This window comes from Lycium ferocissimum, unplaced genomic scaffold, assembly GCF_029784015.1.
Source record: "Lycium ferocissimum isolate CSIRO_LF1 unplaced genomic scaffold, AGI_CSIRO_Lferr_CH_V1 ctg2601, whole genome shotgun sequence".
In the NCBI taxonomy this organism is placed as follows: Eukaryota; Viridiplantae; Streptophyta; class Magnoliopsida; order Solanales; family Solanaceae; genus Lycium; species Lycium ferocissimum.
In genome coordinates, this window is record NW_026722643.1 from 12,857 (window position 1) to 83,490 (window position 70,634).

General features: G+C 33.4%; 8 protein-coding genes and 1 long non-coding RNA gene across 17 annotated transcripts in view; 7 read left to right on the top strand and 2 right to left on the bottom strand.

Moving 5' to 3' along the window:
- LOC132043619 (probable dolichyl-diphosphooligosaccharide--protein glycosyltransferase subunit 3B) overlaps positions 1-1,005 on the top strand; it is a 2,578-nt gene extending 1,573 nt beyond the window's left edge. Inside the window, exon 2 of the mRNA XM_059434092.1 lies at positions 335-1,005. Coding sequence (XP_059290075.1) covers positions 335-771 — 437 coding nt within the window. The 3' untranslated portion in view covers positions 772-1,005. The remainder of the gene's footprint in view (positions 1-334) is intronic.
- A 4,418-nt stretch (positions 1,006-5,423) lies between these two features.
- Positions 5,424-8,389, top strand: LOC132043628 (uncharacterized). The gene is made up of 3 exons (XM_059434106.1): positions 5,424-6,062; positions 6,532-6,644; positions 6,719-8,389. Exons 1-3 carry the CDS (start codon positions 5,961-5,963, stop codon positions 6,828-6,830), a joined length of 327 nt encoding a protein of 108 aa, XP_059290089.1. The 5' UTR covers positions 5,424-5,960; the 3' UTR covers positions 6,831-8,389.
- On the top strand, positions 6,969-8,158 carry LOC132043625 (uncharacterized). The gene is made up of 3 exons (XM_059434101.1): positions 6,969-7,020; positions 7,308-7,875; positions 8,014-8,158. Exons 1-3 carry the CDS (start codon positions 6,969-6,971, stop codon positions 8,156-8,158), a joined length of 765 nt encoding a protein of 254 aa, XP_059290084.1.
- Positions 8,053-16,525, top strand: LOC132043627 (CRIB domain-containing protein RIC10-like). 2 transcript variants are annotated; one of them, XM_059434105.1, is made up of 5 exons: positions 8,053-8,186; positions 13,856-14,007; positions 14,106-14,203; positions 14,864-14,948; positions 16,063-16,525. In XM_059434105.1, exons 2-5 carry the CDS (start codon positions 13,959-13,961, stop codon positions 16,284-16,286), a joined length of 456 nt encoding a protein of 151 aa, XP_059290088.1. In that variant the 5' UTR covers positions 8,053-8,186; positions 13,856-13,958; the 3' UTR covers positions 16,287-16,525. The 2 variants fall into 2 exon arrangements, with proteins under 2 accessions (XP_059290088.1, XP_059290087.1); XM_059434104.1 differs by lacking the exon at positions 8,053-8,186 and adding an exon at positions 12,569-13,256.
- A 19,081-nt stretch (positions 16,526-35,606) lies between these two features.
- On the bottom strand, positions 35,607-36,729 carry LOC132043623 (uncharacterized). The gene is made up of 4 exons (XM_059434100.1): positions 36,637-36,729; positions 36,445-36,549; positions 35,974-36,360; positions 35,607-35,826 (listed from the first exon to the last, which is right to left on the bottom strand). Exons 1-4 carry the CDS (start codon positions 36,718-36,720, stop codon positions 35,815-35,817), a joined length of 588 nt encoding a protein of 195 aa, XP_059290083.1. The 5' UTR covers positions 36,721-36,729; the 3' UTR covers positions 35,607-35,814.
- Positions 36,730-36,918: 189 nt separating this feature from the next.
- LOC132043624 (uncharacterized) lies at positions 36,919-45,596 on the bottom strand. The gene is made up of 3 exons (XR_009411879.1): positions 45,312-45,596; positions 37,178-37,422; positions 36,919-37,031 (listed from the first exon to the last, which is right to left on the bottom strand). It is a non-coding gene; the product is annotated as an uncharacterized LOC132043624 (long non-coding RNA).
- Positions 41,295-46,693, top strand: LOC132043621 (uncharacterized). 6 transcript variants are annotated; one of them, XM_059434099.1, is made up of 5 exons: positions 41,343-41,418; positions 43,744-44,243; positions 44,334-44,641; positions 45,027-45,081; positions 45,595-46,693. In XM_059434099.1, exons 3-5 carry the CDS (start codon positions 44,451-44,453, stop codon positions 46,264-46,266), a joined length of 918 nt encoding a protein of 305 aa, XP_059290082.1. In that variant the 5' UTR covers positions 41,343-41,418; positions 43,744-44,243; positions 44,334-44,450; the 3' UTR covers positions 46,267-46,693. The 6 variants fall into 6 exon arrangements, with proteins under 6 accessions (XP_059290078.1, XP_059290081.1, XP_059290082.1 ...); XM_059434095.1 differs by lacking the exon at positions 45,595-46,693 and having other exon boundaries at positions 41,295-41,418; positions 41,969-44,243; positions 45,027-45,346; XM_059434098.1 differs by lacking the exon at positions 45,595-46,693 and having other exon boundaries at positions 41,311-41,418; positions 42,008-44,243; positions 45,027-45,346.
- A 6,401-nt stretch (positions 46,694-53,094) lies between these two features.
- LOC132043626 (uncharacterized mitochondrial protein AtMg00810-like) lies at positions 53,095-54,138 on the top strand. The gene has a single exon (XM_059434103.1). The coding sequence runs from the start codon at positions 53,095-53,097 to the stop codon at positions 54,136-54,138; it is 1,044 nt and encodes a 347-aa protein (XP_059290086.1).
- A 4,037-nt stretch (positions 54,139-58,175) lies between these two features.
- LOC132043618 (homeobox-leucine zipper protein MERISTEM L1-like) lies at positions 58,176-66,469 on the top strand. 3 transcript variants are annotated; one of them, XM_059434088.1, is made up of 13 exons: positions 58,176-58,443; positions 58,891-59,382; positions 59,737-60,014; positions 60,727-60,844; positions 61,375-61,563; positions 62,534-62,959; positions 63,441-63,542; positions 63,736-63,936; positions 64,091-64,265; positions 64,338-64,609; positions 64,905-65,000; positions 65,224-65,578; positions 66,170-66,469. In XM_059434088.1, the coding sequence occupies exons 3-12, from the start codon at positions 59,791-59,793 to the stop codon at positions 65,566-65,568; spliced, it is 2,148 nt and encodes a 715-aa protein (XP_059290071.1). In that variant the 5' UTR covers positions 58,176-58,443; positions 58,891-59,382; positions 59,737-59,790; the 3' UTR covers positions 65,569-65,578; positions 66,170-66,469. The 3 variants fall into 3 exon arrangements, with proteins under 3 accessions (XP_059290071.1, XP_059290072.1, XP_059290073.1); XM_059434089.1 differs by having other exon boundaries at positions 58,891-58,981; XM_059434090.1 differs by lacking the exon at positions 58,891-59,382.
- The last annotated feature ends 4,165 nt before the right edge of the window (positions 66,470-70,634 follow it).

Sequence of the window (70,634 nt, forward strand, 5' to 3'; positions counted from 1 at the left end):
AATGGGTTACATGATGTAATAATGTATGTTGGGCTGTATAGTTTTGAAATGGGCTAAAAAGCAGGTCAAAACACTACCTGTCCAATTTTTATTAGTTTTAATTGCTTTATTTGTTCTTTTATAATTTTTAATACCTAATAAAATTATTAGTTTTTCTTTGTTATGGCTATATATAACATATCAAATAAAAGAAAATGTCTTTTTGGAAAATATTTTGACAAGATTTCTCATGGATCAATTTGAGCTAAATATCAGCCCAAATTTTGATGGACTGAGCTAATAAATGGGCGGGTTATGATTTTATGAGCTAAAATTTTGCGACTTCTACTTGCAGGGTTGATTTTGAGTCCTTTTTTGGTGAAAAAGATTCTCTCTGGAGGTACCCTTTTGCATGATAAGTACGTATGGATGGCAGGGTCGATTTTTGTGTATTTTTTCAGTGTTTCGGGTGCAATGCATAATATTATTAGGAAAATGCCTATGTTTATGATGGATAGAGAGGATCCATCGAAGTTGGTTTTCTTTTATCAAGGATCTGGAATGCAATTGGGAGCTGAAGGGTTCGCGGTCGGGTTCTTGTACACGATTTTGGGATTGTTGTTGGCTTTTATGTGTCATGTTCTCGTTCGCCTAAAGAATAGGACTGTGCAGAGGGTGTTTATGCTTTTTGCGCTGTTCATTTCGTTCTGGGCTGTGAAGAAAGTGATTCAACTTGATAATTGGAAGACCGGGTACGGTATTCATGCTTACTGGCCTTCAAGTTGGAATTGATAGTAATCTAGTATTACTGCCTGCTGTTATTAGGTAAGAGATCTGTATCCAGTTTATATTACATGTCAGCTAGCTTAATTTCGAACCTTAAGTAGTTGACGGAAAAGTTTTAGCTTCTTTTAAGGTGGATGGGTTTTGTGATTTATATGGAAGCATTTGTGTTTTAATTGAAACTTTGATAAATGGATTATGTACAATTTGCACGAATTTTGTAATCAATCTGTCCATTTGGTATTACTACTTTGACATGTATTTTGTTTTGAATTCCTTGCTCACTCTCATGCTATGTTAAGTGATGTATGATGAGAAATCAGGCAAACTGGGCTTTGGTTCAATGGAAAAGGTTGTGCATTTCCGGATGTGTGGTAGGCGCATGTCATGCGTTTGAAACCAAGTCTGGTATTTAAGCTGAGAAGGGTAGAGTGGCGGGCCCCTTATCACCGAATTTCGTAGCTAGAAACAGCGGTTTCTCTAAATGATAATAAGTAGGTGGTTCTGTTACCATACTCAAAAAAATAAAATTAAAAAAATGATAAGATAGGTGGTTGAGTAGAGAAAAGTTAAAACTTGATGTTAAATAGTTGAAATGCTGGTGATTACCACTTACTAGCATCATTTTAGTCTCTTCTATGTGCTATGGTAGCCAAAAACATGGCAAGATGAGGGTAGATATTGTGTCAATCTAGTGTCTTCAATGAGCTTTCATGGCCAAAAACATGACAAGATGTTGATAGTTGTTGTGCAACCATAGAGGTGTCAAATTACACCTCGTAATCTTCCATATAGTTAAAAGAATGGCATTTAATGTATTGTTGCTTAAGAGGTTACCAACATTCTGATGTCATCAAAAAAAGGTTACCAACATTCTGTTGCTGAGATAGTTTGCCTTGGACCATAGATTTTGAGTGATGATAAGAAGCACTATAAACAGTGGAATTATTGCTATAAAATCTACATAGTGCCAACATATTCCTTCTTAACTTAGCCCACGCCCTATAGTTAAAAGAATGGCATTTAGCGTATTGTTGCTTAAGAGGTTACCAATATTCTGTTGATGAGATAGTTTGCCTTGGACCATAGACTTTGATTGATGATAAGAAGCTCTATAAACAGTGGAATTATGGCTATAAAATCTTCATAGTGCCAACATATTCCTTCTTAACTTAGCCCAAGCACCCAAGGGCGTGGCCTAGTGGTCAATGAATTGGGTTAAGAACTATGGGGTCTCAGGTTCAAATCTCAGTGGAGGCAAAAACACTAGGGGATTTCTTCCCATTTTCCAAGCCTTGGAGACCAGAGTTACCCTGTACATGTGCTGGTGGGAGATAGCAGACATCCCGTGGAGTTAGACAATTGGTCGAAGTGTGCACATGGTGACCCGGGCACCACAATTATCAAAAAAGAATTAGCGCAAAATTACCGATGATCCTGTTTGATGTTAATGGAGGCTATTTGGTGAGAGTACATTTTTAAACTGCGAGAAGATAAATGTAGTATTTAAGCTGTACATAAGCTGCAAGGGAATTATAATATCCCAGCTGAAATTGGAGTGGACCAAATATTTGGTCTTATTGAACCTGATGCTATTGAGGCTGGTGGTTTAATATGTTGCTAATCAGAGTCACTGCAGCTAATAGTTCTAGATTTCATGGGGGTGAACATGAAACCATGTAGAACTCGAAGAGATTGAAGAGTAGGATGAAAATTGCCGCTAATTAGGTTCCACTTGTAATAAAGATATGACAACATAGAATTTTCAGATTCATGATGTTTCATGACATTGTGGTGAAACTATGAAATTGACACGCGAAAGAACGTAAAGGGGGAAAAGGGTCCAGCCAGACTGCAGCTTGACAGTATAGAAGTGTACTTAAAGAATCTGAACCAATAAATAAAATTTCCCTTTCCCAAAACAGCATCAAAGTTTAAAGGATCTAGAAAATGACTTAGGATTAGACTTCTTTTGAAAGGATAGAAGCACTTGCAAGATAACCTAGAGAATAAACAGAATTTAACATAAGCTGTTACTTGCTTTTGAATATGTTGTGAAACTTAAATATATAGTATCTTTTTTTTCATTTAACCTTAAAGAACACAATTTATAGTTAATTAGTATGCCTTGTTTTTGACAAGGTATGTTATGTTACTGGAAAACTTTTGTTTTTGTTAGTAACTAGCATGTGAATTCAACAGTTTGAAAAAGGAAAAAATTTAATGTGGACTGAAGGAACTTTAATAACACGGAAGTCTCTCAGGAATCTTGGATCATTTCAGTGAGTTAAGCGGAACTGGTACAGAAATAGGTGCTTTTTCTACGTTTTTTTACCTTAGTCATTGGGGGTTTCAAGAAGACCTATGTGGGGCTACATAATTTTACTTGACCTTCTAGTTACTATTGCTGCTAGACAATGGAAAGGATAGAGAAGAATGGGCTTGCAAGTTTGCACTTTTGAGTTTATTACCACGGTCATCTTGAGAGGGAGTCAGAGGCTCAAAGCAACACCTTATCTTTGTTATATTCTTACATTGCTGTTGCTGTTATTGCTTTGGGAGATTGTTAGCCTATGATTATAGTAGCTTTTATAGGGATAACCAGAAAATTGGAGTAAGTAGATACAGACATATCTAAGGTGAGACGGAAAATTGAACCAAAAGAGCTGCCAATTTAGAATATCATTTCATTTTTCAGTTAGGATGGACTTAATGGTGTTTGAGCAACCGAACTTCCTCTCCAGTATTTTCTTCTGGAGACTTTCTTCTGGTAACTGTGGTGGTCTGGGCCAGCTTGCCCTCACCCCGATTAATTCCACGGGGTACCTACTACTTCCCACCAGCACAGGTATTGGGTTACTCCGTTCACCAAAGTTTCGTCGGGAGATATGTTTTGCTATCTGAGTAACTGATGTTCCCTCTATTTCATGGCCTTATTTGTTTTGTACCGTGAAGGGGAAACTTGGAGCACCAGTAAAGTTGGGTCATGGTGAGACGTAGAATCAGCCATTGATGCTTGCGTTAAGGTAGGCTGCCTCACACCCCTTAGGGTGCGACCCCTCTTCTGACCCTGTGTTAATGAGGATGTCCATTTACCGAGTTGTCCTTTTAGTTCTCTTAGTACTCTTGTTCAACTACCCGTCTGTCTGTAGAATTTGTTGGGTGTCATTTTTGTTATCCAAAGTTCAGATCTAGCAGGGGGAAGAACTTGTGAACCTGTAGGGCTGTATTAATAATCTTGGGCATGCAATTGAGGAAGAGTATTAGATGTTGGAAGTGGTTTCAATCTTTATACGGGCTTATATGATTCTTCTTGTCATATTCGAGTCTGTCTAGTGTCAAAGTTTCAAACTGTTCTAGCGTCAGAATGCTGGAAGTATTTTAAGCACAAAATGACTTAGACATCCAATGCTTATGGCCATGAGCCCATACACACAACCAATTTGAGGTATGTGGTCATACAAGATTTGGCTCTCAAAAGAAAAAAGAAAAGGGAGGAGAGGGGTCAGTGTTCGATTGATATGACAAAGGGCTTTGATATATGATTAAAATGAGAGGAGGTCGTCTCAGATAATTTGATTATGTCTTCAGTAGACTCTCTTTTTAAAGCATTTTCCTCATTAAACTTACATTCGTGTTGGGAGAATGGAAATGAAGAGAGAAATGATATTCCTCAGTTGGAGGGGAAATCCATTTCCTTTATATCTGTCTTCATTGTTACTATTATTAACTGCTTCAATTGATACTTCGGAAATTATTATCAACTCTAGAACATTCAAAATTTTCATCAAATCTTCAGTACGAAACACTGTCAAATATCTGGCACTAATGTCAAGTATTCTTTTAACAGCCAAACACTAAAAACATTTCCCGTAAAGTATTTTCCTACAACAAAAAGGTAAAGAAACAGAAGTGGTGGAAAAGCGTTTAATACTAGTTATTGATTAGATTCTAATTTTATTGGTCACTTTAGAAAGCCAACAAGATAATGTGTTTTTTTTTTTTTTTTCCAATTCCGAACTTATTACTCTATGAAGATATATAATCGTCAGTTATTGATTTTAGTAAATAATTTTTAAAAGGTTAGAGGTAAAAGCAATTTCCTCAAAATTCGTTATTATTGATTTTAATAAATAATTTTAATGGGTATACTTTACCTTAAACGACACATAAGATAATTGGGAGAGTGTATTTCTCAGAGTTTGGTACACATCCACACGAGTAACCAACAACATATCGGAGTGAAATCTTATTAAGTGGGATCTGGGAAGGGTATAGTGTCACCTTATCCTGCAATTAGGAGATTTGTTTAGATATCTTTGATAGCATACTCTATAATTCATGGAGATTTGGACCAAAAGAGTAACTCTTTGGAACAACTAGAACTTGGAACTTTTGGGAGTAAAACTGAGGAACGATTTACCCACACAATTCAAATAACTCAGGTTTTTCTGGTTTTTATTTTTGAACATTCAAAACTAAGCCAAGAAATCAATTTTTTTAATCTTTAATCCAAATCAAACCGAAAAACTAAATCAAATAACGGAAAAATTTCAGACCATTTTGATTTAATCGGAATAACGCACCCCTTACCGGTTGCCAAGCTAATTTTAACCATACAAGGTGTTTAAATGTTGAAACTTCTTCTTTGTCCAATTTGCAACTAAAATGAATTATCTTGCATCTATTGTATTTTTGGCCTGGTGGATTCTTTCTCAGTTAATAAATGTCTGGAATCGAGAGTTACTAATTGGTGGAATACTAGACAATCCAACACTCCAAATTCGGGAACCAAAGAGTTTTAGAAAGCGTTCTTAGTGGGAAAAAAGTGTGAATAAAGGATTCCACTGAATTGAATTGGGTCCATGAATCTAAAAAGTGGTGAAAATTCTTATAACTGATAAGATCCAAATTATATAGTGGGGACATAAATCAAGTGGTTCAATTAAAAAAAGGCAAGAAGCTTTTATTAGTACTTAGTACTTATCAATATGCTAATGATTTATTTATCAAACTCAGTGCTACTGACAATGCCAACGGTCAATTTTTTCATATCTCACTTAAAAAGCCTTGAATACCGTTGTGTTCCAAAAATTCTCCATTTTTTCTCCTGTTTTCTTCTTCTATCACACATCCCCATCATCATCACATTCATAAATTCCTCCATTGAAGAGGTTGACCATAAAGCAAGAAAATAAATGAGGTGCTTTACAGCTTGCTTTCGTACTAATTCCAATTACAAGAAAATTACCATAAAGCCATGTAGTAATAGTCGTAGCATCTCTCCTAAAGCTCTGCAGGTACGTGATAGTCCCCATTTACTCTTGTATTCTTAGGGGTCGTTTGGTTTAGAATACATTTATCCCAATTATAATCCTGAAATTGTAAAGGCAGACTCAGAATTTAAGTTTTATGATTTCAACATTTAAGGTTCTTAGCATTAATTTCATTATGTTATGTTTTTATTCCCTCTATTTCAATTTATGTGAACTTTTTACTATTTAGGAAGTCTACGAGTTGGTTCTTTGACCACGTTTTCCTTATATTTTTTCTAAATTATCTAAATTATAATTATCTTGACTTATACTAGTACTTTTTATATAGTTTCTAAATATATATGGGACGGCTAATATTAGACCAATAATCAAACAGTGGATACAATCTCAAATTTATACTACTAATTTCGGTAACCAAACGTCCCCTTAGTTAAATATTATTCGTGTTTGGAGTTTGATTAACTTGTCATGCTTTTCTTTTTGTGTTTTAAAGAGTTTGCTCGAGACCCACGAAAATGGTGAAGTTTCCTTATCCATTATTAATGCTATAAAAGAAGAAGCTCGGCACAAGATTGCAAACCCCATTAATCTGTTTGAAGAATCCAAGTAAGATTTTTCTTTTAAAAAAAAATTATTCATTTTTTGTCTTTCTTCATTCACTCAAATACTTGGAAAAACAGGGATACGGAGGAAGAAGAGTTGAATAAAAATAGCAGAAAGAATTTGCTCGAGATCCAAGAAAATGGTGAAGCTTCTGTAACCATTAATGCTACAAAAGAAGAACCCAAGTAAGATATATATATATATTTGAGATAATGGTCAAAAACACACTTGAACTATCATTTTTTCGCGAGTTTCATACCCTAAATATTAGTTGTTTCCTTTTCCTACCTGAATTATCTATGTATTAAAACACATATAGTTGAGTAGATGGTGATAGTTCATGTAGGAAAAGGGAATGATAGGCCTAGTCAGCTTCGAGGTGTGATTTAATACATGTATGGTGATTTAAAATAGAAAAAACATAGATGGTGATAGTTCGGTAAAAAATTGGAACAACTGATAGTTAGGGTGTGAAAACGTAATAGTTCAGGTGTGTTTTTTACCATTAAATCTTCTTTTTTTAGAATTTTTTTGAAAAGCTCCAATTTTGCGGTTCTTTATTCTCTCAATTCTTTGAAAAAAACAGGAATAATGAGGAAGAAGAGTTGAATGAAAGCAGCATAAAGAAGGTTACATTTGATCTAAATGTATCAATCTATAATGAAGAATTATTAGCAAACCAAGAATCTGCAAATTGCCTGGAAGAAGAAGAAGAAGAAGTGAACGAGCTTTCAAATTCAAGCGTGTCAAGCGATATATCTTATGATCCTCCAAACCATAGATATCATCGCTGCAGAAAGAGCGATGACGGATTCGAAGATATTGATCTCCGAGATGATGCCAACAACAACAACAATAATGGAAATGAAATGATTCAAGAAGAGTCGTCTTACGAGTCTTTATTTTCGCTCTCCATAGATTCTACTAGGAGAAGAAACAATAATCCAACACCAGAAATGGATGAAAATAAGGAGGTCAATAGTCCATTTAAGCAATCTATCAAATTTAGTGCTAAACATCAGGTCAGCCAATTATCAGGGTTGAATCCAATTCAATGCAAAGCAGGCCCCATTACAACGCCGGCCTCACCATTGAAAAAGAAGAATCACGAGAAGGAGAATATCGATATGAATCTTCTCGACTTCAGTATTACGTATAATAAACGTGTACAAAAAGAGCCTAGTTTGAAGCTCGAGGAGAATGAAATCGCGGTTGATACTAGCCTTTCAAGTTGGTTAGTCGAATCTTCTCAAGACAACAACAACAACATACCCAGTGTGGTCCCACAAGTGGGGTCTGGAGAATCTTCTCAAGACGATACGTCAAATTCCAAAGCGGGTGATGGTTCTGTTGGTAATTCACCTTCGGGCAGGACCATGAAGTTCGATGATAGATCAATTTTAGGAGAGCTCAAAGATGAAAAAAAGCCCATTATAATCGGGACTGTTGGGAGCTATTTGAGACGTACAGGGCAGACTACTACAGTGTATTCAAACTATGGCATTTCATCTTGCTGAGGCATTAGCGTGCGCGCTCCCGGAGGAGGTACCCGGTGTTTTCGCTCCCTACTATTTTTTAGTTTCCTTTATCTTTTTTGCTCTTTTATTTTGGTAAATTCTGATTTTAGTGGCTATGATATTTTAGTCACATTCAATTAATTGAATTGTGCACTTGTGATCATTTTGCTTGTAAATATTCACAAATTTTCTATAATTATTAATTGTTTCGTCACGAAATTATTACTGTAATATGTTTTTCCACACTTGACGGTAGAATAGTTCTACAGATGGTCAAATACAAGACATTTTCTACATGAAGTGACAAAAAATACACATTTTAATTACATGAAGTGACGAGCCACGTATAGCATGTTGGGCAACCAATATAATAGCCAGCTAGCTTTACTAGTCCTAGTGCATGACACAATAGTACTCGCCTCATAAGCCATGCCATACACGCAGGTCGACGAGGATGGTGAAGATACATGGATATGGTTAGAGGTAGGGGCGGTGGTAGGCCTCCAGATAGAGGCAGGTGCATGTCGAGAAGTGAATGCTCTGGCTATTAGGAGGACTAGGCCCGATACCAGCCCATTTGTATCCTAGTTCCCAAATGATGATGACAATTACAATTCGGATTCATCAAGTTATGGCCGAGGGTTCTTTCTGGAACAGCTTCCCTACCTTCCAAGGTAGGGGTAAGGTCTGCGTACACTACCCTCCCTAGACCCCACTTGTGGAATTACATTGGGTATGTTGTTGTTGTTCTATTCATCAAGTTATATCTTAGATAATCCCCTTATGCCAGTTTTGATACAGTCGAATACAAACCCCACCTACTAATGGACCGAGATGATAACTTTCGTTTGGTGCAACACTCTAATACATGTGAATATTATTGAGGCCTTAGACATTAAGATATGACGAGTCCCATCGACTAGTCAAGGATTCAGGGAATCTTGATGCTCCTATATATACCAAGAAAATAATAGGATGCTAATAAGGCATTGCATATACTATGTTCTAAAAGTTCCAGAAGAACAAGCTAGCAACGACAAATCAATCACTGATGGAAATTGAAAGGAGAAATGTGTTAGAGAATGAAGAATACATTTCTGAAGATGATATGCCTAATAAATACTCTTAAAGTCCTTAAGTGGTTTATGTTACTTAAGCATATGCATGCTAAACATGTGATCTTTTGCAATGTCTAAATAGTTGAATGTACCATGTAAGTTAAATATCTTGAAATGCCGTATTAAATAAGTGATTTGTAGTTTTATACGTTTCAACGAAGGAACAGAATTGAAAAAAAATAAGTAATTAAAATAAGTCTTCTACATTCATAATAACAACAAATACATAGTACAACATTACAAATGAAAATACATAATAAAATATTATTAAAAAATCATTAAAGCTATTGTGTATGGTTGTTATTCCTGCCTTTATATGTGAACCCATAACCGCCTCTTTACATCTGCCATTGAGAGGAATACTTACTACTTCACCATAATTGGTGATGTCTATAAGTAATTCATGAATAATCATCATGAGTTATGGAAACCGGTTTAAATTCAATATAGCTTTTGCTTATGCTATGTACATATACGTATTAAAAAATTCACGAAATATATTATAAATATTTGGCTGTGAACCCATTTATTATAGTAGTATTAATTTAATGGAAAAGGCCTAAATATGTCATCGAACTATCGGTGCCTAAATATGTCATCGAACTATCGGAAATGACTCATTTATGCCACTCATCAATAGTTTGGCTTATTTATGCCATCACTCGTTACCAAAATGACTCATCCATGCCATTTTTCATTAATGTCGGTTTCATAATACTTGATATGACACGTGACCTCCAATTAGAGGTCTACGTCGTTTAACTAAACCAACCTAATTTTAAATCCAAAATTAATTAAAAAAATCCTACCCATACACCCGACCCACCCACAACCATAATTTAATTGGAGGCCATGTGTCATATCTGGTATTGTAAAACCAGCCTTAATGAAAAATGGCATGGATGAGTCATTTTGGTAACGGAGATAGCATAAATTTGCCAAACTATTGATGAGTAGCATAAATGAGCCATTTCCGATAGTTCGATGGCATAAATGAGCCAAACTATTGACGGGTGGCATAAGTGAGCCATTTCTGATAGTTCGATGGCATATTTGAGCCTTTTCCGTTAATTTAAAGTCTTAGTAGGAAATCATAAACTTCAAATTCTGAACTAATTTATTATTGTAGTATTAACTTGAGGTCTCTATAGGAATCCTTAAACTTCAAATCCTGGATGTGGCTCTGACTCCACCATTCTTAACCAGGGATCTGGAATTTGAGCCTTCGAAATGAAATCAATTTTTGTAAAAACTCTTCACCCCCAAAGTGAGACTTCCTAGCATAAACTCAGATTAGTTGGCCTCCAAAACTGATACTGGACCCCAAATGAAAGAAAAAAAGAATTACTTGGAGGCCAACTTTAATTTTTGAAGTAGCATTTTGGCAATAGAAATACTTTTTGAAATTATTGTCATTTGTCAGGTATATTACTTAATTAATATGCAATGTTTTATTTATACCTATCTGTCTGCACTCTTAGAATAATGAAACATTGCATCAAAATATACAGCTAAATTTAACGATGACATATTAGCTATACAAAGACTTTTTGGATTTGGAAATAGTCTTTACTGTTGACTTTAATTTGATACTAATATACCTGATTTGATTCGTTAATAATGTAATCTGAGTGGACTTTTGTCAATATCTCCTAATCATTGAAGTTTTATGGTGTACTTGTTCTTGAAATGAAAAGGAAACAACTTCTTAGGTTGACAAATCATTATATCAAATTAATTTCCTTAAAGGTCAAAACAGAAGTTGATTAAATATTTTATGTGTTACCTAATTTGCCTTATCCTTGATTTCAAAATTTATTTTGAAAATACTTTCAGAACCAATGAATTCGAAGTGCACCCTTATGATTACAACTTGGTAGTGTTTCATTTAGGTGAAGCATTTTACTTTCTTCTTAGAAAGAATGACAACTTCCAAAATATGAGAGTTAAAGAGTCTATATTGAGGATTACTTATATGTAGAGGTGATAAAATTAGCCCCTAAATTTATGATCCGCCTAGTCTGCTCAACTTTGGGCCGGCAAATGACTCGTTCATTACTGAGTCCAATTTAATCTGCCCGATTTAGCCCATCTAAAAGTGGGTCATTTGCACTTTTTGCCTTCAAACGGACTGGTCTTTAATTTTTGCCATTCAAAATTGAACTTATGCCTAAAGGGGCATAAGTTAACCATCATAATATCCACATGTTATGTCAGCTCCCTTAAAGAGCTCATGTTCCGCTAGGCATGAGTTTGATTTTGAGGACAAAAATAAAAGACCACCCATTGAAAGACAGAAACTAAAAACCGGTCCATTTGAAAGGCAAACCGTGCAATTACTTCTCTAAAACTTAGTTTGATATGCAACTCAATTTGAGGCGGGTCAATACCTCTATGGATTCTTGAATTATCTCGAATCCCAAATTCTGTGAAAGTGTTTTTTTAGTCTGTCTCAAAACGAAAAGGAATAATAGGTGTTCAACAAGATAGTCGAAGTATGAGTGACGGACTTCACCATTATTTAAGGGAAAAGAAAAACTTGAAGCTATCTTGATTAATCATTAACCAAAAGAACATGATCTTGTTGATTCATGTGATATTTTGATGATTGAAAATGGTGTAAATGATTTTATTTTAAATATTACTATTGCACCAAATAAGCGAAATATAAGTTGTATGAATATTTTCAACGGTGTGAGACTTTTTGAGGTGTATGAAACTTGTGCAAATTTGAACTAAAGCGTACGATACAATATGATCTTAAGGGAGCCGGTCTTAAGAATGTCTTAAGATGACTTAGCCTAATAAGTTTTCGTTTCAATTTACATTTATTCAGCTAAAATAAAATGCCAATTTATTAAAGACATAATAAAAAAAGAAAAGGAAGTACAGAAACGTCATTCAACAACAAAATTTTCCACTTGTTAACTTATATTTCCCAAATTTTGATTTTTTAAAAGTTTCTTTCTACTTTTCATTTTTTTCCTGAGAGAACCTTAGGAATTTTTTGCCCAAACTTCTTTTAAAAATATATGCAAGGAGGTATTCTGATACATTTTTGTTTGTAGCATTTTAGGGTGTGACCGAACGATAAATGAAGTAGATAAAAGTTACGAGAGATCATGATCCAAATCTTTTCAGTCATTATGTTAGAGTTCCTCGATATTTGTCATTAGTGAGAGATATTCACGCTGTCTCATATTTATTTTGCATCATTTGATTGAGCATAAAGTTTAAGAAAGAAAGATTGTTGAAACTTGCACTCAGAAAGATTGTTGAAACTTGCACTCTAAACCAAACCTTAAACATTGGTATGATAATGAATCATCTCATTGAGGGTAAAATGAAAATTCTAAAGCTACACTAACATTCTTCTTGAAATAGACCAAAAGGCAAATTGTATCACATAAATTAAGACAGAAAACATAACAAATAACTGATATAATTAAGAATCGAGGTGCAACAAAAATTAATCTGAACACCACTATTATGAAAAAAATTATTACAACTTGTACTATAATATGTGTGTATATTTCTGTCTCTCATGTCCATATTCTTTGTAAGCTAACCTCTCAACCTTTCCTTTTAGACCGTTTTGTTAGTTGTCCACCTCAACTTCGATTTCTATTTCTATCCCATTTTTATCTTTCCTTTCTTCTCTAATTTTCCTTCTCTTTTTTCCTTCTCCAAACAAAATAATCCCACATTCAAACAACAAATACAAAAAAAGAGAGAGAAAACAATTTAAAGGTTTCTTTTTTCAAGTCCTTGGGCATTTTTGCCCTCATATCAAATATCTTTTCTTGATTTCCTCTTTTCTTTGTTTTTCATATATGCATGCTTTTATTTGCATGCATATATACAAAAAAGAAATAGTTGAGGAAGATATTAATGGGGAATGCAGTTAGAAGGAGATAGAAGAAGCTTATTCCTTTTTCATATCCTTATTTTCTGCATGGCATAAGAATCTAGCTGGAAAGGTATTCTAATTAATATGTTTTCATTCCATTCATACTTTTCATTTTCTTTTTTTTTCTTTTCCTTTTGTCAATCAAGAATTGTTACCTCTCAACCGAGCCAGGAATTCTAATAAGAGGATTCGAGAAAAATGCAAAAATGCCACACTTGGGATTCAAACGTATGACCTAAAGCAATTTTTGAACCATTAGATATACAGAAAGATTTTGTTTAGCCCTTTTTCAAAGTCTAATTTTCGTCAAAAAGGGATTCAATTGAACCCCATCGAGTCATATAATTCCTCTCCTACCCCAAACCAAGGGCGGAAGTAGGGAGCGCAAGAAGGTTCATCTGAACCTCATTTGTCGGAAAAGTTTACTGTATATATAAGGTCAAAATTATTTTTTATTTATAAATAGTAGATGTTGAATGTTTTTGGCTTCTTCATGAGTTTACTTCTTTATATTTGAGTACCTTTAGTGAAAATTCTTCTCCGCCATTGCGACCCCAACAAAGAGACTAGATCCATTTGTCTTTTGCAATGTGCAACTTTGCTCTACATATCTGAAGGGTAAAGTTTCTAATCTGATTTTCTGTTTAATTTGTTTGTTTTTTTGGTTAGGCAAAGGAATCAGTTCTTCCCATTGGTGTGGTCCTTCTATCTGTGTTCTGTTTCAATTCTAAGCAGAGTACTTCTGATTATTTGGGACTTTACAGTCTATAACATGGCAACCAAAGTGAAGGGGATTTACAAATTTATCACCAGTATTTTTGGTAACCCTTTTTTCCCCTTCTTTGGGATTGTATGTTTTCTTGATATTTTGGTTCTTTTTTAGGCTAAAAGTGAAAAAAATGAGTTTTATAATTTACAGTTGTTAAGGAGAGGGAGTTGGAGATTGGATGTCCAACTGATGTTAAGCATGTAGCACATATTGGTTGGGAAGGTCCCTCTGGAGGTGCACCTACTTGGGTATGTTATCTTTTCCCTTCATCCTTTTGTTTACATATTTGCCCATGGAAAAAGAATTTATGCGCATTCAATGTTTCCACCAAACTAATGAATGCAGGATTTTATGTGCTTTTACTTTAGTTTGTAACTCTTAAAGTTGTCTTGTGTGGGCATGGGTTCAAGTTGTGGAATCAACCATTGATGCTTGCGTTAGGGTAGGTTGCATACATTACACCCCTTGGGATGCGGTCCTTCCCTGATCTCCACGTGAACGCAAGATGCTTTGTACGCCGAGCTGACCCTTTTTTTTTTTTAAAAAAAAACTTCAGTTTGTAACTCTTAAAGTTGTCTCCGTGTGACCTACAGTTCACGGGCTCAAGCCTTGGAATCAGCCACTGATGTTGGTGTTAGGGTAGGCTACCTACTTTACACCCCTTGGGGTGCTGCCCTTCCCCGAACCCTGCAAGAAAGCACGAAACTTCATGCACTGGACAGCTTTTTTTCTTTTTTTTCTTTTTCCATAGTAACTCTTAAAATTAACTTGTTTGATTTGGTGTTAATATCGGGACTAAGTATTTTTCATATTGCATTTGCCAATAGGCAAGTTATTATTTTGTATGAAGGGCTTTCCTATATGCCTAACATTTCGGTTATGCTGGTTTTGGTTTTGTTGAATTCAAGATGAAAGCATTCAAGTCAGGGCCTGAATTTGCAGTAACTTCTATTGGTAACTCTGGTTCTGCTATTTGTCCATGGTCATCTCAAGGTTAGTTTTAGTAATCTATTGAATAAGCCATCAATTAACAAAAAAAAGGTCTTTCTTATTTCTTTATATCGGTGGTGTCTGAGGCAGTTTCCGTGCAACTCAACTATCCTTCGGGTACCTGCTACGTCTCATCTCATGTAGCAATTTCGGTCTCCCGTGGAACTAAAAACCAAAAGATGGCTTAAAATCACTATATGATTTTGTCATGTATCTGTAGTTAATATATGATTTTGTCATGTATCTGTAGTTAAATCAGACGATTTTTTTTTAAATTGAAATATTTGATTTGTAGCTTTAGATCATGTGCAATTTCCCTAATGAGACAAATTCCAAATAGGTTTTCTATTTCTCACGGGTTGAGATGTTGACTGGAAAATAATAAGCTTGTCCTATGTTTTGTTGTATGTCTAAGAGAATATGTTTCTGTTGTATGTCTAGAGAATATGTGCATAAAATAAAGAGAAGTCTTTTCTTTTCTTTAAGATTTTTGCCTCAGGACAGGATAACTTTTTTGGCTCATCTGTCACAAGATAGATTATCTTTAACATGGCCCAAGAAACGGACACAACTTATCTGGTGTCTTTATCTAAAGTAATGTTGGCTGGTATACAAGAACTTGACATGTAATATGGCCCCCTAATGTAGTATTCACACACATGTGAGAAGTTATGTTGGTCGGACTCTTCAAAAATACCAATGGTTACATGTCGGATCCTTCAAAAATAGTACATTTTGGAGGATCCGACATGAGTGCGACAACCTTTTTAGAGAGTCTAAGCAAGATATGTGAAAAGATTAGAACTTCAAATTTCATCCTGAGTACCAACCACTCAAGACTCATACATTTGACTAGTAATTCAAGGTTCTTATCAAGATTGAGCTTTGGTCATAGTGCACTTTTAAGCTAAATTATGATATTGAGGGGAAATACAAGAAACATATATTTTTACTAGAGGTTTAATTAGACAGACTTAAGAGGCGCGTTGGTGGATTCAGAATAAGTGTCATGTTATTGTATATATGTACGGTTTAACTTTTTCATATTTGTATATATAGTTTGAGTAAAAAATAATGGATTCAGTTGAGGGTCAATGTGCGGGCATTTTTTTGACAGGTTGTGGAGAGTCGGCGAGGCAACTAACAACAGCTAACATGTACAAAGACATGACAACTTCAGATGTTCCTAGTCCTCCTAGAAAACATAAACGGAGGAAGCCTAAGTCGACATCCTCTCCAAAGTCTAGCTCACCATCCACGTTGAGATCATCGCGAGCAACTAAACACAAGGCTAAATCTGTTGAAGGCAATCACAAACCAGCAGCCATAGAAGTTTCTTAATGTTACAAGCAGAAAAATTGCAGTTCAAAAGCACAAAAAAAGCTGACATTGCATATATCCTAGTTGTTGAAAATCCTCAGGATGTTGAATCATACTAAGGTATTTGAAGAGAAAGGCAAGGAGTGGGAGTAGAAAGTTATGTAAATGTAGAGGGGCTAGAGAGATGGCAAACACAAAAGTAAAATCTAATTGTACTCGAACTTGGTGTTTTGGGAAAATAAAACTAGAATTTGTGTTGATTTTTTTATTCACTTTTTCCTTTGTTTTATCTATTTCCTTATTATTGGGACTACAATGAGCTAGGAAGGATGTTGTAAGGAGTTTGGATCATATAGTTGTGCTGGCTGGAATATTGTGCCAATGCTAATTATTTGATTCAAACAAACACCACAGTGTCTTTAATAATTATTTTGCAGTACGTTAACTTGACAGATTCTTGTTTTTCAGCTTAAGACCTAAAGTTTAGTGACATTACTGTTATGGTTGGCAAAGTTTATTGATTTTACTGTTACAGTGGATAAATTTCAATGCGGGCAAACCATAAGAGTCGCACGAAACAGAATTGGATGAGCCAAGTGGATTTTAGGCCACTAACACAGCCATTGCAAGTTGTCAGATAGTGTATATTACTAGTTTCATGAGAACAGGTACTGGCTTGTTGAAAACTTATTATTTAATGGAACATTACTTACAGTCATCAATTCCATTTACAAAGTAGTTACATCATGGGTGGAGCTAGGGGGAGGAGGTCATTCGAACCCCTTGACAAAAGTTCACACTGTGTATATAAGGTTAATTTTTTTAATGTACACTATATATATATATATATTAGATGAGCATTACAAGATAACTGCACTAGCACCTCACACCTATGAATGACTCTAATTCTTGAATAAGAAACAAAGCTTATGCTTCAAATTTCCCATTTATTGGAGGGAGCTTAAAATATTTAGCTAGCCAACTAAAAATAATTCACCTCCAGGACGTAATAGTAATTTGAAGCCGTTGATGGTGTATACTCAGTGTATAATAAGTGTATAGTCAGTGTATAATGTATTATGATTATATACAAATTATATAATGCTTATACATTGATTATACGGTGCATGCTGGATAAAATTTGTGAAAAATAAAGACTAGAATGATTTTGTGTTGTGATTTTTCGGACTGCTATTTAGTGCAAAATTAATTCGCAGGAATGCCCTTATTTTGGGGTGATCTTTAATTTTTGTCCATTAAATTGGTGGTCTTTAACATTTGCCCTTCGCCTAATACCATGAGATTTAGGGTTCAAACCCCAGCTTGGTAAAAAAAAAAAAAAATCGCAAGGTAGAGTTTGTAACAAGTTAGGCCTATTCGGGCTAAAGTTAGGCCTCAGACAGAGTTTTGTATGCAAAACTCTACGTATGCCTGCAAGTAGAGTTTGCATTCAAAATTTTGCCTAAGGCAGGCAAAACTCTGCCTTGCGAATCCCAACTTATGCCTTACTATTTTTTTTAATTTTAATTTTTGACTGAGCGAGAGTTCGAACCCGGAACCAAGAGGCTTCTAGCGAAGGCCAAAACTTAAAGACCACCAATTTAAGGGACAAAACTTAAAGACCAGATAATCCGCACAAAAAAAATGTTAATTCTAGCTTTTAGTCCCAAAGGAAATTTGGGCCTATCTTCTCAACCGGACCGGTCCATATAAATAGCTTTGGTACTACAACATTTTTGATAGGAAAGTTTTGTGATGCGTTACTACAAGGATTTAAGTTATAGCAATGTTAATAGTGTAAAAATAAATTTACAATATCAGTATAGTTTAATCAAGTATAACGTCTGTTAATGTTTTTAGTTTCTGTTAGCTTTGGTTAATTCTAGGAGCTAAAATCACACACGATTGAATTAAAAAGTTAAATGTACTCAGTCTAAAGATACGGGGACCATACAACAATTATATGCAATAATGCATGAGGATTAAAAATCACCTTTTTCTCTAAAACTGAATAGTAAAACTGAATAGGCCTAATTTAGTTGATCAATTTTTCCTGGTGTCGCCAACTTCTAAATACAAAATATATTTTTTGAGTAGCGTATTTGTAACCTCACATTAGTTTACACTCCCTCTGGTCCATATTATATGATGTTTTTAATTTGGACGTACCCCTTAAGGAATTCATTCAAATTTAGAAAATAGAGGTGCTTCACTAAATTATCTTTAATTAAATAGTACCTATTTAGTATAGCTTTTTGGTTAAGTAAAAATCCACTTATCTAAAAAAATATTTGCATATCTTCTTGATTATGTAAAAAGCTATTTAATTTGGAGTACATAAAATCTAAACACACCATACAATATGGACTAAGTTCAATAATTTTATTTAGTGTAAATGGTGAGTAGTTACGGTTGCTATATTTTTCTTAATTTCGAGTAAGTCAAATCTTTTGCTTGCTAAAAATCACCACCACACATAAAATTCAAATGAATATGAATATCACGTGAATCATGAAATCATGAAATTAAATTCCGACCATATTAAATACTCCTAAATAACCAAGGCACCAGACAACAAAGTTGATTTATATAGGTAGGTCATTTTCAACAAAAAACATTAAGAAATTAATTACCCAACTTCCAATAAAAAAATTAAAATTAATTTCTCAGGTTCATAATAAGTGTTCACTTAGTTTTTTTATTTGGTTCAAAATAAGTATCCACTTACATAATAAAAAAAGAATTAATTGTTTTCTTCCAAATTTACCCCTATTTAGATAAGTGAGTTTTTATGCAATAAAAAACTACTATATTAACTAGGTAGAATTGAATACATGATAGTTTAATCAAAATACCCTTTTTTTCTAAAAGTTCATATTTTCTTAAGGAGCGTGTTAAAAATTAAATGGACACTTATTTTGAACCGGATGAGTAATAAATACTCCCTCCATTCCATAATAAGTGACTCTTTTAGCTCATGCACACCCTTTAAGAAATCACTTACTCCTAGAAAATTATAAGTATTTTTACTAATTTACCCCTAATTAATGCTTAGAAAAAGAAAAGTTATTTAATGATTCTTGATTATAAATAAGGATAATTTTGGAAGAATATGATTAATTTCTTCTTGAAATCTTAAAGCGTTACTTAATATGGAATTAAATAAAAATAAAAAGCCAAGCAAATTTAATGCACACACATATAGCCACTGCATAAAATTTAAAGAAAAAAATAATATGGAATGGAGGGAGTAAATAAAAGAAAGGCTGTGCAGTTGGGAAGCCAAGCAAATTTAATGCCACACACATACATTCCCCACTGGACCTATAATATTAATTCTTACCTACTTCCAGTTTTACTATTTTAAATATGAAATCTAATAAACTGAGACACTGGCTATTTATTAGCTAACACATATGTATACTTAATTTAGCTGAAATTTTACATGCAAAGCTCCCACAATTAAGAGTATGTGGGTTGTATATATATAAGCGGATTCAGAATTTGAAGCGAATAAATTCTTACAACAACTATAAGTTTAATATACAACAATAACTAAATTAATAGTCAAATATTTATAAATATTTAGTGGGATTCTTAACATACATATGGTTTGGACAAAAGCTACGGAATTCACGTGGACTCATAGATTACACGCTATATCCGCCAGTATATATATATATATATATATATATATATATATATATATATATATATATATATATATATATATATATTATTAATTCACAACTACTTTCTACTTTGACTATTTTATACAATGCAATATTAAAACACAGACAATCCTATTTATTAGCTACTGCATATTTTAGCTCGCACATTTACGTGTGTGTCTGTGTATATAAATGTATAATTCACCTGCTTATTTTTCTACGTGAGGGTATGGAAAATTATTAGCGTTTAATTTTGTTTACATGTGTGTCTGCGTGAATATATAGAAACTTTGTATAGTGAGATTCCGCCATAATAATATGTAACAATGAAATCTCACTTGTATATAAATGAACTTCTGCACTCAATCAATAGAACAATAAATAGGAAATTTAATAACATAATCAATTTCCTACTATCTTCCATTGATTTTTTTTTTTCCATTGTTTTTGTTTGAACTGGGATTGCTAAGACCCACCAAAGACCTTTCATTATTTTTGTTTGTTTCCTATCTCTGCCATTTGCATGTGGTGGCGGAGACAAGATTCTTATTAGGGGAATTCATAATAAGTAAACACATGGAGAAGCCAAGGAAATTCAATATCTATTATATATAGATAAAAATAATTGATTATATATATATATAATGTAATTCTCCGATAAAGAGAATTCATCATCCATTTAATACGGGTTTCGGATAACCCGCGGCCTTTTAGCCCGTCCCTGTTTGCGTGGACATTGACTATTTGAAATCGTGAAAGGGTTACTTGCTTAATACTAGTATTATTTATAGAGAAAATCATATCTTAAGAAGTTTAATATTTTTTTTTTTTATAACTTTTATCAAAACCGAATCCCAGAGATGAATAAAATAAAAAAGAAAATGGTGCAGATGGTGTGGCCAACAAGGAGTGTGGTGGAGTTATAACTCCTTCAATTCATTCTTAATTAGAGGTCTCAAATTCGAGCCTTTGATATGCAATTACTTTTATTAAGGAGCACTTTACCCCAATTTGAAATTTCACGGCGTAAATTCAAATTTAATCTGGCTCAAGATAGATACTGAATATCGAATGAGACAAAAAAAGTTGATGGAGTGTACATGTCAATTTTAAAGAAAAATTGCAGCTAACAAAAAGAGATATATGGCAGCAAATTATATGTAGCACGCATGGTCCTACCTCAATTACGACGATGTTTATTACCTTTACGTAATGAGGCACTTTTTGTCCTTATTTGGTAAAGCGTGAGAGAGCTTTCTAATTGGTTATTCATGTAATTAGCCAATCAAGACTGGAAATAATTTCTTTCATATTCTATAATCAATTACGTAATGGCATGTGCTAACAGTGCTATGACCAATTCCTAAGTTAATGGAGTTTGTTCTAATTAGGGGTATTAATTTTAGCTTATGCAGGCATTTTAAAATTTGTTTCACGCGTATATATTTGTTGACAGGTCAATTTGAACAAACTATTGGTTGTTATCTTTGAGGTAAATCTAAAAATCTTTGTAGTAACTTGGTACTAAAAAGCGAGGAACAATCTACTTCTTAAAAATCTATTTCTCCATAATTTTTCATCAAAAATGTTCCCACTATCTTTTTGAATGTCGGTGGGTAAAACCTAAATAGTAGTGTTTTCACACGGAAAAAATTATAATGTTTTCCGTGTTTCGGAGAACCATTTCGCGTACGTGTTTTTCTAGTGGAATTTTGGTTCTATGAATGAAAGGTGGGAAAATCATGTTTCAGAGCACAAATTTTTTCACTGAATTGCGGTGGGAAAAGCCTCTATTTCTAGTAGTGTACTATTGATTGTTATTATTCTAAAATGAAAACTAGTTCAGAGACTTACATATTTTCTCCTTGCGGAAACAGATCGTCTGTAGCAACCATGACTCGAATTATTAGACTTCAGGAATCCTCACGTAGCGGATGAACCCCCGTGTTTCCATAGCCTAAAAGTCTTCTTGATGCAAAGATCCAATATGCAGTACTACTCAAAACCCTAGTTGTCATTTGTTTCCCTTAAATTTTAAGCGACATTAGGAAAAAACCTTCCTTTCCTCTACACCCATAATAGTGTATTTATAGCTTATAAATAGAATTTAGGAGGACGAATTAGTGGGTTTATGGGCATCTGGCACCTCTTAAGGGTGGACCTAACAAAATAATATTTTTCAACGTATTCTGAAGTTAACTAGCATGTAGAAAGGGCATACGTAAGACGGGCGGATTTAGAGGGTGGGGAGGGTGACTTTAAAATCTACCCTTATGTCAAGGGAATGTAATAGTTCGTATATCACTAAAAGAATTCGTTTATTTATCCTATCTGCCCGAAAACTTAAGCTTAATTAGACCAACATGACTAACAGATAATTGGTAATTCCTCTGTTCCAATTTATGTGATACTTTTCATTTTTTTAAAGTTAATTTGACTAAATTTTGAAGCTAAATTGGATTAGATTAACTCAATATTTTAAAATTAGATTATATATTTGAAAACTTCATGAAAAGTACTATAAGTTGCAACTTTTCTCATATCTATTTGGTGAAAAAATATATCTTAAAATATAGGTCAAAGTTTATGCAGTTTGAATTAATCATCTCGGTAAGCGAAAAATATCACATAAATTAAAACAGAGGCAGTATTATATTATCGTTACTTTCCTATCATAAGATAAAGACATAGCTTAGAAAACTAAAACAAAATGAATTAATTAAGAAGAAAGCTATTTTTTGTCACACATGGAGAGTCAATTGCCACAAGTCGTAGTGGTCCACCAAGGCCCAAGGGTGGGCGAGGGAGGGGGGGGGGGGTTGCCTCATTTTTTAGCCATGGGACTACTGACATTGACGATGATGCTTATATATATCGCTTTTATAGAGAGTTACTCTTTTGTGCTAATATAAGACTTAATGGATGTTTTGATATTGACGTGAAACCCTTAACGCTAAACCATTCATTAACTCTTCCCTTTGCTTTTTCCAATTAGTATTTTGACTCCAAGGATTACACAATTAACATTGTGAGTCTGCGATGCTCAAAACTTGACCAATCTAGTAAAGGAGTTTGTGAATAATGTCCAAAAATCAAGGAAATTAAACTAAGGATCTATTTCCAGCTCATTCTAACAAGCTTTCTTTCAATACATGGTGATTGACTTTCTTTATAGTGTGAGCCGTGAAAGTACCCAAAATTAGACAAACATCACGAACTCCTTTAAATGGATCCCTTTTGAAAGATTAGAAACTTTTATGTGTATATAGATAATGAGAATGCATGTGTGCAGGGTGCAGGTATCCTTGTGTTGACCCTTCTTTGAACTTGAATCAGGGGAGGATGACAATTGTTCCTATCTGATTCATTGTTCTAGCTAATTGTCTACCCTTTACAATCATGATTTCTATATTATGTATGGTTATTCCTAAGAACATACCGTTTGAAGGAATTCTATTCCTAAAAATATCATGAGTTGTATAAAAGAAAACTTATTAGAATGTGGTGATATGTCTTGGGGTGAGTTGAGTAAAGGGAGAATCACAACTAGACCCTGCAGTGATAGAACCAAGTAAGAGTTGTGTTGGCACTTATCATATCTTAGCAAGGGACCTATTTCTTGTATCAGAGCAAACAAAGTCAATGATTTTCATTAAGGTTTTGGATCAAAGTCATATACTAATTAAGTCATTCCACATTTGTTCTGTTTAATTTTAAACAAAAGCACTCTTATATTTCATTTGAAGTTAAGTGCGTCAAATAATTGATAATATATTTATGAGAACTCCAACCTTAGTCTATTCGGTAATAAAGCGATGCCAAAGAAACATGAAGTCCGAAACTCCGAATTTATATATGTTAAAATAGTTAGTAGGCGATATACATTTAATTCGCGAATTTTTCAAGATTTAATACCGCACGAAAATGTAAGTTTATATTCTAATGACTTAAGGAATATAGACTTACAGCTTTTATGCCTAAATTTCAACGCAGATATGTCTGTCCATAGTTACTCAATATTCCAAAAGCATTACTGTATGTAAACTGAAATCTACTACTCCATTAATTATGAACAGAAATCTCCAAACAAAGCAAGATTCACTGTAAATATTTTCATGACTAGCTAGTAAAATTTGTTTGCTAAATTACTGCACTCATAGTCATATAGCCGTGAGAAATTAATGCTGTTTACTGCAAAAAAGAACAAAAACTCCTTGAAGCAAATTATCATTCTAGCTAGAACTAGAGAGTGATGGAGATTTTATATATATATATATATATATCTTAGCAAACGGATTTTAGTATTTTACTAGCCAACACACATAGAGCAAACGGATCGTGTGTGAGTGTCTTGGCTAGTAAAATACTAAAATCCGTTTGCTAAGATTTTTATTTGTTTTTTCACCCGATATTCCGTAATCGAGCCTTGGGATGGGAAATTTTTGTGTAGGAAGCGCTTCTTCCTTTAGTAGGACTTAGCGGGTCGAATTCAAATTAATCAGGAGATATCTAAAAGAGTGTATTGGACATCGAATGAGAAATAAAAATATGAAGATCCATTTATTTACTTTTACAATGTTTTTAATTATATAAATAATTAGGATTATTAAACTTTTAGTTCGTCCGTTATCAGTACATTCTTATTTTTTCCATTGTGATATTTCATTAAGCATATATATTAAATCTCAAATTAATTAAATATATGTGTTTATATTCAGATTATTTTTAAAATTATAATTTGTTCAAATATGGAGTACAATACAAATCATAAAGCACGTACGACCAATTAAATAGTTTAACCGTTAATAATTTGAAGGTTAAATTTGTGGATATTGCACAAGTAGAAATATCAAAGGTTCACGTTCAATTGATTGAAAGTTAAATATATACTTGCTTTCTGGATTCTGTTGATGTAAGTTTTTTGCGGCTGTGATTAATATATAGGGATAGCTGTTAGCAGCCATGGATGTGAACTTGAGGTTGAGGGAAACTTACGGAGGAAGATACAAAGTGAACTTTAGAGTTAGAGAGAAGAAATCTATTATTCCTCAACTGAACTTTACATGAATGAAATGAGCTGTATATGTACATTTTGTCTAACTAACTTTCTAATCACATAGCAATATATTAGTTGTACAATTATTGTATTACCCTTAACTAACTCAGCTTGTGCTTAGCTGTCAACACCCCTCCTCAAGCTGATGGTTGATATAGATCCTTCATTCCAAGTTGTCTCAGTAAATAGTCACGTTGAGCTTTACCTAGACTCTTAGTAAGTAAGTCTGCTAGTTGATCTTCTGTAGGTATGTGCTCAGTGTTGATCAGTCCTTGTATGATCCTTTCCCCTACAAAATAGCAGTCTATATCTATGTGTTTGGTCCTCTCATGGAAGATTGGATTGGCGGCCCCTATCCGTATTGTCGCTTTGTTATCACACCACGCCTTCACGTGTAGTTGAATCTCGCACCAAGTTCTCTGAATGTACTCGTCAACCACACACTTTCGCAACATACTGAGGCCATACTTCTAAACTCAGCTTCTACTGAACTTCTTGAGACTATCTTGGATTTCCATGATATTAGAGCCCCACCAAACTTCACCAAGTATCCAGTTACTAATCTTCTAGTTTGCAAGCAAGCTCCTCAGTCTGAGTCACAAGATGCATTTAGAGAGTTTGTGGATTGTGCAGGCATATAGAGACCTAGTCCAGGTGACCCTTTAATATACTTGACTACCCTGAGGGCAGCCTCCATGTGAGATGTCTTTGGCTTGTGCATGAATTGGCTCAATACTTGAACTGTGAATGCCAAATCTGGCCTTATCATGGTAAGGTATAGTAATCTACCTACCAGTCTTTGATATGGCCCTAGATCCTTTAGTGGATTGTCTGTCGCCTTTCCTTTCTTTCCTTCTTCTTTTACACTCTCATTATACTCTATAGATGTCAGTTTCTGATTAATCTCCAATGGTGTTCCTGCTGGTTTTGAGCCTCCTAAGCCAGCTTCTGATAAAAGTTCTAAGGCATACTTTCTTTGTGTCATCACAATACCTTTCTCAGACTTTGCAATTTCAATCCCAAGAAAAAACTTCAACTCACCAAGGTCTTTTATTTTGAACTTGGTTTGTAGCTCTTTCCTTGTGTGATCAATTAACCTTTGACTGCTTCCTGTGACTATTAAGTCATCTACGTACACCAATACCACTGTGATCTCAGCACCAGACTTCTGAGTGAAAAGAGAGTAATCAAAATGACTTTGTTGAAATCCCATAGCCACCAGTGCTTCAGTTAGCTTATTGTTCCACTGCCTAGGGGCCTGTTTGAGCCCATATAGTGACCTATGAAGTTTGCAGACCTTTATAGATTCCCCCGTCTGGCAAACCCATCAGGAATGTCCATATAGCCATCCTCCACCAGTTCCCCATTGAGAAAAGCATTGTGAACATCCATTTGGTAGATGAACCAATTTTTTGAGGCAGTAAGAGCAATGACTGACTTGACTGTCACTATCTTAGCAACAGGTGAAAATGTGTCAGTGTGGTCTAGTCCTTCCTTTTGACTGAACCCTTTTGCCACAAGTCTGGCCTTATACCTCTCAATCTCACCTGAAGCTTGATACTTTATTTTAATGATCCACTTGCACCCAATAGCAACCTTGCCATGAGGTAAATCTACAATGCTCCATGTGTGATTATCCTCTAAAGCAGCAATCTCCTGTTGCTTGGCCTCAATCCACTTGGGATCAGTGGAGGCTTCTTTGAAGTTTTGAGGTTCTTTGTGAAAGGCATAGGCTGAGAGAGCTTTATGATAAGTGGGACTGATGTTAGAATAAGATACATAAGAAGATATAGGGTAAGTACATGAGTTGGAAATAGGAATAGTAGGTGTAATGTAGTCCTGCAACCATAAGGGAGGCTTGGACTGTCTGCTGGATTTTCTGGTCTCAAGGACACCTGAGGTAGAGGGTGTTGTAGTGTCAGGGCATAAACCAACACTGGGAGCATCTGACACTAAGCTATCAGAGAGTGGATCATCCAAGGGAAGCTGTAGCCCCTCCGGTCCTTCTGACGTGGGAGGAAGACTGATGCAGCTGTCAGAAATACTAGAAGTAGCATGGAAGTGATGCGCAGGATCAAGAAGATCCAGGACTGGAAAAATGGAAGTACCAATTGCTTTCATATGTTTGAAGGGGTAGATATCTTCCTTGAACACAACGTTTCTGCTGACTAGGAAGGAGTGAGAGTGCAAGTCATACACTCTATATCCCTTCTGAGTAGAGGAATAACCACGAGAACTATCGGCGTAAAATTTCGAGGCAAATTTATCGTGCTCTCAAAGGTGTGGCATAACACAAACAACCAAACACTTTGAAGTGAGTGATGGATGGTGCATGACCATACAACATTTCATAAGGGGATTTGTATCTAATAACTCTGTAGGGCAATACATAAGAAGTGTAGACAATTTGTATCGACACATTCTCCCCAAAATCTCAAAGACATAGCAGCCTGAAATCTGAGTGATCTGGCAATTTCAAGTATAGTTCTGTGTCTCCTCTTAGCAACTCCATTTTGCTGAGGGGTGTATACGCAAGAACTTTGATGTTCAATACCAAGAGTAGCAAATAGTTATTGAAACACAATACTAAAAAGCTCACTTCCATTGCCAGTTCTCAGAGTTTTAACAGAAGTAGAAAACATATTCTGCACTTTATTAAGAAAGTTTCTCATGACCACTACAGTATCAGACTTGGACTGTATAAGAAATACCCATGTGAATCTAGTAAAGTCATCTACAATTGTGACAAAGAACCTCTTACCATCATAGGTGGGCACCTTATATGGGCCCTACAGATCACAATGAAGTAGTGCAAATGAATTATGAGAGTTACTAGAACTTATAGGAAAGGGCATTTTTGTTTGTTTTGCAAGTGGACACACAGTGCAGTGTTTAGAATCTAATCCAACTAGATCTTTAAGGGATGAATGCTTATTTATTACATCAATGGGTGCATGTCCTAGTCTTAGGTGCCACAGATGGCTTTTGTCAGACCCACACTTAACAGAAAATGCAGAAGGTTTATATGTAGAACCAGATGACTGAAGAGATGATGCAGAACTGAAGAGATGATGCAGAACCTTTCAATAGGTACAATCCCTGTGCCTCCTTACCAATCCCTATCACCTGTCCACTATAAAGATCCTGAAACAGGCAAAAATCAGGGAAAAAAGAGGCTGAGCACTGCAGCTCTTTTGTAAGTTGGGATACTGATAGGAGATTATGTTTGAAATCAGGTAAGTATAGCACATTGCTAATATCCTGGTTATTAAATACAGATGAGTGTCCTATGTGTGATGCTGACATTACATTTCCTGTTAGTAGGTGCACTTTGCTTCTATCAGAATTTGTATTGATCTGACATTTCTTTAACATTTGCAGGTTAGAGGTCATGTGATTGGAAGCTCCTGTGTCTACTATCCAATTATAATTAATGTAATTGGAGAGTAAAGCTATCAGAGTACTTGTTGTTGCTGTGTTAGCAGAAGATGATCCTTCCTCTGACCCTTGTTTCAGCATATGAACCAGGTGTTGATATTGACCAGGGGTGAAATAGGGCCTAGGCTGTGACATGAACTGAGCTCCACTTCCTCTATACTGAGTTAAACCATACTGCTGCATCTGAGGATTGATTTGAGGTCCATACAGCATCTGAGGGCCAGGTTGGTACTGCATTTGAAGCTGTGGACCGAATCGTGCCATTTGAGCTTGATTTTTCGACTCCGTTGTTGTGGCCAACCACCAAGCATATGACCACCATGCTGCACCTAATGCTGCACTTGAGTGCCAGTTTGAACACCAAATTGTGCTTGACCACTAGATCCCTCTCCCATAGCAAGAACTGCACCATGATTTGCATGGTGATTCTAATTCTGGTTAGCATAGTAGCTAGGTGGAACTCCTTTCTTTTTGCCTTTCCATCCAGATGGATAGCCAATGACCCTGTAACATTTTTCTTTGGTATGCTTCTTATAGCCACAAATTTCACATACAACCTCAATAGGTTTTTTCCGCTTGTAGGTTCCACCAGTTCCTTGTGCATATGGTGCCTTGTTGCTATAGAATGCAGCACCATCAATTGGCTCAGTAATGTGAACTGCTTGTGAAAAATTGGCTAAACTTCTCTGACTCTCTTGATCACCTAACATGGAATATGCTTTATTAATGCTGGAGTGGGACTCATCACCTAACATTAGAGTATGACTCATTCAGGCCCATGAGGAATTGAAGTAGTCTTTGATACTAAAAATGCTTAGTATAATTCACTGACTCTGGACATGGACAAGCAGGACAGGGCATAAGGGCATCAAACTCATCCCAGAAATCCCTTAACTTTGAAAAATAGTCTGCAATTATCATTGTTCCCTGAGTAAAAGTTTGAATTTCTCTATGTAGATAAAGTACTCTAGATCCATTTACTTTATCGAACCTTTCCTTCAAGTCTTCCCACACTTTGTATGCATCAGCTGTATACACTACACTGCTTAGAAGACCTGGTCTAACTGCACTCATTATCTACTAGAGAACTATAGCATTCACTTTCTCCCACTGGTCATACAGTGTTGGATTGAATTGTGATTTAGGGAATCTGCCATCTATAAATCCTAGCTTACTTTTACCTAACAGACCAATTCTCATGGACCGACTCCACAATGCATAATTTTCTGATCCGGTAAAGATAAGCGAGATAAGTGAACTACCTGGAGTATCTATACGTTGCAAGTAGAGTGGATGATTGTGATCAATTTTAGGAACACTTACAGTTGCTACAGTAGCAGAAGCTGTTGTTTCTGTTTGAGTTTCACTCGTTTATACATTTTCATTCGCCATTGTTGATTGAGCTTGCAATTGAGTCTCTATTTCACTTGATTTTGCTTTCACTCAGCTGTTTCGTTCAACTGATTACAAATTCACTTCAATTTGACTGCGTTTCTACTTCTTCGAACCTTCTGTGCTGATTGATCTGATTTATTGTGCAACCAGACAAATCAGTGAGTTTCAAAGCTTTTTAGAACGCCATTGAAGGCTCTGATACCATGTTAGCAGCCATGGATGTGAACTTGAGGTTGAGGGAAACTTACGGAGGAAGATATAAAGTGAACTTTAGAGTTAGAGAGAAGAAATCTATTATTCCTCAACTGAACTTTACATGAATGAAATGAGCTGTATATGTACATTTTGTCGAACTAACTTTCTAATCACATAGCAATATATTAGCTGTACAATTACTGTATTACCCCTAACTAACTCAGCTTGTGCTTAGCTGTCAACAATAGCTCGACAAAAAAGAAGAAGTTAAATATGTGTAACTAGATAACACATCGACCAAAACCAGAATTCGTAAAAGTATCAATGAATGAAAGCGCAATATAATAGAGAAACATACACATGTACACACACATAAAAAGATGATATAACTATAGGAAGAGACACCACTAATGCCGCGGTATAATGAATTAGGATGCTTTCACCCTTAACCAGCGGTCTCGAGTTCAAGTCATGGAAATGAAGAAGAAACTTAGTAGGAAGCATTTCTTCTCTTTAATGAACCTTATGCGGTAAATTCAAATTAGTCGTGGCCCAAAGTGGGTACCTGACACGGGAGGGGGAGGGGTGGGGAGGGGGCATGTGGCGGGAAACTTAAAACTAAAGGAAGTGCCCACAAAAATAGGGCAAACACGTGAAACATGAAAGGTAGTTAGGTTATCAAATGAAGTGAATGATCAATTCTTCAAGCATGCAGAACCAGTGTTCAGATTGCGTTAAAACCTATTGAATTCATAACTAATTTGTAATGAATAAATGTTATAATCTGTAGATTATCAGAAAGAAAGAAACGATATTCATATGAGAAAGAAGATGAAGATGAGGGAAGAGAAGAAGTGAGATTGATTGTATTGAATACTTTCTTGTGTTAATCATTACAATGAGAGGATCACACACACACACACACACACACACACATATATATATATATATATATATATATATATATATATATCTGTGTGTGTGTGTGTGTGTGTGTGTACATAACTTGATCCTCTAAGCTAACTATCCGTGAACTAACTACCTCTTAACTAACTCTGTGAAGTCCACTAACTACAAACAGAATAACTAACTTCTGGACATGAGTGAATGTAACTGCTGACTGTATATTCTGTGTATATCGTGTGTATATTAATAATAAAGAAGATATAGGCCTAAGGAAAAAGCTATGGTTTTATAAAAAGGTCCGCTCAAATTAAATAAATACAATTGATAACATATTGGAGCTTAAGCAACTTGTTGCCTAAAGCTGCTTCTTGATTTGTATCTTAAAAAGAATATAATGTATTTTCTGCTTAAACTCAGACAATTATTTGGTATGAAGGAAAATAATTTGAGACAAAATAAGTTACCTTTTTTATTTTGGGATCAGAATAAAAATTTTAAGGAAATATTTTTCAGCACAAGGGAGAAAATGTGATGCTCATGACAGAGGGCGGGTCAAAGAGAAGAACTGACATACTTTTAAGATGATAAGGTTCTGAAGAAGGGGTTGCACATGACACTTTTCTTAGATGAATTCCACATTAGAATGTAAGAGGAAATTGAAGAGCGTATACGGCATAATACAAGTTCACGTGGTTTGCGTGCTTTTTAGCTCGATATGTAGTTCAAGGAACAAATCCATGAGGTCTGTTGAATCAAAGCAGACAATACGTATCTTGAATTTGGACCGCGCAGACTTCTCTTATGGCAGAATTTAGTCCCTTTTCCCCACACTTATCTAGCCGCTTTATTTCATATCATTGCTCGAACCAGCAAGCACTCAACTTAGACATTATTATAAATATTAATACTAAATATTTCATGAAAATGCTATCCAATTAATTGGTAGGATATTATTAATTTTTAATAGTAAATATCTCTTTTTAAAAAATATTTTTCACACATTAACTAGATATCTAATTTGTCAAATATTATTATGATCATGAACTTCCTAAAAATTGAATTAATTAGAGGAAGCTGTGCAGTTCCAGCAGTAACACTTAGAATAAGAGAAGTGAAGGAAAAATAATTGATAGACCAATTGAACTTCTTATAGGAAATATGCAAATCATGTGATCCAATATTGCAGACATTTTACTTCTTTTTCCTTGAAACGAGTTAATGGTGGCCATTTCTATTTTAAGCTTGGGGAACTCTCTTTATTTGGCTAGTGAAATACTAAGCTACTGGTAAGTAAATATAAATTCGAATTGATGGTCGATGGACAGTTAGTCTTGGTATTAAATGTACCATCTGCTAGCAACATTTAAGACTTACTGCATGAGAAGGTTAGGTAGATTTAATTTTCACTGTCCTGTCCATCCGATATGATAGAATGGATACGATTCATTCACCTTTAATCAGAGGTCTTGCGTATGACTTTATGAATGATCCTGAGAATGGGAAAATTCATAATAAGGAACATTTCCCTCTTAAATCGTCCTTATAGGGCACAGAATTACATTAGTTGAGCCAGTAAATATCGAATACCGGATTATTATATCAAAAGCAAAAAAACTTTAATTTTCTTATTCTAATTGTGGTTTAAATTGTGACAACGTTAGTAGCATATATTCCTACATATTAATTCCTTAGCTAAGACAAAAGGGACTACCCAATGCTATAATTATATTGGGATTAGCTAAGACAAAAGGCACCACCCAATGCTATAATTATATTGGGATTATCTAAATGAGGTACCCTCAACAACTTAATAAAGGACCTCTTGTTGCTTTTCAAACGAAGAGAAAAGAAACCATCTTGAAATGGGACCATAAAATAAATACAGATGTTAATATGTATATCTTCTTAATTTCTTTTCTTCCACCAATAAGGGGCAGAATTGTTTGTTTCTTTAATTTTTTATTACATGGAAGGATCAATAATTATGTCTGTGCGAACTTGCTTACATTATTCCTCCCGAACAAAAAGGGATGCTATACATCGACGATCAGCCTCAAATTAGTTAATTTATTTTGAACTGAGGTGAATGCAAATATTGTTGTTATTTGTATAGAAAGAAAGAAAAAAAAATGGAACAATACAAATCGAATCCACACCTATTAATATGATAAACCTATAGCATTATTACTTCATATGTCTCATTTTATCGGTCATGTTTTCCTTTTTAGTTTATTTAACCTTTTCATGTTTAAAATAATGTCCTTTTTAGTTTATTTAACCTTTTCATGTTTAAAATAATTTTGAAATTCTCATTCTATTCTTAATGAGATGATTTATAGTCACACAAATGTCTATAACTTATTTTATGTCATAAATTTTAAAAAATAATTTTCTTTTTAAATTTCTTGTCAAATCAAAGGTTACCACATAAATTGGGATGAAGGCGATAGTATATATTACACTATATATAGTGCACTTGGTAGGTATAAGAGGGTATGTCTGGTGTCCCAATTTTGCACAGACAATTAATTAATTGGTTTCACATTTTAAAATTGCTGTCTAGTTAGACAGAAAATATATTCTGCATTAATACATTGAATCTCTACTTAGATACTATGCATGATTATTGTGAATCGTTTTATTTAAGAAACATGTATAATAAGAAATATAATCACGTCCAAATTTGTACACAAATATTTCTATGAGATGTTGTTTCAGTCATGCAGTTACAGAACGTTATCTGAGTATTGTGTTAGAAGAAAATCTTCACCATATATATTTGGACAATAATTAATAATATTGGATTGAAATTGGATTATATATTGGAATGGATTACGAAAATTTGAGTTTTTTGTTATAAATTTAATCTGCAAAGTTAAACAAGAGAGTCTTTTTTATTTTATTATTATTTTATCTTCTCTAGACTTGCCTTGGGTAACAAAATTAATATTAATGGAACTGATTGATTTTATTGAAATACTAATTATTAACACTATGATTTTGTATAAGCTGTATTGATTAATTACTCCGTAGAATAAGATAATGACGACAAATTGATTAGGTTATTATAATTACTCATTGCTACTTTAGAACCTATATATATATATATATATATAATATAAAGCTAGGCATAGACAAGCTGATGTGGCACCTCTCTTTGGTCAAGGATCCTATTTATCTTTTTTCTCCTTTTTTTGCTTTTTTTATTCATTCTTTGGTCTATTATTATAATAAAGAATGACAATGAAAAATTGTAAGAAACTTACTGTATTAAAAATCTACATCCATAACCCCCCGTTGTTAAATCTGTTTAATCACACCTCTTTATAGGCGGTTATGACTTTTCAAGTCTATAACCTTCCATTGTGTGATGTTTTATAGACTGAAACTTTCTTTTCGTTTCCTCACTGCATTGCATATTTCCTATGTAACAAGAAAGGCCTTGCGGGGTGTCATTATTTTGGACTTTAATCTTCCTCAGCTAAAGCATGAAACAAGATGCTTAGACATTGTTTCTCAACGACTGATGAGGAGTTTGGATATTGTTTCTCGCTTAGTATCGATTATTGCAGTCGGGAGCATAAATGGTTATATAAAAGGGTATGTAAATATAGGGACATATATGTGATTTTTCTTCTTCTTCTTCTACTTTTTGATGATGGACAATTTTGATTAATATCAGCTTGATATTGATCTTTTTCTCTGGCCATTGGGCGTATTGGGAATACTGGATTCGTATATATGACAAAATATAGGAGTTGAATAGATGACCTTTTAGGTTTATGATAAGTATTGTTTTTCTTCTGACATGTAATGGTGAGTTTGATAACCATTTGATATCTTTTTCCATCCGATATTTTGTAGATACTGATTTTGTTAATTTACTTTCATACATAGAAGTTTGAATAGATGATATTCCGTGGCTAAACACTTTAGCCACGTTTTTTTTTTCCGTAGCATTCGTAGCAAAATGTAGCGTAGCTAAAAGTTAGCTACAAACTTTACATGGTCCGTGGCTAAGCACTTGTACTAATTGCTACGAGTTTTTTTGTATTGTAGCTGCGAAGATAGAAAATTCCTGCCACGGAAAATATACTCATAGCAAGCAACTTTAATCTTTTGCCACGACGAACAAATTTTGTAGTTGTCTTCATATTGTAGCCACAAGGTATTTTATTGTAGCAAAAGATTTAATTTGTTTGCCACCAAACTCAAATTTTATGGTTGTTTCTATAGCTTAGTTTCGTGGCAATAGCAGTCAATATTTAGTTACGAACTAAACAATTCATAGCTATGAGTTAAAGTATTTGCCACAAATATTATCATACCGTAGCTATGAAGCCGTACCTTAGCTATGAAATAAATAACATTATAGCTAAAAAGAACCTTCATTTGCTACGAAAATTGTAAATTTGTAGCAATGTTTTTATACGTGGCAATTATAGGATTATATGTCTAGCTACGAACTCAAAAGTTCATAGCTAAAAGTGTATACTTTTTGTCACGAGAGACAAAATTGTAGCAAAAGATTTTTTTCATTTGCTACGGAAATAAAAATGTGCATCCATATTCTCGTTTGCGTGGCAATTATATGTACGTTTAGCTACGAATCCAAAAATTTCATAACTACTAATTGAAATATTTGCCACGACATTGTTAGCCATATAATGTAGCTGAGAATTCATTTTCAACATGAAATTTATAGACAATATCGTAGCAATATATCTTCAATCGTGTAATAAATGCAATATATTAGAAAAAAGATGTAACAAAGGTTCAACAATGTCATCCAAAATAGTGAAACATCACTTTATTCAAACATATCAATATACTTTTGCAAGAGAAAAAATAATTCTTCATGTCCCCATCGATTTTGATGCTTCCATCACTACTCCACAAGCTGCAATAACAATTAAGAAAACAAATAAAAAAATGATACAATAAAGAATTCGTTTAAAAATTAAGCTTTGTTTCTTAATATGAATATTTTATAAGATCACATATTTATTGGATTAGTAATATTAAAATATAAAAATAAGCTACTTACGGTTAGATTTGCATCATTTGATTGTCGGCCTTGAGCTGCAACCAACATTTGAAATTTTGCTGCCCATTGTTTCTCCAACTTTGCTATCTTATTATCCGTTTCTTTCTTCATTTCTTCAATTTGCTCCTTAGCTTCCCTTATTTGCTCCTTAGCTTCCCTTTTAACTTCTTCCACACGCTCGTTCGATTCTTTTCTTGTCGATTCTAATTGCTTTATGAGTTGTACCTTCGTTGGTCTACCCCCGAAATATTCACTAATATTTTTTCCTGGGCCATATGCACGAAGATATCCATTTTTTTCTGCCCCAAGTACTTTTTCGAAGATATCATCATCATTTAAAGAAATTTCTCCTTTTTCTTGCTGCTTTTTAAATTGGCCAAATTGATCCTACAATCAAAAAAATTCAATCACACATCTATGCAAATATATATTTTAAGGAGATAAAGAGGAAAGCCAACACGTTGAAATTACAATAGCATTTTGTTGAAAAGCATCAACTTGTTTTCCTTTTTTTCTCTTGCGAGATTCCATGAAAATTTCAACACGAGAAGGAGTTTTTCCATCTTTTTTCTCCGCCTGTGAAAATAATAATCATTATCATTAGTTAAATTTCGATAATGAAATATAATTTTTCTAACTTTGTTCTAAATATTATATGTGTACCATTTCGTGTCTAAGTCTCGCATAGCTTTTAGTTCCAATATATGGAGGCAATGAACGTTTCGATCTATTCGTCTTGTTCTGCATGCTTTTTTTTTTTAACAAAAGTTGATAAACAAACAATAATTAATATTAGTTTCTATACTACAAAATAATTTAAAAAACAGTAAACTAATTAATTCAAATACCGAAAGTCAAAGCATCACTCCAAAGGTTGACCAAATATTTCCATTCATCTGCGTTAACAAGTTTAGGCTTGTTTCGCAAGCGAAGTTGATAAGTTGTCTTCGAATCGAAATACCGCTTTTCATCTTGTGCCTATAGCCTCTGTAGATGTCACTCATATGACCAAGAATTGCGCCTTTTCTTCCCTCAGAAACATCGAAATTAAATTTTTCCTATAAAAAAAATACAATTTTAGTAATCTCTGGGAACACCATATAGACTAAAGCATGCATAATAGTTATCTTGAAGAACAGTTGCTATGTTCTAACAAATATCAACCAGAAAAAATTAAAGAAGAAATATAAATTTTATTTCTTACCAAGATGATGTCCCACATATGGTCGATCTTTTCTTCCTCAATCTCTTTCCAACCACTTACTTTTAAGGGGCAACAAATTCGATTTCTAACTGTTTGCCCCAAAAACCAAATAAATTGAGTTGCATTCTTGCTAATAGCTTGATCATCATCATCAAATTCTACAGGCAACTTTTCACCCTCCTGTAAGTTGATTATTTTTATGCATCGGGTAGGCCCTCTAGTTTTTCTTTTCACAACGTTTGAGCCTAAAATTGAAGATTAAATAGATAACGTCAAGTGAAAATATTGATAGAAGTAAAAAAAAAATCAATAAAAAATAAAAGGTACCTGTTGAATTTGCTGATTCGAGCTCTTCCACAACTGCTTCATTTACCTCTTCTGATGCATTTTCTCTAGAACTATTTTCTTCGGCACTCATAAAAATATCACAATCTTTTGATAGCACATAAATCTCGATAGACTTCTCCTTATGCCTTTTATAACTGACTAGCATGTTCCTAACATCCTAATCATCGCGACATTCGACTAACCCTTCGTAATCACTAACAACTCTATCACCTCTCAGATAAAAGAACTTATCTCCCTCAAAAACATCGAAGTTACAATTCTTTTTTAAATCAGCCAATAAATCAAAGTAACTAATAAAATCAATGTCCATGTTTGTTTTTATCAAATTCCCGTTTACATATTTTCTAGAAGGCGAGAATACAAAATAACCACCATAATGGTAGCTAATTTCAATCTCACTTAGCGTGTCCACACTTCCTACAAAATTATTGAACATGAGTTAGCTATATATGATTAAACAAAACGCAAATTCATCTAATTGAAAGGAATAATAATAATAATGAATTCAATTTGTACCCGGATAAACAAGTTCTTCCACATGTTGTGTGGGCAAATTTTCTTTAACCGGCACCGTTTGAGCACTCTTAGGAGGTTCCATATTACCATTATCAGTCAACCGACTAGTTTTTTTCCGAAGACCATTCCTACCCATGTCTGGCTGTAAACAAACTTTTGTTAGGCGCAAAAATACTTTGAAGTTTCAGCAAATAATTTCAATGATAATATGTCCACACTTTGAAGTTTCAGCAAATAATTTCCGGGTGGCATGATATTAATTTCAATCTCACGTCCCCCACAACCCATACTTTTTCTTCTATATACTATGGCATATTAAAGACCAACAATTTGGTAGTGGCTTCAGCTAATTTCCAACGTTCCTAAGATAGGCAAAACATGATTGTGGGCAGACCCAATGCACCATAATTATCACATAAAGAGAATATCAAGTTATCATGGATTAAAAGAATATCAATGGCGGCTTCACATGGATTAAAAAGAATACCAATGGCAGCGTCTTCACATGGATTAAATCATTATGGTTGTTTAAATCATAAGGAAAAAGAAACCAACAAAGAAAAGGATATACAATTACCTTATTGTGCCTTGAAAACAAAAGTTGAAACTAGGAAAATTGGAGATGGAGAAGTGACATGATTTTTTTTTTCTATCTCTAAAGTGCTTAATCTTTTAGGGTTTTGGGGTCTGTAATAAGAAAAGAAATCTATAATTTAGGCATAAAAATTAAGAGGGAAATAATTTGGAGGGAACTTTTTTGTTTTTGTTTTCAAAATTTCACCACAACTCTTTTAATTTTTAATTTCGTAAATTAGAGAAAATTATTGTGAATTCATCATGTTTCCCTCCTAATAGACAGAGCACTTAAAAAAACGTTAGCTAAGAATTTTCTTAATAAAAAATATATTGTTGTTTAGACACAATTGCCTATTTATTTAAATACTATTTTAAACTTACAATTACAATAAAGTTAATGTTCCAAATTCCAATAATAGAGTTAATGTTAAATTGAATTAAATAGGACGATCAACACCTAATTACACTAGATCGATAAAGTATTGTCTTGATAAGGTTTGACTCAATAATAATTCCAAGCACTTGATCAAGATGAATAGTGAGACCATCCCACAACCACCCAAACAAAAATTTAAAACTCTTTTTAAAAAAAAAAAAAAATTAAACTTTTTTTTAAGGGGCTAAAGAAAATATTTGGGATAAAGCAATTAAACCCGAAGGGGTCAACCCCCTAAAACTTAGATCGAAAACGGAATAATTACCCCTAAAAGCCGATGCCCACTCTCATAAGGGAGAGTGACATACACTCTCCTTGCCACATGTGTATTTATTGTTGTTTTCTTCTTCTTTTTTTAATTTTTTTCGCTTACGTGTCAATTTTTTTAAAAATAAAAATAAAAAACTGAATTTTCATTAAAAAAAAATGAGTTTTAAAACCCGTCTTTTTTTTTTAATTTGAAAATTTGATTTTTTTTAAACCCATTTAAAAAAAAAAAAAAAAAACTAAAAACATGGCATTTTCTTTTAAAAAAAGGATTTTTAAAACCCTTTTTAAAAAAAAAATTTGAAAATTTGTTTTTTTTTCAAGATGAAAAATGATTTTTTTTTTTTTAAATATGGAAAAATGGATTTGTTAAAAATATGGAAACTTGATTATTTTTTTAAAAAATCTTGATTTTCATGATTTCATTTTCTTAGGACACTTTTATTTTTCAAATAAAATCCGGAAAAGTGCTTTTCTTGCCAAAATGTGAAAAAAAAACTGAATTTTTATAAAATTTGAAAAAATTAATTATTTTCTTAACATGTGGAAAAAAAACTAAATGTTAGATTTATTTTTTTTTTTTTAAGAAAAAAAAAATAAGGTCTCAAAGAGAGAACACATATTTCCCGTTTTAAAAAGTTTTGGGGGGGGGGGGGGTTAATTCTTTTCGAGGGTGGGTTGGGGGGGGGGGGTGCGGGGTGGTGGGAATGGTTGGTAGAATGTCATTTGCAGGACTTGGTTTTCTTACTTTCATTAGGGAAGTCATTTTCCTCGTTCTTAAAAAACTTGTTTTCTTAGAGAAAATATTTCCCAAATTTGGGGGGAAGAGTGGTGTTGTGGGTGGGGGAGTTTGGTGGTGGGAATGGTTGGTAGAATGCCACTTGTAGGACTTGGTTTTCCTACTTTCTTTAGGGAACGATGAACAACTCTAATTACACTAAAATGTATTATTTCGAGTCAAATAACAATTTTTGGAGTACATTAGTATGAAGCTTGAGCTGGACTTAGATAATATTTAGATATTATCTATTTAAATATTTAAAACTTACACTTACAAGTATGATTGTGTAAAGTTAAATTGAATCGAACTATATATGAACATTTAATTACATTAGATCGATAAAGATATTATTCCAATAATAGAGGTCCGAGTCAAATAACATGAATTCTTGAAGCACTTGTTCGGATGAAGCTTGAGTTAAAGCCTTAGTGAAGTTAATTTGTTGCTTAAATCCAATATAAGTAGTCAGTTAAATAAATTAGATATAAGCTAACTATTTATTGAATTATATTTAAAATTTACAAGTAAACTATGTAAATTGAATTAAATAAAACGATTGACACCCAATTACACTAGATCGATAAATGTATTGTCCACGTCGAATAGGTGCAAGTCAAAAAAGAATTCTCAATGCACTTTATGAAGATGAACTTGAGCAAGACTTATAGTTTGTTTGGTCAAACTTCTAAAATTAACATATTTTGAAATGTGCTTTTCAAAAATGTACTTTTGGCGAAAAGCAGTTTGTCTTTGATCAATTAATTTAAAAACACTTTTGAGGAGCAATTAGTGTTTGACCAAGCTTTTAAAAAGTGTTTCTAAGTGTATTTTTCTCAAAAATGCTTTTCGAAAAAGTGTTTTTGGGCAAAAGCTATTTTTTTAGCTTCTGAAAAATAGTTTCGCTACTCTTCGTACGAGTTATTTTCTTCCAAAAGCGTGGCCAAACACCTCACTTTTTTAAAATAAGCACTTAAGGGAAAAAAAATAAGCTTGGCCAAATAGGCTATTAGTGAAATTCAATATAATTACTTAATCAAAGATAATTAAATATAATTACTATTTATTTAAATTATATTTGAAACTTATGAGTATGCAAAAATTGAGTTGAATGGCATCGAACAATGAACACCTATAATTACAATAAAAATGTATTTTTCAATAGAATTGGTTCAAGTCAAATAAGTAACTAATTAAGGACCCAACCCTTCTCCCTTATTTTAATTTACTCTCTCACCCAAAATCCCCAAAACATATTTGTGCGCTCTCCCTCACCTCTGCGGACCACACTTCTCACCAACAATCCCCAAAGCCATTAAGGTATGTATTCCTCCAGCTTTCTCTCTATTTGTTTTGCTTTGTCTTATCACACTTGCTGATAATTTCTTCCCTTGGCACAAATTCCTCTCCCTATTTTCCCATGAACCCCTTCTAATGTATCCTTGCTCTTCGATGTCTAGTACTGTTTTTTATTGTTGTTTGGTGTCTAAGATTGGTGATATTAGAATCCTCAATCAGAAAAGCAGAAAGTAAAAGGTTCGCTATTAGCCATGATTGGAGTTCTGTCAATAAGGTGTTTGGGATAATGCCTGAGCTTTCATTCTGGTTATATAGTCATGTTTAGGTGCCTAATATATTGAACACTTGTTAGAACCATTTATAAGTAATTCAAAACCATAATACACTTGGTAGAACGACTTATAAGGTATGATAAGTAAATACAGATATAGCACCAAGATGTGAAATTTAGTGAATTGGGTTGAAATACTAGGATGTTTGAGGCAATCATGTTCTGCTTTGCTGAACTCTTGAAAGTTCGTGAGTTTTTTATGCATCTTGATCTTAATCTTAATCTTTTTTTTCTTTGTAGGAAATTTGAAAATGGACAAAACTTGGATGCGTTGTGAAGATAGATTGAGCGATACTTATGTAAACGGAGTTGACAGGTTTCTGGAATTTGCTTTTAAGCACTTGGAACTAGAAGGTGCAATTCCTTGTCCTTGTAAGAAATGCAACAATGTTTTCCACAGGACTAGAGGTGAAGTCAGGGATCATTTAATAATGAATGGGATCGTCAAGGGATACACGCGGTGGCTTTATCATGGAGAATTTGCACCTAAAGAGAAAAACACTAACAGTGAAGTAAGACCAGAGAAAGTAAGAAAAGAGCGAGGTGATGATATATTTGAAATGATTTACGATGCTGCTGGCCCTGAAATCATGGATGATTCCAGTGGGAAGTTTCAACATGGTGATGCTTCAGAGCCTACTTCAAAATTTTTCAAATTATTGGAGGATGCTGCACAACAACTTTATCCTGGTTGTGAGACATTCTCCAAGCTGTCACTGATTGTGGAACTATTCCAAATCAAGTGTCTTTTTGGGATAAGTGATAAAGCAACTGATAGCATACTGAAGTTAATTAAGCGAGCACTTCCTTCTGGTGAAACTTTACCAGAGACATTCTATGGAGCAAAACAATTGATTAGAAATTTAGGCCTTCGTTATGAAAAAATACATGCTTGCGAGAATGACTGCATGTTATTCTGGAAACATAATGCAAAAGCTGAATCTTGCTCGGTTTGTGGTGAGTCTAGGTGGAAATCAGTTGAAGGTCAAAAAACTAATGGCGGTGCTCAAGGAAAGACCAAGAACAAAGTTCCTCGAAAAGTTTTACGTTACTTCCCCTTGAAACCAAGATTGCAAAGGTTGTTTATGTCATCAGAAATTGCTTCAGACATGACATGGCATCATGATCAGCGTTTGAAAGATGGGGTTCTTAGACATCCAGCAGACTCAGAGGCGTGGAAACATTTCGATACATCTAATCCAGGCTTTGCTAGAGATCCTCGTAATGTTAGACTTGGATTAGCATCTGACGGGATAAATCCTTTTGGTAACTTAAGTGTTTCTCATAGCACTTGGCCAGTGATTATTACTGTATATAACTTACCCCCTTGGATGTGCATGAAGCCACCATATTGCTTCTTGTCTTTGTTGATACCTGGCCCTAAAGCTCCTGGAAATGATATCGATGTGTACTTAGAACCATTGGTAGACGAGTTGCGAGAGTTATGGTATAATGGAGTCGATACATATGATGCTTCGAGAAGAGAGAATTTTTGTATGCGGGCAGCACTCTTATGGACTATAAATGATTTTCCAGCTTATGCCTACTTGTCTGGATGGAGCACGAAGGGAGCTTTGTCTTGTCCTTCATGCAACAAAGAGACTCCTTCTACTCGATTAAAGTATGGTCGTAAGTTTTCTTACATGGGTGCTCGTAGGTTTCTATCATCTAATCATAAATGGCGGCGGAATAAACGTGATTTTAATGGAGAAGTAGAAAAATGATCTGCTCCTAAAGCTCTCTCTGGAGATGATGTTTTAAACCGGTTGTCTAGTTGGGAAGACGTGACATTTGGTAAGACCCAAAAAAAACAAAAATACGAAAAAAGTAAAGGGATTCATAACTGGAGGAAGAAAAGCATTTTTTTCAAACTTCCTTACTGGAAAAATAATTTAATACGCCACAATTTAGATGTGATGCATATTGAAAAAAATGTTTGTGATAATATCATTGGGACATTATTAGATATAGAAGGAAAGGCAAAAGATAATCTGAATGCTCGTCGTGATTTGAAGGAAATGGGTATAAGGAAAGATTTGCACGCAACTCAAAAGGATGGAAAATGGTATTATCCAGCAGCATGCTATTCTTTATCACCAGATGAGAAGTCTAAAGTATGCAAGTTCTTGAAAATGGTTAAGGTTCCAGATGGTTATTCTTCCAATGTATCACGGTGGGTGAAGTTAAAGGATCGTAAAGTTTATGGAATGAAGAGTCACGATTCTCATATTCTGTTGGAACAATTGCTTCCTCTTGCAATTCGTGGAGTCGTGCCAAACAATGTCTATGATGCTATCACCGAGTTAAGTATTTTCTTCAGAGAGTTGTGTTCAAAAACATTAAGGGTTGATGTTTTGGATCAACTTGCAGCTCAAATTCCAATAACATTATCCAAATTAGAAAAAATATTTCTACCAACATTTTTTGACGTTATGGTGCACTTGGTCATTCATCTCCCAACAGAAGCTAAGATTGCTGGACCTGTACAAAACAGGTGGATGTACCCAATGGAGCGGTATGTTTTTAATATTATAATTTTGATTTAATTTTATGTGACTTGTTAATTTATCATGCTAAGCAATTTAACTGTGTGTTTATCATGTAGATTAATGGGCAAATGGAAATATTACGTTCGTAATAGAAATCAGCCTGAAGGATCTATTGCAGAGGGGTATATTGTTGAAGAAAGTCTAATATTTTGTCAAGATATTTACATTGTGGCATGAAAGGATATAATCGAATGGACAAAAATTATGAAGGTGATCATGTTGAGTCATACAGTGGATTATCAATATTTGAACAAAAGGGTTGTCCGTTATTAAGAGATACATCCAAAAATCTTGAAGAGTTTGAGCGAAAACAAGCTCATCTTTATGTCTTGAGAAATTGTGAAGAAGTTCAACCATTTCTACGGTATGTTTCATTATATTATTGTGTTCACTAGTCTCCCGTCTCAAATTATTTGTCGCGTTTCTTTTTCACACGCCTCTTAAGAAAATATTAATTTTGGGATGTTTTGACTATTTTACCCTTATTTATGTCTTAAGAGGGGTAATCTCTTTTCATTGAATATTTATTCTATTTATATGCCATCTCCCCATAACTGAGGTGTTTGTGTTTGTAATCTTCAAAAACAATTACTATTAACGGTAAAATGGGAAAAAATAATAATTTTTGTCTTGAACTTCTAAAATGACAAATAATTTGAGACAACTATTTTTAGAAATCACGACAAATAATTTGAGACGGAGGGAGTATTTGTTAGCTTTTCTCAAGTCTTATGGTTATGTTTAAACAGAGAGTATGAGCAGAACAATCGGGACATGAACTTCGATGATTGGTTTTCCAATCGAGTAAGTTTTTATTGTTACTTTGAATTCAATTTTTTTTTTTTTTTTTTTTTTTGGTAAATACCTTTCTGGACAAAGTCCCAAACTTAGTGCAACATATGAAACCTCAAGACCCAAGGTCCTTCTACTCTTTCAGATGATCTACTTAGTCAACTAGGATATACATCAAAGTGCTGGACATAAGTAGCTAGTTTGACATTTAAATGAGCGATTTCCTGAATAATCCTTCTTACCATGCTTTCAATTGCTCTCTGTTGCTTCCGAAAAATCGACCAATCCTTTCTTGCCATACATAGTAAGTTGCAACTGCTAGTGAGACTCTATAAAGTTGACTAGCTTTGTTCCTTCCCATGTGATGCCTTTCAGCCCATTGCAGCTCTTCCCTCCATCCCCATAAACTTCTTTGGATACCCATGCCATGAATTTCTTCCAGATAGCTCCAGCTACTAAACACTCAAAGAACAGGTGCTGAATTCAATTTGTAATACTTATTTATTCATTTATTTTTTTGTACAGATTGTACAAATGCGCAGAGAAGGGAATTCACTTGCAAGTTGTGAATTGTATTCTTTGGCTAGAGGTCCTTTTAATGGAGTTCAAAGATTCAAGGGTTATGAAATAAATGGTTTCAGGTTTCACACTAAACTACTTGAGGAAAATAGGGTGAAGCAAAATAGTGGGGTTTTAGTAAGAGGAGTAATGAATGGTCAAAATATTAATTACTATGGTGTTCTAACTGAAATAGTAGAACTTCAATACTTCAAAAGTAAGCGGGTTGTTTTGTTTAAATGTGACTGGTGGAACGTTGATCACATAGGAAGAGGAGTGAAAATAGATAAACATGGTGTTGTTAGTGTCAATACTAAGCGAAAACTAGCAACAAATGAACCATTTGTGCTTGCATCTCAAGCAGAACAAGTTTTTTATGTCAAGGATAATCTTCATCCAAATTGGTCAATTGTCTTGAGCGGTCATTCTACTTATTTTACTGGAGCTGCTGTAGGTGAAGATACTTTTCAACAAGATGCTTGTAATGATTTCTTGTGTACATTTGAGGAAGATGAAGACTTTATAAACTGGGGAAGAAATGATCTTGATGTTATCAGCACTGATGTTGCTTTAGCTGATGATATTATTGACGACATCGAATCGGAGCCTGAAACCGATGATGAAGATTTGTTATTGTGAACATTTAAAAATCTTATATGGATATGGCTTATACTAAATTGATGTTAACAAGTTAACTTATTTCTTGAGGGATGATGTTTTTTTCTTTATTATATTGAGTTATTCTGATTGAATATGAGTTAATATTCAGTAATGTTGAGTTGATAATTTTGATTGGATTGAGTTGAAATGTTATTTTCTACCGGGTGTATGTTGATGGATTATTCAGTTACAGGGGAAACTCTGTCGATTTTTTTGTCAGATCAATAGACTAAAGTAATAGCCAGTCTGACATTATCTGTTTGTTGCAATTGAATGACGTTCGAGTCTTGATAATGATATTGATTTTTGGTGAGGCTAGTTATTCATGTCGTCGCGTGTTGGCATTTTGTCATTTTAACAATGTATTTTGTGCTTCCTTATGTAATGTGCAGGTATATATGGTGATAATTTTTTTTCAAAATATTTTTGGTAATGACATTGATTTTTGGTGATTGTTGTAATTCATTTTGCCATGTATTGACATCTTTTCATTTAAAAAGACAATGTATTATTTTCTTCCTTGTGTAATGTGAAGGTATAATTTTTTGAAAATGGTAACAGAATGTGCATGTATTATATCTGTAACTTCTGAAGAATGGTGAATGAAAAAGCTAATAGAAACATTGAAAATTCTAAGCTACAAGTATATTTCTGCAGCCATTTAATTTAATGTGTTTATTATGATTGTATTCATACTATTTTTATGGTAACTACAAGTGTAGGAAATCAAATTATTTAATTTGGCTAAAAGATTAGTATTGCTACAACAAAATTCAATTCGTGCTAAATAATACTAATTATTAGCTATGAAATTTTATCATAACAATAAATCTGTGGCTATATGATTCTGTCATGACAAGTAACTATATCTATTAAGCCAATTATTGCCACAAATTTTAGTACTCGAAGTAAAAATATTTATCTTGCTGTAATATTTTATTTTAAGTAATTTTTTATGGCTAAAAGGTTACTATTGCTACGATAAATTTCAACACGTGGCAAAAATTAATAATTAGCTACGAAATTTTACTATAGCCAAAATTCTATAGCTATATTGTGTAACTATTGCCACAATCTTTTATAACTTGAAGCAAATATATTTATTTAGCTACAACATTTTGTTTCAAATAATTTATTGTGGCTAAAAGGTTACTATTACTACAGTAAGTTTCAATCCGTAGCAAAAATTAATAATTAGCTACGAAATTTCTTTTTAGCAAAGCATTCGTGGTTATATCATTTAGCTATTGCCACAAATTTTATAACATGAAGCAAAATTATTGATTTAGCTACAATATTTTGTTTCAAATAATTTATTGTGGCTAAAAGGTTACTATTGCTACAGTAACTTTTATCGCGTGGCAAAAACTTATGATTAGCTATAAGAGTTTATCGTAGCAATAAAGTTGTAGTTATTTCGGTAACTATTGCCACGATAGTTAGCAATTATGGCAAAAATGAGAAATTAGCTTTGTCAATTTGATTTTCGTGGCAAAGAAATTTTACGAATTTGTAAATAGCTACGGAATTCAAATTTTTGTGGCTATTAATAGGTAATAGCTACGCTTTTTAAATTCGTAGCTTAGATTTCGTAGCTATAGATACACTGTGTTGTAGTGTTATATGATGGAGATCTCAGTAATAATGTTTTTCATGGTATTTTGTAGAAACTGAATTCCGGCCATTTTATGAATCAGGCTGTCCTTGTTTTTTTTTTCTTCTTTCCTTCTATTTTTTTTTTTTTTTTTTTTATAAAAATTTATGCCAAAGAAACGAGAAAATATGGATCTTATGAAATATAAGTGCCTACAATTCATATTCAGAAGCAAAATACAAATGAAAAGGCATTAGAAAGAGAAGAAAAAATTGGCAACATTTATTTTCTGATTTTGCTTATTCAAGTCCAATGTATAATTGTTTAAATGATTTTTTAAAATAATTATTAATGAAAAATGTTACAAATTTCTTCCGATAGAGAATTTTATATATAATGTTAAAACAATAATAACAACATACCCAGTGAAATCCCACCAAGTGAGGTCTGGAGAGGGTTAAGTGTATACAGACCTTACCCTTATCTCTTGGGAGGTAGAGAGGTTGTTTCCGGTAGACCCTCGGCACAAGGGCATATATGATGTTAAAAGATCGTGAAAAACATTTTATTAGGAAATAATGAGTTTTTTTCATATATTTATTATAAGACATTAAAATTTAACAATAATTTTAAATAACTTCATGACCACTCAGCGGGCATACAGTTACACTAATCTAATATATATAATTTTGAGAATGAGGAAGGTGATGTATTTTGATCAGTAATCCTATTTATATTTTTTTCTCATTTAAAAAATAAAATAAAATATTCCCCTCATTCTTTTCATTTAACTCATGACACTACATTAAAGAAATAATTGTTTCTTAAAATTTCTATTAAAGGATCCAAACGTTTCAATCATAATAATTCATTAATTTGTATAGAAAATAACTGCTTCTACTAAACTCCTATTAGATAATCGAACAGACTCTATCACTTCTTCCATGTTTGTCTCTAAAATGAGAAGCGTTGAGATAAATGGTAAATTCACCAATAGCTGCTGACGTTCCTTTTTTATTGATTGACTTCCTCTTTGTATTTATTTTTTGCCAGGTTCTGTATTTCTTTCTCCAATTTTCTGCGAGCGTGATTTTTTGGTTCATCGCCTATATCTAATTCTGGAAGTTGACTTTTGCACACGCATGAACGTAATTTAAGACATTTATTTCTTATTCTCAATGTATTGAGAATAATGAGCTGGAAACAGATGGCACTATCTTGTAACTAACCTAGTGATGAGTTGTAGTTGGTTAGATTAGTTACTAGATATTTTGTGATTAGTAGTGATTAGGTCGGTAAGAGTGTTATATATATTAGGACCCTTTGTACAAATTTTTTTTGGTATCAATGAAATATATGAAATTCCCCAACTTCCAGTTCTCTCCTTAGCTCATCTTCTCTAATTGTTTTTCATCTGAATTTCCATTCCAGCTTTGAACATGGTATCAGAGCCATCCATGGCGATCGATTATCAGCTCCACTGATACGGTGTTTTCATCAGTTTCATTGTTACTTATCCAATTCCATCGTTCTTCTCTGTTTTCTTTGAGTTTTTTTTTCTCAAATCTAGGGTTTATTCTAGTTCGATTTGTGTTGTTATTTCTTCTCTGCAAATCGAATCTTAAAATTTGTCAAGAACACAATGACGATATTGACTGAAGAAACAACACCAGATAATGTGGAAGCTCAAAGTGGATTGAGACATGGAAACAATGGATAGAATTCGACTAATTCAACCTTCAATTCGTTTGATCCGCTGTATTTGCAGTCTTCAGATGTTCCTGGAGTAAACTTAGCTCAATGCCTCTTAACTGGAATGGAAAATTATACTCTCTGGAGTAAATCGATGAGAATTGCACTGTTAGGTAAAAACAAAATTGGGTTTGTTGAGGGAACATGTGTGAAGGAAAGCTATGAAGGTCAAATGGCGAATCAATGGGAGCGTGTTAACGCTGTTGTACTATCCTGGATAATGAGCTCAGTGTCTAAAGATCTGGTGAATGGAATTGTGTATTCATCAAATTCACATAGAGTTTGGATGGATCTCAAGGAACGTTTTGACAAAATAAATGCTACAAAGGTCTATCATGTACACAGAGGAATTGCAACTCTAGTTCAAGGTACATTTACTGTTTCTGTTTACTTCTCAAAGTTAAGTGAACTATGGAAGGAATATGAGTCACTTGTACCACCTCCTACTTGTAATTGTGATAAATCAAAGGGATTCATAGAACACCTAGAGCAACAGAAGCTAATGCAGTTTCTAGGAGGTTTGAATGAGAACTATAATCAATCTAGAAGTCAAATCCTCATGATGACTCTAACACCTTCTGTGAATCAAGCATATTCTCTGATAATACATGAAGAAAGTCAGCAAGCACATTTAAGTATGGTCATACATAGCCCTTTCCCAAAAGGACAATTTGAGGAAGGAGAATCATCAGCTATGGCAGCAGCTGTTTTTTCAAGGAACAATAATAACATAAGAATAAGAAGGAATTCCAATATTCAATGTGAATTTTGTCATCTCAAGGGGCATACTAAAGATCAGTGCTACAAATTGATTGGTTATCTACCTGGTTTTAAGTTCACTAGGAATAGAGAAAGGGAAAACAATGTCCCTAGAGGAGGACACTACAATAACACTGGGAATAGAGACATGAATGGGCAGAGATCTGGTAATTACAGTGCTAATAATGCAGCAATGAACTTAATGGATGAAAGTGTGCAAAGTACAACATCTACTGTACCTGTTGGAACACCTAGGCCAAAGATCACTGCTGACCAGTTCCAAAGACAGGCATTCACAACAGAACAGTTCCAAAAACTACTCAGCCTGATTGACAAAGAGGAATCTCCTGAAGGAGTAGCCAACATGGCAGGTAAAATTAACTGCTTTCTTACTGGTTTTAAGACTAAATTTTGGGTGGTTGATACAGGAGCTTCAAATCATATGGTTTCATCCTTGAATCTAATGTCATCTAGTTTTCCTGTTGCCAACTCAAAACAAAATCAAGTAAATTTGCCAAATGGTGATCTAGCTACAATAACTGATAAAGGAACTTGTCATTTGGACAAGGATCAAGTGCTTAAAGATGTTTTCTATATCCCTCATTTTAAGTTCAATCTGTTATCTGTCTCAAAATTAACCAGAGACTTACAATGTTTTGTGTCATTTTATCCTGATTTTTTTCTTCTTCAGGATCTTTACAATGGCAAGGTGAAGGGGATTGGTAAGGAGAAAGATGGACTCTACATCCTATCTACCAAATCACCATCACCTGTCCACCTACCACTTATTTTTCAGCTTCATTTCCCTCTGCAAAGTGCACTGTGTGGCATCAAAGACTTGGGCATGCACCAGCTCATGTTCTTAGTCAAATTCCAGCTATAAAGGATTCTATAGATAAATCTGATATTTGTAATTGTCATGTTTGTCCTGTTGCTAAACAAACTAGAATTCCCTTCCCAGTTCATAAGACTACTTCTATGAAACCTTTTCAATTAGTGCATATGGATGTATGGGGTCCCTATAAACATAGTGCTTGTAATGGAAATAAATACTTCCTTACTCTTGTGGATGATTTCAGTAGAATGACTTGGCTGTTTCTTCTAAAATTCAAAAGTGATTGTATTCTGCACTTGAGAAATTTTATTCTTCTAGTTCAAACTCAATTTAGTACTACCATACAAACAGTTAGGTCTGATAATGGTCTTGAATTTGTGAATTCTGAATGCAATTCCTTGTTTCAGTCTTTTGGTATTGTTCATCAAAGGACATGCGTTTACACCCCACAACAAAATGGTGTGGTTGAGCGCAAACATAGACATCTCCTAGAGATAGCAAGATCATTAAGGTTCCAAGGTCATATACCTATAAAATTTTGGGGTGATTGTGTACTTACTGCAGCCTATATCATAAATAGACTTCCATCTTCTATCCTCCAAGGTATTTCACCTTATGAGAAATTTCATGGTACACCACCTTCTCTGACACACATGAGAACTTTAGGTTGTTTATGCTATGCCACAGATCCTAATCCTCCTGATAAATTTGCACCTAGAGCCATACCAGCTGTGTTTATGGGTTACTCAGCTGTCCAAAAGGGTTATAGATTATACAACTTGAATTCTCATAATTTTTTTGTAAGTAGAGATGTTCATTTCAGAGAACATATTTTTCCTTTCAAGAACCTTATTGCCACTACATCACCATCTCCATCACCTCTAGATCCTGCTTATTTTCCTAATGACCATGACACTAATCTTCCCATTCTTCCTCTAGATTCAGTTTCCTCCTTACATCCTGATGTTTCACCTGATCCATCTCCTCATATTCCTACTTCTTCCCCTGATGCACCTTCTCCTTCTTCCTTCTCCCCACAGCACTCTGATTCTTCACCCTCTTCTCCTTCTACTACTTCTATACCTGTTCCTCCATCTAATGCTCTTCCTACTAAGAAGATTACGAGAGCTACTAAGCCTCCTATTTGGTTATCTGACTATGTCCATTCTCAGTCTGTCTCCAGATCTTCCTATCCTATCAATCTAGTTGTGGATTACTCTCATCTTAGTCCACTCTATCAAGCCTATCTCTCCAAGTTTTCACTTACCACTGAACCTCAAAATCACTCTGAAGCAATTCATGATGACAGATGGGTTCTTGCTATGAAACAAGAAATTGAGGCTCTTGAATCTAATCAAACATGGGAGGTAGTTGACTTACCAGCTGGGAAGCATCCCATTGGATGCAAATGGGTATTCAAAATTAAGTACAATGTTGATGGGACTGTAGAAAGGTTCAAAGCTAGGCTAGTTGCAAAAGGATATACTCAGCAAGAGGGGATAGACTACCATGATACTTTTTCCCCTGTGGCCTAGATGGTCACTGTCAGGTGTGCCCTTTCTTTAGCTGCTATGCATGACTAGCCTGTTTTCCAAATGGATGTCTTTAATGCTTTCCTCCAGGGTGATCTTCATGAAGAAGTGTTTATGCTACTGCCTCAAGGTTTTGGCAGTAAGGGGGAGACAACATACTCTACAGATCCATCTAAAGCACCTAAAGTGTGTAGGTTAAAAAAATCCTTATATGGTCTCAAGCAAGCATTAGGCAGTGGAATATCAAGCTTACCAATGCATTGTTAAGATCAGGTTTCCAGTAGAGTAAACATGATTATTCTTTGTTCACTAAAAGGGATGGACAAAGTCTGGTGATGATCCTTATATATGTAGATGATTTGTTAATTACTGGAAATGATTTGAATCTTATCAAAGCTTCTCAGTCAACGTTACAACAAAATTTCAAAATTAAAGACATAGGTGAACTGAGGTACTTCTTGGGGATACAGTTCCTCAGATCAAGCAAAGGCATTCTCATGACACAGAGAAAGTACACACTAGAGCTGGTCTCAGAGTGGGGACTAGCAGGGGCAAAGCCTGCTATAACACCTTTAGAGCAACATATGAAACTTACTACTGCTGAGTATGACAAATATTTTAAAGAGCAGGATAGCAATGATCCACTACTGGTAGATAAGATTAAGAAGAGTAGTGATGATCCATTCGTTGATAGACAGAGGTGCCTATCAAAAATTAGTGGGAAAGTTGCTTTATTTGGCTATGACAAGGACAGATATCTCATATGCAGTACAAACTTTAAGTCAGTTTATGCATGCTCCAAAACAGTCTCATTCGGACGCTGCACTTCATGTAGTAAGATATCTGAAGGGAAAACCAGTCTGGGAGTTTTGTTGAGCAGTAATAAGGACAATACACTCACAACATTTTGTGACTCAGACTGGGCATCATGTGCAGTAACAAGAAAGTCAGTCACAGGTTATTGTATGAAATTAGGGAAGTCATTGATATCATGGAAATCAAAGAAGCAAGAAACAATTTCAAGAAGTACTGCTGAAGCTGAATACAGGAGCATGGCATCAGCAGTGGCAGAAATAATATGGCTTGTGGGGCTGTTGAAAGAAATGAACTTTAGTGTGAAATTGCCAGTTGATCTATTCTGTGACAATAAAGCTGCATTGCAAATAGCTGCAAACCCAATCTTCCATGAGAGAACTAAGCACATAGAGATAGACTGTCATTTTGTGAGAGAAAAAATTCAAAAGGGGATCATCAAGGCAATGCACATATGTGGAAATGAACAGGAAGCTGACATACTCACTAAAGCTTTGGGAGGACAACAACATAGCTATCTTCTGAGCAAGTTGAGGCTGTTAAATGTTTTTCAACCCTCAACTTGAGGGGGAGTATTGAGAATAATGAGCTGGAAATGCCAGCTGGAAACAGATGGCACTATCTTGTAACTAACTTAGTGATGAGTTGTAGTTGGTTAGATTAGTTACTAGATATTTTGTGATTAGTAGTGATTAGGTCGGTAAGAGTGTTATATATATTAGGACCACTGTACAGATTTTTTTTGGTATCAATGAAATATCTGAAATTCCCCAACTTCCAGTTCTCTCCTTAGCTCATCTTCTCTAATTGTTTTTCATCTGAATTTCCATTCCAGCTTTGAACATAAATTTTTATGCATGCGTAGTTTGAGAAAGCAAACTTACATAATTTAATCTACCTATATCTATATCTATATATAATATAAAGCTAGGCAATAGAAAAGTGATGTGGCACCTCTCTATGGCCTAGAAATTTATTTATCTTTTTTTTCCTTTTTTTGGCCTTTTTCCTATTTTCTCATTTATCTTCCATGTAAAAACACTCATTTAACTCTCTTAATTAAATTAAATGTGCTTAAGTTTATTCTTCCAAAGACAAATGAAATGTTGCAACAATTAATGAAAATAATTATGGACAATTGAAAGCCTTCTTGAATTGTGGAAATCGTGCATAATTTTCTATTTATTTTATGTTAATATTTTTGGAGTCCTTATTAAAGGAACAACCGTTTCTTCCATTATGGAGCACATAACTCAAACTACCGTTTCTTCCCGTTATTAAATCCCAAAGCCTCACCAATTTTTATATTGAGCTAGAATTCCAAAGTTTTTATATAAAAGAAATCCAAAAGTCAACTGTTAAAGAAATGCCTCCTCCCTAATATATAGTATAAATAATGAAAGAAACAGGGAAAACAAATGAATTTTGTTCAGACTACAAAGCACTTATAGTTTAGTAGAACACTTTTTCTTACACGAAATTCCACTTGAGGAATGTCGGATCTCGCACGTGCTAGGCTGATCGAATTTAATATACTTTGTTTTTGTTTCTAATTTCAATTTACATCGTGAAAAAGTTAAGAGTAGGTATCTTTGATGGAATTTAATATGCTTCATTTGTTTTTTCTAATTTCAATTTACACCGTGAAAAAGTTTGGAGTAAATGTTACAGAAGCACGTTTGATAGATCGAAGATTTCAGACTTCAGTTATTCACTCGAGTCATACGGGATTTCAGTAAGCTATTTGACATTTAAACTACAGTTCATTTTATTACCCGAGATGGCACAACTAGAAGCTATAGTTTCGTGAAGCTATAATTTCGTGCTTTATCTGACATTTAAACTACAGTTTATTTTATTATCCGAGAATAACAATTACAGCAGAAAAGGAAGAGTTAAGTAGAAGCATGTAGAGTAATTATTACAGTGGAAGATGAAAAGTCAAAGAGACGTTGGGCTACTTTTGAAGTTTTAAAATAAGCTAAACAGAAAATTATGTCATATAATAAAATTGAACTACCAAAAGTTGGAGGCTTTTATTTAGATATACTTTTCTATTTTATCTTTGTATATTATATAATTATGTTTGTTTCTTTTTTGACAGTATAGATTTTTTATCTTTTCCTATCTTGACTAATTCTTTTTAAAAAAATATCATTTCGATATTTTTTTTTATTTCTAACCGCGCGAAGCGCGGATAAGTTAACTAGTTTCATTGTTAAAATAGAAGCCTATGAACTAATACAGGTTGTGTTTGTAAAAATCTCCAACTCCCCATTCAATTTTTTATTTTTTATTTTTTATAGACAATTGCGTTGTTGCTACTGAGTTGCAGGTAGTGAAGTCTTAACATTGCTGATGCCAAAGAAACTATAATACGATATTACGGGCAATATTTACTTCTTAATTAGTCGTTCCTCTGAATAAATATTAACTTCCGTTACCCATATTATTATTATCTTGCTCTGTAGCGTATCGACAAGACTTCATTTGTTTGTGTGTGTTGTAGGCTTGCGACACTTTTCCTTAATTCATATGCTTCAGCTCTTTCACTTTATAGTAGATGGTACTTCTCCTAAAAAAATAGTGAAACATTTTTTTGTGAGATTGTTGTTGTTGTCGTCTTTTATTTTTGTTTGAAATGATAATATATATCTGTATTTGAATGTGAGAAGGAAAAAAGTTAGTCCGTAAATTTAATGAGATTTTTTGCAACCGTGCGTAGCGCGGACAAATTCACTAGTTTAGAATTACACAAGGCAATAAGAAATCCCATGAGATAAACTACACATTTAATAACGCTCTTTCTGAAAATTAGGATGTATTAAACAGACTTTTACTTCTAATTAAATATGTCCTATGCCATTTATAAACAATATATTTGAATATTGAGCTTCTTTACCTTTTCTTGTACAATTAGGACAGATTAAAGACACCAAAGTCTTCATGATGCTCTAAACAAGATTCAAATTAAGAAATATCCATCAAAATTTATTGCGTGTATTATACCGTTCTAACTTCTAACTGAACTTTGTAAATATGATTCAGAGATAATTAATTAAAATCTTCATATTTCCTAATTGCCTCAATAAGATAAGAATTAAGAAAACTTATTTATTCATCAATACTTTGAATTATAGACTCAAGTTGTTGCAAATACCATCTGTGTTTTCTTCTTTTTTAACTTGTTACCACTAGCAACTCTGATTAAGACGATCTTCCCATCATTTATTTAGTCAAGAAAAATGCATGAGTGATGTATATTCGAGAGAAGAAAAAGTAGTAGTATGTATATATAAGACATAACATATCAACAAAAACCTAGCGTAAATATAGACTGTACAAGTTATACATACACTAATTTTTTTGGCCATTTTTTCCCTTCAAAATAGTTACATACAAGTGATAGAAAATAGATTGGAGAAATATATATAAAGACTTGGATCGATAATCCAGCATGATTTGAGCTGTAAAATATATATATATATATATATATATATATATATATATATATATCTTGTGCTGATATAGGACTATAGGAGCTACGAAGCCATTAGTTGTTTCACCATATCGGTTCAAGATCTGAATATGGAGTTGCATCGGAGCACTTCATCCTCAAAACAGGATTTTTTGGCACAAATTCGAATTAGTCCAACCCACAATGAACATCAGATATGGAGCGGGAAACTAAAATAATAAGTTGTTCAATCATTTCGGATTCGAGCTTTAAGAATGAAGTCGCTGTTATTGTAGTAGAAGTGCTTTACCCCAACCCTAAGGGCCCAAAGTGGAATTTTTCATCGCAAATCCGAATTAGTTGAACTCAAAAGCGGATACAAGAGTGCAAAACCAAAAGAATTAAGTCGGTTCATCATATCGGATTTGGTTAAGAAATAAATCTTGAGCCTAACTCAACCCCAAAAGTTAGCTCATGAGGGGGATTACCCAAGCCATTTAAAGAGAATCCTTGATGTGGGACTTCTTCAACAGATTTAAGCTCTAACAATGGAGTCCCGATGCAAATTCAAATTTTCATTGGGCTCCATAACAAACATTAGACACCGAGTAAAAACCACAATACTATAAGTTGTTTCACCATATTGGATTCAAGATTTGAGAAATAAGAAGTTATCTTTGATAGGAGCGCTTTACTCCTTAAGTAAAAATTTTCAGCACGAACTAATCGAATTTCAAAATGAATATGGAGCACCAAGTGGAAAACCAAAAATAACTTGTTTCACAATATATATCTCTACACAGAAATTTAAACATATTGAGCCCGTTTGGATTGGCTTATAAGTTCTTTGAAAATGAACTTATAAGTTGTTTTACTTTTTTGAGTGTTTGGTGGCTAAATTTTTATAAGTCATTTTGTGCTTAAAATAAACCCAAAATAATAATTAGACCCGTTTGACTTAGCTTATCTAAACCAGCTTATAAGCTATTTTTTTTAAGCCCATCCAAACAGGCTCATTCTCTCTCTATCTTACTTTCTCTCTCTCTCCAACAATATCATTAACACCACCTCCCTCCCGCCATTAAATGCTATTGCATCCTCTTTATGCACTCTACATTAACTCCTTTTAATTTCCCACACATTCTTATCTCTCCACCTCTCTATTTTCTTCCCCTTTCTTCTCCATATATTCTCATCTACAATTCTCTCTCTCTCTCTATTTTTCTTCTTCCTTTTTCTCTCAAGAAAAATTCTTCTGAAATTCTATTCACAAGAAAGTAATTGTTTTCTCATCACAAAAAGAAAACCAAAAAGTGGTTTTCTACTTACTTTTTTTTTTTTTTTAGATCTAACCCTAAAACTTCAAGAGGGTTTTGTGTTATTATTTCTTACTTCAAGGCTAGCTTCAAAGACTGTGAGTTACTATATATTTTCGTGTGTCTTCTTTCTTTCTTTTATTTTGTTGAGAACTTTTTAAGTTTTACCTAGTTCAAAAAATTGTTTTTTAAGCTCCCATTTGTCCACACAATTTTTTTTTTTTTTTTTTTTAATTTAAAAGAGGATAAATTTAAAATATCGTTTGATCATAGATTGTATTGATGTTTAAACTTGTTTTTGTTTTAAGATGAACTTCAAGTTTGACAAAGTGATTTTGATCTGCTTTTCAAGTGTTTTTTGTTTTCTACTCATAATATTTCAACTATTCTTAAAATTAAATGCATATCAAAACATAACTTGATTTCAAATACCCTTTCAATTTTTTTAAATACTTATTTATTTTTTTTCAAATGTTACATTTTTTGTGTCCAAACGCTTATTTACTTACTTAATAGTTCTTTTTGTCCGTTATCTTGTTTTGCAGAATGACGATTATGACTGAATTTGGAGTACTCTACGGACATATTCGTGGACGTTATCTTAGGATAATAACTTAAGTGAAAAAAAAAAAGGCAGTGTATGGACTTTGGGTTCTCACAGTGTCAACTCTTTCTTTGGTTTTTTTCCTAAGATAATTTCATTTTCAGTCTTTTTTTGGCACAGTAAAACAGACAGGGGAGAGAGAGAGAGAAATATAAAAGTCTTTTTGTTTGACATCTCAAAAACCAAAAGTCAAATTTTCCCATTTGTTTCTTACTACAAATTATCCAACTAATTTTCTTATTCAGATACAGCCAAAAAAAAAAAATGTATTAAACCTCAATTTCCCAAAACCAAAAAGCTACTTATAGTTATATATAAACAAGAAATACAAAAGTAGAAGTCTCTCTAGGGTTTTCATGAGGGATTTGTATAATGATTTTTGAATGATGGGATGTGAATTTTGGTTTTCTTAAAAAGTTCAAATTCAAGAAAAGTAAGTCATCTAAGCCATTACTAGACTAACTCTCTATATTCTTCTACATTTATCATATCTAGTATTTCAGAGTTTGCCTTGATTTGATATTGTTTTTACGTACTGCTTCGCCATTTCCTCTTCATTTCCATTCCTTTCTTCTTTTCTTCGTATCTTTTTCCGGAAACCGATCAGAATTCAGACGCTTGAGTTTTGATATGCTAAGAAAGTTATACGGATCATGAAAATCGTGTATTTATGGAGAGAAAAAAATCATTTCCGAAGGTTTTGTTTAATTTGTACACCTTTATAGTAATTATAACTAATGTTACAATTTTTGTTTTTGGTTTTTTTTTTTTTAAATGTTTTTTGCAGGTAACAAATACATAGCTTATCAAGAAGGATATTATAAAATATTTATAAGTCAAAATGTTTCAGCCAAACATGTTTGAGAGCCACCATCATCTACTTGATATGTCACATAAATCACCAGAAAATGAGTTGGATTTAATTCGAGATGATGAATTTGAGAGCAAATCAATGACTGATATTATGGAAAATCCTTCTGGTGACGATCAAGATCCTAATCAACGTCCAAACAAGAAGAAGCGTTATCATCGGCATACACAGCTCCAAATTCAAGAAATGGAATCGTGAGAACTCTTATTTATAGTAACTTATATATATCATCAGTGTGAAAAAGAAAATTATTAGTGTAATAACGGAGCCTTAGGATGACTTTTTGGTTAGTTTTTCAAGATGAGTTTGAAAAACTGGTTTTGACTACTTTTTTGATGAAATTCTTTTTCACACTCGCTAAGCTTCAACTTCTTTTTCAAGTGAAATATATGTTCAACGTTGCTTTCAAATTTCAAGAAATGGAGTCGTAGGCAATCTAATATTTGTAAATTATATACATAGACGATGTAAGCAAAAACTATCAGTGTAATTTAGGAGCCGTTTGGACATACAAAATTTTCTCTTCCTTTCCAAAATATTTTCAAAATATTGTTTGATTATAAATTGAAATGATTTTTTGAAGATGTTATTGACATCTTTTCCCGTGAATTCTTTTTTCTGCTCACAAAATTTGAAGTTCTTAATTTCAAGTGAAATTAATGTTCAAACATAACTTCAACTTTCAAATACTATTTTTCAACTTCAACTTCAAAAATGTTTTATTTTCAAGTTTCAACCAAATATATGGCCAAACGTCTACTTAATCTTTTGTACTAGCTAGTAAATTGTTGCGGTCAGATAACTAATTCAACTTATTATTGGTAATATGACGGTGTTACTGAAAATTGAGAAACCCCCTTTAGTTTGGTTAAATATTAACACAAGACATCTTCTTCTTTTTTTCAGGTTTTTCAAAGAGTGCCCTCATCCAGACGATAAACAAAGAAAAGAACTGGGAAAAAGATTAGGTTTAGAGCCTTTGCAAGTGAAATTTTGGTTCCAGAACAAGCGTACTCAAATGAAGGTGAAATAAAAAAGTTCCCAGTCAATTTTAATTTCCTACAAATTTTGCTCAATTTCTTTCTTATGAAGTATTTAAAATTGGATTAAACTTACACACATTGATACAATATAATATTTTACACTATGTGATGATTTTTAATCCGTCTTATTTTAGGTTACTTGTCTCATTTTATAGTACATTGATTTTGAAACTATTGTTATTCTAGGAGTATTTTTACTATATCATCGATTTATATGTCAGTAAAAATATAGAAGAATTTTAGTATTATTCTTATTACTATTATTTATAGATATTAACTTATCTTTTACTTTTATTTTTGAGCTTAAATGCTGAAATATAGCCACTGAGTATTCACATAAATGACCTTAACTTTTTTGGATTGAGGCATAATTATTGCCGTTAAATTGAAATTAAACTCTTTCAAAATGTGTAAAGCATTAAATGCCCTCATACATAATTTTGGGACATTTTCAAAGGAGAAGATTAAAATTTCTGGTCTAACTCTAATTAATTCCTATTACCATTTGCAGGCTCAACATGAACGCCATGACAACTCACAATTGAGGGCTGAAAATGAGAAGCTTCGTGCTGAGAACATAAGGTATAAAGAAGCCCTTGGTAATGCTACTTGTCCAAATTGTGGAGGACCTGCAGCCATAGGTGAAATGTCATTCGACGAGCAGCATTTGAGGATTGAGAACGCTCGTCTCAGAGAAGAGGTACTGCATGCATGAATTAGTATATATGCCTGCATAGGCGAGTTCAGAATTTAAAATTGATGGATTTATAAAGCAGTATAATCTTACTTAATATTAAAATCTTAGTTATTTCTTACATATAATGTCTATTTATGCTTCATCTCAATATAAATTGGCTAGGTGAACCCATACCCTCTTAATTATCTAGATCCGCCCTGGCAATAATTAGTGGTAGCTTTGGCCAGTGGTGGAATCAAAATTTTAATTGAGGGGATTTTTAAATATAAAGAAGTATACCATGAAGAACCTAAGGAAATTCAAAATTTATTATATACACATAAAAATTAATTATAACCTTATATAAATTAGTGTAATTTTTTTTTATATATAGCCCCATGGGGTTTTAATTTTTAGTATTTTATAAAATGATATAATTATTTTTAAATAGGTGAAATAGCGTAAAAAATTGAAGAAAACTATAAATAAGTGATATATATATATATATATATATATATATATATATATATATATATATATATATATATATATATATATATATATATATATGTATGTATGTATGCCTCCTAGCTTTTTTGAGATAGTAGAAGACAAGATAAATTTGGTTTTTAATGGTTGAAAAGATAATTTGGAAGATAAAGCATCTATAAAAGGTTTACTTCTAACATCTTAGTGGTTTTTAATGGTTTAAAATAATGTAAAATTAGTTCTTTATAAGAATGTATATATGAATGATTTCTCAAACATTCCGGAAGATTTTTAGGCAGATTCAGAATTTAAAATTTATGAGTTGTGAATTGTAGCTCTTTAATTTGTACATGTTAAATAGATATTATCGCACCCATAACTTAAATGATACATCGGCCAACAATGTCATATAACTAATTGGGAAAATAAAGTATATTATTTCCAGTTATCACACAACATTAATTTAACCATTTTATGTTATTGTTTTGCATTGTGCATTTTTCAGATTGACAGAATATCTGGAATTGCTGCAAAATATGTGGGAAAACCAATGCTTACATATCCTAATCTTCCAACTACTGGGCCAACCCGTTCACTTGATCTAGGAGTTAGTACTTTTGGGCAAGTTGGTGAAATGTACAGTGCTGGTGATCTTCTTAGATCAGTTTCAGGCCCAACAGATGCTGATAAGCCCATAATTATTGAACTTGCTGTTGCTGCTATGGAAGAACTTATAAGAATGGCCCAAACTGGAGAACCTTTGTGGATTACTAGCCCAGATAATAATGAGACTTTATGTGAAGAGGAATATGTGAGGACTTTTCCTAGAGGAATTGGGCCTAAACCTTTGGGCCTAACATCTGAAGCCTCTAGAGAATCTGCTGTTATTATTATGAATCACATCAATTTAGTTGAAATTTTGATGGATGTGGTAAGGATTTTTCTTTAAGCAAGTAATACATTTGGCTGGTCGGCAAAAAATATTACATCCAGTAGCTAAATGTATAAACATATACAATATATGTATGACATATGTATAACTTGTGCATATTACAATTAATTTTTAAAAAATATACATTTGCCGCCTATTATTTTGGTGGGCGAATATATGGTGTAAATTTTTTAATTTTTTTTTCTAATTAGAGATATAATTGGTAAATTACAAATAGCTAGTTTTGACCTTTTGGAATTAAAAATATCGATTGTATTGGAGTTTCAAATTTCACAAGTAAACTCTAGGATATTGTCATGGAGTTTCACCTGTGGAATTTGAAATTTCATGATAGTGGCTAGTTTTCAAAGGCATGACCGGAAAAAGGCCTGTGAAAACTGTTTCTTCTATTCAATTACTACTGTTTCGGTCTTCAAAATACTAATATTTGCGTTCAATTATAATGTGGTATTGAATTCAGAACCAATGGACAAGTGTTTTTGCTGGCCTAGTATCAAGAGCATTGACCTTGGAAGTCCTATCAACTGGGGTAGCAGGAAATTACAATGGTGCTTTACAAGTGGTATGGTTTGACTTCTACTATTTCCCCTATATTATTCTTGAAATAACTATTGGTAACTGTTCATAAAATGTGAAAAGTAACCTGAAAAATAAGGCAGGTTACCTGCTACAACAAGTGTATATGTAAAATTCCTAAATATGTTCTAGACACTATATTCTAACTGGTGTGTCTTTTCGTTACGTTTTATTTTTAGATGACAGCGGAATTCCAGGTCCCTTCACCATTGGTTCCGACTCGCGAAAATTATTTTGTGAGATATTGTAAACACCATACTGATGGAACATGGGCTGTGGTTGATGTCTCCCTTGACACTTTGCGGCCCTCTTCAGTGTCGCGCGGTAGAAGAAGGCCATCTGGTTGTTTAATTCAAGAATTGCCAAATGGTTACTCCAAGGTAAAGCCACTCTGTATATTTAAGAAATCATAATAAATAGGATTAGCGACGGTTTTTGTTGTTTAGTTATGTAATTTGTCAGTCGTTAATTCCTGTCTTTTAGTAGTTGCAGTTTCATGATTTACTAATTATGCCTAATATATTATCCCTCCAGGTTACGTGGATCGAGCACGTTGAAGTGGATGATAGATCTGTCCATAACATCTACAGACCTCTTGTCAATTCAGGCCTCGCGTTTGGGGCTAAACGTTGGGTAGCAACTTTGGACAGACAATGTGAACGGCTCGCAAGTGCAATGGCTAATAATATCCCAACAGGCGATGTTGGAGGTAATATATTGTAATTTGAGATATAATATCTTCGAGATCACGACTTGCTAATCTATTTTTTTTTTTTTGCAGTCATAATGAGTCCTGAAGGCCGAAAAAGTATGTTAAAACTAGCTGAGAGAATGGTGATGAGTTTTTGTGCCGGTGTTGGCGCCTCGACTGCTCACACATGGACTACATTATCTGGAAGTGGTGCTGATGATGTTAGAGTTATGACTAGAAAGAGTATAGATGATCCGGGGAGACCTCCCGGTATAGTGTTGAGTGCAGCCACTTCATTTTGGCTGCCAGTTCCTCCAAAGAGAGTCTTCGATTTTCTCCGAGACGAGAACTCTAGAAGTGAGGTAAGTGATAAGCCAATTGCACTTCAATTTACATCCATTTGATTCTTCAGCCATCGATCCTCCCCTGATGAATGATTTGGTTCGATTGATTATTCCAAGAAAGTTATATGATACCAAATTTTCAGTTACTCCATTGTATGTAACTAAAATTATACCTTTTCCTATCTTCTGAATCATCAAGGTTTTTCTTCCGTCAAATTTTTGAGACTCAATTGTGTCAACAAGGTTTTCCACGTTATATAACGATGAACTTATTATATTCTGTTATTATCTGACCATTTTGTAAAATGTGCAGTGGGATATACTTTCAAATGGGGACCTAGTTCAAGAAATGGCGCATATAGCAAATGGTCGTGATCCAGGAAACTGCGTATCTCTGCTCCGCGTTAATGTAACGTCTTCTTCTTACTTATCTAGCTCATTAAACATTATTACTTTGACACTACTAAAAACACAAGAATTTCCTACAAGCCAATTTCTGATGGACGTGCCTCAGAAATTGGCTCGTCGGAAGCTTTTCCAAACGGAAATCTCATATTTCCTTCGGATGTTCGTGTGTTTTTAGTAGTGTGACATTAAGAGGGACCACTAAAATATTGTAAATTTTGTTGCAGAGCGGAAATTCAAGCCAGAGCAACATGCTGATACTCCAAGAGAGTTCAACAGATTCCACAGGGTCTTATGTTATCTACGCTCCAGTCGATATCGTTGCGATGAATGTGGTGTTAAGTGGTGGTGACCCCGACTATGTTGCTCTTCTACCATCTGGATTTGCTATACTTCCAGATGGTGGTGGAGGAATTAATAGTGGATCGCTTCTCACTGTTGCATTTCAGATTTTAGTTGATTCTGTCCCCACTGCAAAACTATCTCTTGGATCTGTTGCAACTGTTAATAGCCTCATCAAATGCACTGTTGAAAGGATCAAAACAGCTGTAGCCTGTGAGAGTGCAAGATGAAAAATCCAAGGTAAGTTATTTCCTATTTTTATAGATTGAATATATATACACCGACATTGTAAGAACTTTTAAAGTAGCACGTTACAATAAATTACCTATCATATTTTTCAGTATACCCGTTTTTTGTTGCCAATTAGTACCTGTTGTTCTTAGGTTGTTTGACATTATAAAAAATTATTTTGCTTTGTTAGATATAGAAATTAAATTAACACATTTTGTTATGAATTGGATTTAAGCTAAATACACTGAAATTGTAAAAAGATTGTAACACTATTAGTATAGTTTAATCTGCAATAGCATGTTAGTTGCCTTTTCTCGAGGTTACTCATTAATGCTTATCATTGAGATTTACTTGTATTTACTATATAAGTGACTTGATTGTGTGATTATTATTACTGTGTCGATGCATACAATTTAGCTTCTAACGCTGACAATGTAGCAGTTTTTGTACCTCTATTAGCTAGTACAATATTCTTTTACATTATGAGTATATAAAGTAAAATCTCTAATTTCATTGTCTATTTATTGGGGTTCATAAGTTTTAACTTTTCTTCAGCTTCCAATATATAACGCATGCTAATCATTTGAGTCTTTACTGCAGTAAAATTTGAAGGATGGAGTATAGATGGTGAGTTTACTCAAAATATATATGGTTGGAGGCTAAAGGAAGGAGTCAAGAACGAACCTCAAAAGTAATCCTTGCTAGCTCTAAATGGAAAAAACAGAAGCAAAAAAATTGAATTTTGCCAGCATGGATGTGTAATAGGTTCGGGTATTGACTTCGAAAATATTGGAACTTTTGATATGTAAACCAAGACCTTCTTATTTTTCATGATCAAGCTTCAAAATTTGTCAACTTAAGGCTAATTATGTTATTAGTAGCATTTTTACTTTAGTTTGATTTTGTAAGCTTAGTTTTTTTTCTAACAAGTTCATGAGTTCTTTCATTTTAATAGAAGGTTGTGACTTGTGAGTACATCTTCATATTCTTTTCTAGTTTAAAAAATTGTGTCACTACACCAAATAGAAGCGTAAAATGGGGATTTATTTACCCCCGCCCCACTTCTCGTTACAATAACTATAACGTCTCAATTTCAAACTAGTTGAGTTTGGTACACCACATTACTATTTTCACTTTACTTGGACATGTCATTTCAATATTCAGTAGGAAATTACTTACCACAAAGAGCCTTACCTCAAGAAAAAAAGTTATTTGTATCAAGTTTACAATATCAAACAGATAATTACCAGTCAAGTTTTTCCTTAATTATTAGGAAGAAGATCACTTGGACAAATCCAGGGTATTATATTTGCTTAGGCATGAACCTGATGCATGCGCGGGTAAGGGAAGGAAGTTTCCTTTGGCACGTATAAGTAGCTATCACATATCGAAGTTTCAAAAGTCAAATAAGAGAGATTTGAAGACAAAAAAAAAAAAAAAGCCTGAGACACGGAATGATAGGCGGGCGACCAAATTTCAGTTTTACAAATACATTTATTTCCATAAACCATGGTTAATGATATCTATTCTCACTAAAATTTGTAACTGTTAATAATAAGATAATGAGTAGAGTGAATTAATCGAGGACTACCATAACATTAATATATAAGGGATTATAATTGATAGACATTTAATATGTAAAAGGAAAAAAAAAAAAAAGATTAACCTTTTAGTTTTTTATGTATATGCATACAATAATTAATATCATATCAAATAAAGTTATGATATCTTTGACATTAGAAATATAATTAAGTAGCGGGTTTTAATTCACAGAAACCATTTAATATAGCTAATCATGATGAAAGTTCTTATCTTCTTTAATTATATTGTTTATAAAACATTGTTCACTCAATAGAAATATTTCATCGAAGATTTAACAAATCAAGATATATTTAAAAAAAAAAAAAAAATCAACTTTAACATTTTGGTGTAATTCATTTCTGACACTTACTTTTATATTTTTCTCTATTTTTCATTCTAAACTAATAACAACAATAAAAGAAGAATGAAAAGGAAAAATAAAATCAAAATAGAATAAATATAATTGTAAAATTTTTATTCCAAATTAGGATGTGTTCTTGCTATATTTATTACTATCCTTTTCCTTTTTCATTTTTTTCTAATGTGTTTCATTTTTCCTTTGTATTCCCCAGTTTGGGTTTTTTAGAAAAATATCAAATTCTTTTATGTGCAAGTGCTACCGTTATAAAGAACTAATCTCGAGATAGAATAGAATAAATTTCTTACGCATATGCATAAATAGAATAGCTTATTTTGGTGAAATATACGTACTATCAAATTAAAAGGTACATTTTTTTTTTTTAAAATGATTGTAGTTGTTCAAAATTAATTGATTTCTAACAAAGAATAGTTTGGACGATAATTTAAGGGGTAGAAATAATCTTAAATTTTACCGCCTTTCATTTCTGATAACTCCACATTTTGTCTTCATCCATGAGTTTGTTATTTTTTTGTTGACTCCTATCTTTGGATATTTAGAAAATAATTAAGAAAAGCAAAGATAGGGAATCGGATATCTTAAAGATAAAATTCTTCTTCAGTTTTGTACATAAATTACAAAGAATACAACAGATTAGGAATTTCTTTTGTAACTTTTTTGTGATTACAACATTATATCAAGAATCAAGAACCCTCTTTTCTCTTTCTTTCAAACTTTTTTTTTTCATGCAATTGATTCTAAGACAACGAAGCTCCTTGAGGTCTTCATCCTAAAAACGGACAAAATTTTAAGAAAAGAATTGGTTCATGGGATTAATTTTGATAAATGGTAGAAGAAATCGAAAACATATTTAATTAAATCGTAATTCATAGACTTTTAGTTGGAGTAGTGAAACGAAAAAAATACAACAATGTAAAATTCGCAAAAGCACAAAAATTTACTGATAGATCAATAATAAAACAAATCAAACTACTATTAAAAACAAAACAATAATGTAAAAAAATCTAGCAGAGAAAATAAATACTTGATAGTACTATATCAAATCGTTGGAAGAACAAAAGAACATAATACTACTCCATCATGCAATAATTTAATAGGATGAACAAACTGGAACTGAAAGATTGCTGCAATCTTCTTCTTTCCAACTTAAATAGTAGACAAATTCTTATGCTTTATTCATTAAAAATTAAAAAAACGTTACAAATGATCACTTTATTAGAGAAAGCAAAAGAAAACAAACGGCTGATATGACTTAATTAGGGGAAAATGGTAGAATGGACCTTATTAATGCAATAAAAATATGTGGACATTAAATATAGTAAATGTATGAAAACAATAAAAAAAAAGGGAAAAAAATGAGAGAAAACAGAATTGGGGGGACGTGGAGTATTGGGTGGAGGTGTAATTAAGAGACTGTGGGATGTGATTTTTGGGAAGAAATTAAATGAGACTAATTGAGAAGAAAATCACTCTATAATAGGAAGAAGAAAAAGGCTGTGTGTGTGGAAGGAAGGAAGAGCTTAAGGAAAAGTAATTAATTGTAGTAATAATGAGGGGAGAGATGAATAAGGTATTTTGAATAGTTTTTTTGCAGAATTTTTAGATCAAAAGAAGGGGGAAAATCTCAAAAAAGATAGTGAAAAAAAGATAAATATTAATGGGTCGTGACACAAATACATTTATTTCCATAACCCATGGTTAATGATATCTATTCTCACTAAAATTTATTATATATATAGATTGCTTGATCGCTATTGACACAGAATACACCCCTAAAAAAAGAAAAAAGAAAGCTTAAGCTTAGCATATGCCAAAAGAGTCCTACCTCTTTTACTTGATGTTCTCTAAACCAAAACGTAATTTAAGTAATGCTTAAATCATGCTAATATTTGGCAAAATTCCTAGTTGCTGAAATTCCGTCCAAAATTATTCCACAACAACCCCTAGTCAAAGTTCAAAATATAGGATCATTGCAACTGAAGAATATTTTACCATCCTTGGTAACTTTTTCCAGGAGATATTAATATGTCTGACACCCTAAGTTTGTTTAGAGTAAATTTGAAAATATGACGTCTCTTCTCATGATCTGAAGTTCATTAAACCGTTTGCAGGAAACTATGAATATGACTGACAGCCTAAATTTAATTGGCATCAACCTTTCAGATCATAATTTAATAAGCTCTAGTGGTACCCATTTCTGCCTCGTCTAATTAAGTGATCAGCATTCAATACAAAGTACAAGCAAGTTCAATTTAGGATTTTTTTTTTTTTTTTTTAAAGTTTCCCACCCGGTGTTCGATGACGGTGTAAAATTTCTTATACTATTGTAATTATAAGTAATCAGTAGCGGCGGAGATAGAATTTAGAGTTTATGGGTTCTAGATTTTAGAAACTATAATTTGCTGATTTTTTATAAATTATTTATGCATATTAAATAAATTTTTAAACACAAACACAAAGTTTGAACTAAAGTTACTAAGTGTTGTTGAACTTGTAAGCGAAGCTCTAACCAGTGACTGTGCTACCCTTGTCCAAGGAGAATAATTAAATTGATAGCCTTCATCAGAAAATTAAACTTTACATACAAGTCAACTTTATTAATGTGTATTTACTATATGTTGAATCCTCGTGACTTCTTCGTATATTGACTATTCTATATTATGAACCCCTTATGAAAATGTTGACTTCAATACTGTAAATATTAACTATAAATCCATAATAAATGGAATCAGTAAACTGAAAATAAGACAAATAACTTTCTATAGCAGGTTAAGTTTTGTGATAGTAGTATAAAAATTCCTTCATTGACGGTTGAATAGCTACTTAAATCCAATACGTGTACTTATGGTGTGCCTAATTGTAAATTTGATTAGTTGAATGTGTAATAGTTGTTGACAAGACACTAAAACATCCCTTCCAGGCTTCCACAAATCCTTAATTACTTGTCATTGGTATATTTTGACTTTTGATTTAGAACACCTTAAGCGATACGTAAAAGAAGTGTGCATTAGCCAAACAAAGTTGGTTAGGGCTTGAAACCGTAAAACTTGTTTCACAACTACTCCCTCCGTTCACTTTTACTTGTCCACTATAAATTTTGCACAT

Coding starts and splice junctions, on each gene's coding strand:
- LOC132043628 (XM_059434106.1), top strand. CDS start 5,961: ATGAGGTGCTTTACAGCTTGCTTTCGTACTAATTCCAATTACAAGAAA. Junction 6,063..6,531: donor TCTCTCCTAAAGCTCTGCAG/GTACGTGATAGT, acceptor TGTGTTTTAAAG/AGTTTGCTCGAGACCCACGA. Junction 6,645..6,718: donor AATCTGTTTGAAGAATCCAA/GTAAGATTTTTC, acceptor TTGGAAAAACAG/GGATACGGAGGAAGAAGAGT.
- LOC132043621 (XM_059434095.1), top strand. CDS start 41,980: ATGGACAAAACTTGGATGCGTTGTGAAGATAGATTGAGCGATACTTAT.
- LOC132043625 (XM_059434101.1), top strand. CDS start 6,969: ATGGTGATAGTTCATGTAGGAAAAGGGAATGATAGGCCTAGTCAGCTT. Junction 7,021..7,307: donor TAGGCCTAGTCAGCTTCGAG/GTGTGATTTAAT, acceptor TCTATAATGAAG/AATTATTAGCAAACCAAGAA. Junction 7,876..8,013: donor GATACTAGCCTTTCAAGTTG/GTTAGTCGAATC, acceptor ACCTTCGGGCAG/GACCATGAAGTTCGATGATA.
- LOC132043626 (XM_059434103.1), top strand. CDS start 53,095: ATGATCCTTATATATGTAGATGATTTGTTAATTACTGGAAATGATTTG.
- LOC132043627 (XM_059434105.1), top strand. CDS start 13,959: ATGGCAACCAAAGTGAAGGGGATTTACAAATTTATCACCAGTATTTTT. Junction 14,008..14,105: donor ATTTATCACCAGTATTTTTG/GTAACCCTTTTT, acceptor TATAATTTACAG/TTGTTAAGGAGAGGGAGTTG. Junction 14,949..16,062: donor TTGTCCATGGTCATCTCAAG/GTTAGTTTTAGT, acceptor TTTTTTTGACAG/GTTGTGGAGAGTCGGCGAGG.
- LOC132043623 (XM_059434100.1), bottom strand. CDS start 36,720: ATGCAGAACAAGACGAATAGATCGAAACGTTCATTGCCTCCATATATT. Junction 36,550..36,636: donor CGAGACTTAGACACGAAATG/GTACACATATAA, acceptor TTATTTTCACAG/GCGGAGAAAAAAGATGGAAA. Junction 36,361..36,444: donor CTTTTCAACAAAATGCTATT/GTAATTTCAACG, acceptor TTTTGATTGTAG/GATCAATTTGGCCAATTTAA.
- LOC132043618 (XM_059434088.1), top strand. CDS start 59,791: ATGTTTCAGCCAAACATGTTTGAGAGCCACCATCATCTACTTGATATG. Junction 60,015..60,726: donor CAAATTCAAGAAATGGAATC/GTGAGAACTCTT, acceptor TCTTTTTTTCAG/GTTTTTCAAAGAGTGCCCTC. Junction 64,266..64,337: donor CCCAACAGGCGATGTTGGAG/GTAATATATTGT, acceptor TTTTTTTTGCAG/TCATAATGAGTCCTGAAGGC.